The 72,089-nt window shown below is 27.7% G+C and overlaps 1 protein-coding gene and 1 non-coding gene across 2 annotated transcripts; both read left to right on the top strand.

The window, feature by feature from the left end:
- Positions 1 to 16,128: 16,128 nt before the first annotated feature.
- LOC101235340 (uncharacterized) lies at positions 16,129 to 23,160 on the top strand. The gene is made up of 3 exons (XR_010640431.1): positions 16,129 to 16,397; positions 17,082 to 17,307; positions 22,941 to 23,160. It is a non-coding gene; the product is annotated as an uncharacterized LOC101235340 (transcript).
- A 12,075-nt stretch (positions 23,161 to 35,235) lies between these two features.
- LOC136083716 (uncharacterized) lies at positions 35,236 to 64,860 on the top strand. Its single transcript, XM_065803348.1, has 4 exons — positions 35,236 to 35,369; positions 43,715 to 43,938; positions 44,096 to 44,375; positions 64,237 to 64,860. Exons 2-4 carry the CDS (start codon positions 43,728 to 43,730, stop codon positions 64,436 to 64,438), a joined length of 693 nt encoding a protein of 230 aa, XP_065659420.1. The 5' UTR covers positions 35,236 to 35,369; positions 43,715 to 43,727; the 3' UTR covers positions 64,439 to 64,860.
- The last annotated feature ends 7,229 nt before the right edge of the window (positions 64,861 to 72,089 follow it).

Here is a 72,089-nt window from a genome sequence, read left to right as displayed (position 1 = left end):
ATAATCTTTGTCAGTCAGAACCATAGATGAAATATAATTATTTTAAAAAAAAATCCAAGTACAGAAACGTATTTTTTGTTTGAAAGTATATTTGTCGCGGCAAAATTGCTTGAATATTTTATTATAAAATTTTATGTGTTAACTTAACATTAAACAAATCTGCAAAATTTTAGAGCTGCTAATGAGTTGACGGTTGGAGAATATTTTATATTTAATTCAATATAAGTTACTATCATTAGTGTCAGGGAAAAATTAACCAAATGTCAACATCCCTTAATTCTGTCATATCTAAGCAGTTTAACTAAACAGTACAATATAAGTAAATACCAAATTTTTTATTCGATTCAAGCAAACTATACAAAATTTATTTGAACGAAGCAGAATATAATAAACTAGGAAAAACACAAAATTTTAGTTTCACTGAAATACTTATTTATAATTTACATTAGTTGAACCATTGCAAAATTTGATCATGGCGTGCACCTGTTTGAACTTCATCTTTAGTGTCGTCTCTAATTTGAAAGGACAAGGTATTGAAGGTATTACTGAAAGATTTTTTCCCTCATCTCCCACTTTAATGCACGTGTTGTGAATCATACGAGCACATACAATTAGTTTTGCCGCATTTTACACTTTACGAAATCGAATTGGAATTTGTAGAGAGTAAAACCTGTGTTTCAAAATTCCAAAACATCGCTCGATCATATTTCTAGTTTTATGATGTGCATAATTAAACCGACGCTTGGAAGCTGTTTGGTTGTCACTGTAAGGTGTAATGAGCCAATTATTACAGGGATAGCCTTGGTCACCTAAGGTAACTGCTCCTGGAAAAATTCACGTAACACCTAAAATGTTTGAAAAAACAATCTAAATTTTTCAGACTAGCTAGTTATTATTGTACTAAATATTCTAAAGGTGAATAGGCAGTGCAGATTATAAAATATATTTGTAGAGTATACATTTGTTTCTTAAGTTGAAACATCTTTTAAAACAAAGTATTTTTTGATATTTTGACAGACCAGATTTAGAATAGAAAGTCTTAATATGTCTTAATATTTAGTTTTTTATTTAGATGTTTATTTTTTTTAAATAATGTTATTTAGATAATTGATTAATTAGCTCAAATTCATTTATTACAAATTCAGTAAAATTAAAACCTACCCTAGAATCATGCCAACGCCCAGGGCCTTTAGTGTAAATGTAATAAATAAACAAATCGGGGCCACAAACGCAAAGAACATTCAAGGAATGGAACTGGTGGTGATTAAAGAATACATCTTCATATTTTGATGGAGGGATGATTGGTATGTGACTACCATCAATGCAACTACGCACACTTGGAATCTGTGCCACAGTGTAGAACTTACTGGGTAGGCTGGTAACAGGATCAGGTCAATGAACAACTTCTTCTTGTCGACAAAACAAACTGTCCAAGACTGCATGAACTGCTCAATGGCCAGTATCTTTTCCAACACCATGGCAATCTTGCTCAACATGATAGAATGATGCAGTTCCTGAAATTTAGGAAGTCAATTTTTAAACTATTTTAAATACTATTGGGAAAAGAGCACATTTGAATTATGCAAATGAGGAATACTTACACAAAACACAAAAACTCACCAGTGTAAAACACTAGTTTTACAGAAACTAAAAACAAAAATTAAAATTGTTGAAATGTTTGCAGCCTTTTCAGAAATAATAAATTAAATTTATATAAACACCTTGAAACTTACTTATTCAGTACAAAAATGTAAACTGGTAAAGTCAAGTTATCATTAAAAAACAATAAAATATACCTAGAAAATGTAGAAATATTTTAATTTGATCTCGTGGGGATAACTTTTTGTTTCTTTGAGTTGGATGATGCAGGTCATCTTTGAGCATTTCTTCAAGGCTATCCAAAACTGAAACAGGGACTCGGTACTGCTCACAAAAGACAGATTCAGAGATATTCTCTTAATACTTGCGTTCTTGAAACTATTTTATGTTTTAATATATATATATATATATATATATATATATATATATATATATATATATATATATATATATATATATATATATATATATATATATATGAATTATTTTAGTATATTCTACAAAAAGAGTGCTCAATGATTTTAAAAAACAGAGCAATAATAAATTAGTAAAAACACTTATCTAATTTTTAGTTGTCTTCTACACGCTGTTTCGCCATCAGTAGGGCTGAAAGCCTGATGAGCCTACTGATGGCGAAAGAGTCTGAAGCCTTCCTGATGAGTCTACTGATGGCAAAACAACGTGTAGAAGACAACTAAAAATTAGATAGGTGTTTTTACTAATTTATATATATATATATATATATATATATATATATATATATATATATATATATATATAATATATATATATATATATATATATATATATATATATATATATACATATATATTATATCATTGCATTTTTACTAAAGAATTAAACTTTGTAATTAACAATTTGAAATCTAAGAACATACTGTTATAAAAATACTGTTAGTTTTTACCTGTCGAGGTGGTTTGTCAGTAAATCTTTTTTGAAAATCTAAGAGATCTTCAAGATCTGACTCTGACTTAGAATTGTTTATTTTACAGGGCTAATAAAAAAAGTATTAGTGTGTTTCAACAACAAAAATTTGTTTTATAGTGTCATTTTTGATTGTAATTACTGACTATTTTTGATTGTAATTACTAGATTAAATTTACTTTTAAATTTAAAAAAAAGCCATCTTGAGTGTAATTATAGCTTTACATCCTTGTGGTAAAAATTCTTGGCAACTTTGAATAATTTTGTGAAAGAAATTCTTGGCAAATTTGAATACAATTCTGAAAAATCAAACGCAAAATTTAATAACCTTACATAATACAAAAAAATTAATTTTTGTATTATAATTTGTATTACTTTGAAGTGCACTCTGAAGTTACTCTAACAAGAAAACAAATAATCACAAAATGTGTTATTGTTTGTCTAAGCATCTTTCTTAAGTATTTCTATTGACAAACACTAGAGAAACAAAGGAAAAAAATTCTGCATATTAAAGAATCTCTAAGATGTTTCCAATTTTAAAAAAATGCGTATATGTATTCTTAGCAACTCTCTAGTTGATAAAGAATCCAATCCCTCAAATGTGCCTCAAGCACAACCAATTGAAAATTTTTGGGGACATTTGGCACAGAAGGTTTACGAGGGAGATTGGCAAGCTTCAACAGAGCAAGTTTTGATTGATCGCATTAAACTAAAACTACAAGAAATTTATTTAAACTTTTTACAGTCGCATATGAAAGGCGTCAGAGCAAAATTGAGATCAATTGCAGATGGTGGTGATTTTCATATAAAAAATAAAATATTTTTATTAAAAGATAAATGCTTTATTTAAAAAAAATATAATAGTAGTTTGTTTTTTTATTTATAAATAAGTTATTGACGTTTTTATTTTGTCCGATAACTTCCGCATCACCCGTTATCAAAAATGTAAAGCAAAACGGGTAAAAAATGCTGAGCGCATCATTTTCTGATTTATCTCTGGCCCAAACCATAACCCTGTCTCAAATCATGTACTTTTAATCGCGCCAATCCCTATTTGTCAGTCGATGTATGTGCATTTAGTTGTGCCAATTCCTATTTGTCAGTCGATGTATGTACATTCAATTGCGCCAATCCCTATTTGTCAGTCGATTTATGTACATTTAAAAAGCAAATTCTTAAATTAATTTTGAAAAAATTAATTAAAACTAGCAAATCAAAAAAAAATTCTTTTTTCAAATCCATGCTTTATGCAAACAGAATTCTATTGGGCCTAGAAATTCTTTTTTGTTATCTTTTGTAGAAGGAAAAATTACTGTTACGTTTTTAAATTTTTTTTTTATTAATTTAGTGTTTTTATGGGGAAATACAAATTAAATTTTTGTTAACTTAATTAACTTTTTTGGTCAAATTTTTCCATTTCCTTGTATTGTCATCGAAAATGATTAACTGTGCAAAATTTGAGCAAAATTGGTTGAGAAAAAAGCTTTCAAAAATTGGTTTCAAATTTTGTGGCACACAAACATATATATATAGAAAGTAACCTTATATAAAGCATGGAAAAATATATAACATATTAATAAAAAGATTTTATTTAAATATAATTAAATTTTGACGACAATAAAAACCGGGTTGCGTAATTAAAAAAAGATTTTCTAAACGATTGATTTCAAAATGTAAACTTTGAAGTAAAACGTTTTAAAAAAATAGCGAATATTAGCGTTTTTTAGTGTAACTTTTTAAACTTCAACAGCAAATTAGAGCACTTTTTGTTGATTTTTAGACCTATGATTTTATACGATTCTTAATCAGCATAAAACTCTCTATCATAATCAGCATAAACTGCAGCATAAACTGCAGGGCCCCTAATTTTCCGCTTTTAATATTTTTTTAGCCCATCAGAACTTTTCTGACGTAACAGTAGAATTTAAAAATATTTATTTCATTTAAAAAATTTTTAGGTAAAAAAGAACTAAAATGTTTTTAAATATACCTCTATGTTTTACTCAAAATCCTTATGTTGTGTTGCATTTCGGAATGAAAATTATGAACATATGATTTACAACAGTCCGAAAAAACATTCAAGTTATTTTACCAAGAGCTTTTGGCCAAATGTTTACTTAAAAAAGTATAACAGTTATGACTTATAAAGGTCGTCATTTAGCTGAATCAGAAATTCAGAACTTCATAGATGAGCTAGAAAACAGTAAAATGAAGATTATGAAGATGATTTGTTAATTTACACTGATGGTATATATATTTAATTTATTTTTCTTACCTTAGGATATTTAAAGTATGAATTTTTATGATATTTTAAGTTTAAGATTTAAATTTTTCTTTAACCCCTTTCTATAAATAATTTTGATATATATATATATATATATATATATATATATATATATATATATATATATATATATATATATATATATATATATATATATATATGTATATATATATATATATATATATATATATATATATATATATATAGGGGAGAGTGGGGTAATGGCGAACGCGGGGTAACTCCGAACATGGTCAAAACAGCATTGTAAAAAAATAAATTCGACAATTTTTTTTTACCTGCTGAGAAGGGATCCTATGCTCAGTTCCAGACGTGCAGTAGTGTAATGAAGCTGCGGATGTTGTTCACTATAATTTGATTTTAAATTTTTCTGATAATTTTATGCAACTTTTTTCTTGAGTAACACTCTGTTGTAGCTTCTATGGAAATAAAGTCACTCCTTTTTTTTGTTTTTGTTGCATAATATAGTTTTTAGACTTAGTTATTACAATTAGCTTTTTATTCGCTATTACACAACAGTGCTTGTGATTGCCCCCCAATGTGTTCGGAATTACCCCACGTAGGCAGGGTAATTCCGAACACCAATGGTTTTATTTCTGGCATAAATTTTTATTTTATAATAAGATTTTTAAAAATTCCTTTTGAGGGTTTGTGACTGAGTAGTTAAACTAATTGATAAGCAATAAATATGATCAATTTTGTATAACTGGTGTCTTTAATTCGCATTCCCGCTTAGGTGTTCGCCAATACCCCACTCTCCCCTATATAATTTATTTTTTTGTATCACATACAAATTGCACCTAACACTACAGCTTTTGAAAAAAGTTATCAAAATTAATGAAGTCAAATATTCTTGCACAACTTTCTCATAAAATAAATACTACTATAAAGTATTTCATTGTCTTTTTTACTTTCATAAATATTTATTTATATATACAAAAGTTTGAAAAGAGAATCTGATGTTACATATTTTTTCCCATGCATTAAAAATTAGCAAAAGATATTATCCCATCAATAATTTTCAATTGTTTAAAGACTTTTATAAAAGATGTTAAAAAAAAACTTTAAATCTGAGCTATATACTACACTGAGCTATATAGCTACTGATTTTTTACACTAATTAAAATACTATATATAATTTTGGATTTTTTTTGTAGATGACGACTTCAAAGACGAGTTTTTGCACTTTACAAATTTTGTACCCAACATCAACAACCCTAATGAAATGCTGCAATTAATAAAGGACAGCGGCATTTCGCACACATTTCCAAACGTGGAAACTGCTCTCAGGATTTTTTTATCCATTTCCGTGTCAAATTGTTCTGGCAAAATATCATTTTCAACTCTAAAAAGGATTAAGAACAGGTTACGATCTTTAATGTCTAGTGAAAGACTATCTGGATTAGCATTAATGTCTATCGAAAGCGAAGTGACAAAAAGTCTAGATTTTGAAAAGATTTTGAATAAATTTATGTATAAAAAATGTAAGTTTCAACTGTCTAAATTCTAAATCCCTCAGGGTTCAATAAATAAGGGCACATTTATTCGTTCACACAATTTTTCGACACGGGGGCCCCCAAATTTTGTTGTGCCTTTAGTCCGTGTTGTTCTAGATCGGGCCCTGCTCGGGCAATGTAAAATTGCAGTTTACACATTTGTAAAATTGTACACAAAAAATCGCCGTAAACTTTTTATAGGACCGTGTAGTTTTACTGTCTACAATGTAGCAACTTTGTAAAAATTTACATTGTAAATTCGCTTTATAGGATAGGGCTTTATAGGATAAGTATAGAAACTTAAAACTATCTTTCAAAGTTTTTTGATCAAATTCTATTTGTAGATCATTTTTTGAAATAAACAAAATAATTTAAATGAATCTACTTATACTTTAATTAACTCAAATTATAAAACCGTTTAAAACCGTGCTGCACAAATATAACCTCGTTATCTAAAACGCATCAAAAGCCAACAAAAAATAGAAGTAAATTCCGTTTTCAAATTAAATTTATTACATTTTAAAATTATTAAATACATTCTAACGAATTCCAAGAGGAAATACAAATTCTGATGAAGAAGGTCATTGCGTTCATCAAACAGGGCAATTTATTGCAAACTGAGACGCTCACCACGTTTGATCAATAACTTTGTAAATGATTCAACAAATTTACGAACCATCGAAGTGGTAGAAAACTTATACTTATAACTCGCCAGCAGCGACGAATTGTGCATACCGCTAGTAACCGTACAATCTCCTTGAGACAATTAGGCGCTGATTTAGAATTGAAATGCTCAAGATGGACTGTGAAACGTGCAATTAACAAGTCAGGCGTTCTTAGATATGCAAAAAATGCACATCTCCAGCACTAGCTGAAGCGCACAAACGCATTCGTCTTCAATGGGCCAAGGACCACATGACTTGGGAAAAAGATTGGCAAAAGATTGAGAAGTCCGATAAAAAAATTTAATTGTGAATGACTACTGCCATGACATTAGAAAAGAGAAAATGTTTTTAAAAAGAAGGGCTATGGAAGATGGAGGAGTAATGATTTAGGGTGCGTTCGTTTATTTTGGAAAAACTTCTATTGGCTATATTACTACTAAATTAAATGCTAAAGGATATAGAAGTTTGTTGAATGGTCATTTGCATGATAATTCGCAAAAATTTTATAACATTAATTTTATTTTCCATCAAGATAATGCTCCAATTCAAAGAGCAAAGTCAAATATCTCAAGGTTTACTAGCAAGAAAATTCAATTATTAAATGACCAGCGCTCACATATCATTTAAATCACATTGAAAACGTATGGGGCATTGTAGCAAGACGTGTACAATATTCGAATGTCGATGAATAGAAAAAGGCAATCGCACGTGTTTGGAAGAACATATCTCTTGCAGATCTTAGAAAACATTTAAAAAGTATGCCAAATCGAATATTTGAAGTTATTCAGAATGGCGGCAATAAAACAAAGTATTAATAATAAATTCAAATTGCAATTCGAAACATTATGGAATTTTGTAGAGTAAAATTAAAATAATGTTATAATTTCGCTCCAGCATTTTTCTAAAATTTTCAAATCAATTAACAGGATGAAACCAGACTCTATTGCAAATGAAATATTAATCAAGAAAGATTTTAAGCACTTGAGTAATTTAAAAATATTTATATAATTATTTGTGAGATCTTAAATTTTTGGTGAGGTAATAATTAGAATATTCTAAAACAAAAAAAGGCAACGTAAGGATAAATGTTTTAAGTTCAAAACCACTTAATGCAGTTTATTGAGTTAGTTAAAAACTTTTGATATTAAAGGCACATGTCAGACTTTTAAAATATTTTAATATTATTGCATACATCTTCAGATAATTTACACCAGTATTTAAATTTCCTTTGAAATTATATTCAATAAATAAAAAAAATCTAACATTTAAACTATTTGTTAAATTTTAATGGCAGAGTAATACCATTTTGGATTTTTTTAGGACAACAGTCTCAGTTTGCTACCATATTATGCTTAAGAAAGCACTTTTGCAACTTCTCTACTAAATGAAGAGTGCGCGTGTAAAACTTTAAAATTAAAATCGTACAAACGTTCTGGTAACTTTAAAACAGCGCTAGTAAACTCAACCTAATGGATTGCAATTTTAATGAGAAAATTACATTATTTAAACAAAATACAGAGCATTTCTTGATTCTTAAGAAAGCATTCCTTTGAAGAAATTATTGTTAACGGAACATGTCCTACTTAACAACAGGCCGGAAAGACGCATAAAATAACAAAAAAAAAAAACTTAACTGACGGTAGATATTATGTAAATAAATTAAGAACTTTAAAATTAGCTTAATTAAGTTCTATATTGCTTTGAGACCAACCCAAAATAGTTGTTGGTTAAAAATAACTTTTAAGAAAGTAATTAACTAGTAGCTACTAGTTAGTTACTTTCAAGGGCCTTACTAGTAAGGCCCTTGAGATGTTTACATTACAAAATAAAATAAGATATTGAGAGATATATACAAAACAAAAATAACCAAATAAATTGTTTTCAAAACTTGACTAGTGATTATGTAGTACTATATAAAGTCTTAACTGCTAGAGAGTACTGGTAACTAATGTTTTAAAGTTTTTGATATCTGCTGATTGCATATCTAATAAACACGCTTAATTTTTTACATTTACAAACTGTAGCTGATATCTTTTCTTTGTTTTTGTTTGTAGAAGATGTTGAAATATGTATGAGAAAGGTATGGTAAAAAGGTTGCAGTTTTCTTGGCGCTGTTTATTCTGCAAGCGCTCTAACCACTGCGCCACGGCGACACTTAAAGGTTGTGATGACACCATCACAACCTGATGGTGTCGACATCCATCATGCTTGTGTTAATTTATTTTTTGCGTTTGGCCTAACCAAAAAATTTCGAGTTTTGATTTTTTGAAATTTTGTATTAATAACTCTGCTATTTCTTCACACAAAAATTGTTCAACTTTTATTCAAGATCAAAAGATTGTATTTTGTATCCCCAAAAATTTATCTAAAGAACTATTTTTTTTTTAAAAATTTGAAATCCGTGTCGTCGGCCCTGTTTGTGAAAGTCTATAGGGGTGATACCAAAAAAGTTTACTATACTGGGTGACACCAACCCTAGAAACACCAATGTGTCAGTTACTAAAAATTTTCTGAAAAAGTACAAAAAATTGTTTGTATTTTTGTGAAAATGTGATTGGTAGTAACCCAATCATTGGAATAAATTATTTAAACATCTACATTAAGGTGGAGTGAATTTTAGTTTTTTTTACAATTTTTTTAGCCTGGGTGTGCAAAAGTTGTCTATTCATTTCAGAAATACTCTGGCAAAATATCAATGCTCTAAGAAATTATCTTGAGGTTCCTCAAGACCTCTAAAATTTTAATGGGTCCCTAATATTATGTAAAAAAAAGTTTTTCAAAAGTATGTAATGCTGGGTCTCAAAAGAAGCAAAATTTTATAAAAATTTCAAAAATAACAATTATTTTTAAAAAAATTTGTTATTTTTAGTTTATTGCAGAAAAAATGACCTTTTAAACTAAAAATTAAAAAAGTTCATTTTTTTTAATTATAATTTCAAAAAAATCTTAAATAATAATTTTTTTATAACATAATTTTTTTTTTTTGAAATTTTTATAAAATTTTGCTTCTTTTGAGACCCAACATGACATACTTTTGAAAAAAAATTTTTTACATAATATTAGGGACCCATTAAAATTTTAAAGGTCTTGAGGAACCTCAAGATAATTTCCTAGAGCATTGATATTTTTCCAGAGTATTTCTGAAATGAATAGACAACTTTTGCACACCCAGGCTAAACTAATTGTAAAAAAAACTAAAATTCACTCCACCCTAATTTACATACGGGTTTTTAGAAAGCAATTTATTCTAAAAATTAAAACTTTTAGATACTGTGCATTTTTTGGCGACATGTAAAAATCGTTGTTTTGTTGTTTGATTCAGGTTGACCTACACATATTTGCACAAGTTAGAATCACTTCAAAACCATTATAACTACAAAAATATATACAGAGTTTAATTATATATCTGAAGAAAAAAATGAAGAAGGTAATTTTTTTGCAATAACATTCTCAGACCAATACTTTTAAAACTAAGAACCAAAATTGTCAATTGTCAAAAAGTCACCGTTATTACCAAATTTATGAGTTGCCAATCATTTGAGAGAAAACAAAAATAATTTCTAAAATAGGTTAAACTTTACTAGTTAAAAAAATTAAAAAATATACTTGTAAATAAAATAAAAAAATTAATTTACAGCAACTAAATAAATTAAAAAATATTTTAGTCTTGAATAAAATTGCACATTTTTCAAATATTATGATCATATATACTTTGAACACCCCTCAATTTAATGGAGTTACAAGTTCATACATAATTTGACGCGACATCTTAAAACATGAAGAAGATTTTTAAACATCGGTTATTAAATATCAAATGGAGGATCTATAAATGATCAGTGTTAGCATGTTATTTTTATTTCTTAGCAATTATATTAGTAGAATGAATTCTTGGTGTGCCTGTTTTTTAAACTGCCTATTTTTAACTGGTTTGTTTTCTTTGAAAATCATACTTTTTTTAATAATGTCACTCTTATCTAGTTTATACTTTTTTTTTTTTTTTTTACATTTGTTGGTCGTATTGCAATTATATATTGCCAAAAATAAAAATAATAAACTTTCACAAATTTTTGATAAACGATATAACAAATATAAAAAATCTGAAAGAAGATCTAAGGATCTTGTCTTCAGAACCTTAAATAAGTTCAAACAAGCATTTAAAAAAGGTAACAACAACGATATTAAACTTCTAAAATTTCCAAAGTATATATTATATAATTAAAAGAGAGATCAAGCAGATCTACTCACTAATATTTTTTATATAAAAGCATACGTACCAAAGTATAATAAAATATTAAGTAAAAAGTATAAAAATAAACAAAATAAGTAAGAACAAACTTTTTATAAATGTAAATAAAAGGCAAAGTTATTAATTCAAATTTTTAATAAAAAAAATCAGATGTTATCTTATGAAAAAATAAGGGTTTTTAATTTTCTTTTAAAGTCGAAAAGTGATGGGTAGTTCAAAATCAAAATTCGGCAAAACAATTTTATTCCAAAGGTGTGGTGATAGGCAATACAAAATTGATTAAAGTTCGTTTGACAAAAAGGTTTTAAAAAAATTTAAAAAATCGGTATTTCTCAAATTGGTTTTGTTGATAGGTATCGGAGTAAAAATATTTTTAAAGACAGATAAGGACAAGTCATTTTTCCACATGTATACAAAGCATAAAACATTATATAAATTTAGCTCGTATATATTCAAAATTCTAATTTCAATGAAATAATGTTTTGCGTGAGAAAAGTGACTTGCAAAGCAGGTTAGACGGATTGCATGTTTCTGATGGCGATAAAGACGATGTAACTTTTTTCTGTACTACCCCAGACAATATTAGCATATTTTAGATAACTGTGTATAAGTGAATAATAAAGTATGATCATAAAATTTTCTTGTTTAGGTAGATTTGTGCTTTATATAAAACTTCTATGCTTTATGAAATTTAGTGCTTATGTAGTCGATATGATGATTCCAAGTGATGTTTCCATCTTTAAACAAAAAACTGTAAGTTATCTGTGCGTTATTTTGATAACCTTTTCCATCAAAATATAAAACGCATATAAGTAAAATTCAAGATACTAAATATGAGTTATAAAAAATGTAATCAAATAAATTTTTTTGATTATAATTCTTCCTCCATGTTAGCCGTATCTTGATCAACTTTTCTTAAAAAAAAGGGCGTATTATTAAAGCGAGACAATTTAGGACTTCTGGGAGCACCTACACAATTAGTTATTTAGGTGTTCCCAGAAGTCCTTACGGTCTTATCATAGAGCACCGCGGGAGAGCATTTGACAAGAAATTCACGTCTCCTTCTGTACCAATGTCGCTTGTTGAGTTAGAGTTGGCGTCAAACCTCGGACCTCTGAATTCTGAGTCAGAACTCTAACCACTGCGCCACGGCTACTCTGTTCTTTAGAACATGTGTTCTTTAGAACATGTGTTCTTTAGAACATGTGTTCTTTAGAACATGTGTTCTTTAGAACATGTGTTCTTTAGAACATGTGTTCTTTAGAACATGTGTTCTTTAGAACATGTGTTCTTTAGAACATGTGTTCTTTAGAACATGTGTTCTTTAGAACATGTGTTCTTTAGAACATGTGTTCTTTAGAACATGTGTTCTTTAGAACATGTGTTCTTTAGAACATGTGTTCTTTAGAACATGTGTTCTTTAGAACATGTGTTCTTTAGAACATGTGTGTTTTAGAACATGTGTTCTTTAGAACATGTGTTCTTTAGAACATGTGTTCTTTAGAACATGTGTTCTTTAGAACATGTGTTCTTTAGAACATGTGTTCTTTAGAACATGTGTTCTTTAGAACATGTGTTCTTTAGAATATGTGTTCTTTAGAACAAGTATTGCGGTTCTTATAAATTTAAATTAAATCAAATCAAATGAATTCTCTGATATAGAAAAAACATTGAAAACATGTATTATTTGTAGATAACTAGTTTTGGCTGTTTTTTGTTCTTTAGGCGCAGTTTTCAGTTTTTTAACTAATTAAAGAATTATTTAAAAAAAACCATATCACGTTCATAACGAATTGCAACAAGAATCATTTTACATTCATAACTTATTCTCAAATGACAAAAATTATAAGAGAAGCAGAAACTTTTAGATTGTATTTAAAAAGCTTTATAAAAATGCAGATGCTTTATTTGTTACAAAATTGTTTAATACTTATGCAATTTAAAACTGCACTGAGGCATATTCGTTTAGACGCATCAATTTTTTTCTCTTTGTCTTAATTTTTTCTATGAATTGTCAACTGATATGCATGCAAGTTATTATCAAAATAATTGTTGTGTTGTGGGCTAATAAAAATCACAAAGAAATTTTTTCTATGTGTCTTTATTAACATTAGAGTATGTTTGATATACAAAAGTACATTTTTTAATTGGAATATATCTATAGACGCAGTCATATTTTTGACAATAAAAGATGGAAACTAGTAATGCGTATGTCCTCCATTACACTGGATCACCTCAAAAATTCTGCCTTTCATTGACTCCACAGTCGTTGAAGTGTAGTTTGATCCAACTCGGACCATGCTTCAAGGATTTTACACTTTAACTCAGTAACAGTTTTAAATTGGTGTCCGGCTGCTTTAGCATCATAAACTTTTCTTGATAGCATTCCCCACACGTTCTTGATTGGATTTAAGTCCGGGCTACAAGCTGGCCATTCGAGAACCAGGATGATGTGGTCTTTACACCATTTCATAGAATGCCTAGGTGTGTGAATTGCAGCATTATCTTGCTGAAACATGGCATTATCGTCCATGTTTTCATACATATAAGTTATGAGAACATCATCCAACATTTTTGTATACTTTATCGAGTTCATTTTAGGTAAACCACAACACAGAGTCAATTTTCCTGAATAAGAAAATCCACCCCAAACCATTAAACTTCCTCCTCCATAATTTCGTTTTATTTGTGGGTCATTTATTCCTCTTAGATCATGCTAATAACAACTGTAAGAATCCGGACCATCTAAATTGAACTTTTTTTCATCTGAAAATATTACGTTTTGCCACTCATGAGTCCAATGCATATGGTTTTTAGCAAACTGTAATCTAGCAATTTTATGGTGTTTTTTAACATTGGTTTTTGGTGTGGTTTCTTCCACTTTACGTTTGGTGTTGTACATAGAATATGTGCAACATGTTTATTGGTGACAGGCAATAATAATTTATCCTTTATTTGTGTTGCATTCAATTTATTTTTGGTTGCTTCGAAGCGAATTCAATTAATTTGCCGATTTGTTTATACTTTGTTGCCGTTTGTTGCTTTTTTTACACCGTAATTGTCACCTTTTGCAATGTAGTTTCGTACGACATGGTCAGATCTTCCAATTTTTCTTGCTATTTCACGTATAGAAAGTGCTGGTAAGATTTCTGAGCCACGATATAAATTAATTTGTATTTTTTCAGCATCTGTCAAATTCTTTCCTTTAGGCATTTCGTAAAATGCAATAAAAACGATACTGGCAGAGCAAAAGATCAAATTACACTAAAATTTATCAATTTATTTGTGTAAAAGTGATTAAAAATCAATAACTACCGTTATTAACCTGATTGCGTCTATAGATATATTCCAATTAAAAAATGTGCTTTTGTATATCAAACATACTCTCATGTTAATAAAGACACATAGAAAAAATTTTTTTGTGGTTTATATTAGCCCACAACACAACAATTATTTTGATAGTATCTTGCATGCATATCAGTTGACAATTCATAGAAAAAAATTGAGATAAAGAGAAAAAAATTGATGCGTCTAAACGAATATGCCTTAGTGTATATCAACGCGCTCATAAGTGTTCTTGAACTTTTTGTGATACAAAATAAAACAATAGAGATATTTCTTCATAATAAAATGAATAAAAATAGGCGTTTTCGGTGGAATTTTAAAATCTCTTTTTGTGAACATTTTTAATGCTTTATATAATCAGTTATAATAATGTATATGATCAGAACAGATTTAGTTGAATATACGTCGTAAACTAATTACTTGTAGTGGCGTTTGTACTAGAAAAGCTCGTAAAGTCATTTTAGGTTTAGTATCCAAAGACTTTATAGCAAATCCAAAATTTTATTTTCTCTGTTTGTGTGTTAATATTAAAATCGTGCAATGTATTGAATACAATATGCTATATGTTAGATAAATGAGGGGGTTAAAGAAATCAAAAAACACCCACGGGCATAAGGAAGTCTCTGTGTTCATCAAATATACATAAAAGTATGTTTTATATTTAAAAAAATTAAGGTGATCCAATTTTTACTTAAGATACTAATCATACGATATTTAATTAGATATATTAACTTTCAAAAAAACAACAACATCAATATCATATTGTTGCTAGTCGCTTTATTATATAAAAACCCTTAAAAATAAAAGCAATATAGTATAAACGTTTTTTACTGTAATTGTTCTAATGATCAAAAAGAAATTTTTTTGTCGAGAAAATTTTCACGTTTTAACTTTTGTAAAAACTTTTTACTTATGTGTAAAATACAATTTATTACAAAGATTATATATACTATATATTTTCTATAATATTGTATTTGTTACGTTATAAATGAATCTATATATATATATATATATATATATATATATATATATATATATATATATATATATATATATATATATATATATATATATATATATATATATATATATATATATATATATATATATATATATATATATATATATATATATATATATATATATATATATATATATATATATATAATATTTATATATATATATATATATATAATATTTATATATATATATATATATATATATATAAATATATATATATATATATATATATATATATATATTTATATATATATATATATATATATATGTATATATATATGTATATATATATATATATATATATGTATATATATATATTATATATATATATATATATATATATATAAATATATATATATAAATATATATATATATATATATATATATATATATATATATATATATATATATATATATATATATATATATATATATATAAATGTACATATATATATATATATATATATATATATATATATTTATATATATATATATATATAGAAACACATGCAATACAAATAAATTGCTTTAACTAAATAAATTTTTAAAATAGAAAAAAAAAATGGAAAAAATGGAAAAAATATTCAAACAAGCCGTGGTCCTTCACTTAATATCTTTAGTTGTTTTATCTCCCTTGTGTCTAGACTTGTTATCAAACCCACAATTTGTTGAGAAAACTTACCCGGAGAACATCTGCAGCCGTAAAAATAGTTTGGAAGATTTTGCATCTGCCCTTATTCTAAAAACTCGTCTAGAAAAAAATCCATTAGTTTGTTTAGGTATTTATTTTATTTTGAAATAAATCTATTTAAACAAAGTGTAAAGACAAGTGTATGTAGCTTGTATAAAATAGTTTTGTGCATCAAAAAGTTTTTAAGTCTGAAAACAAGAGTGACAAAAACTCGGTATGTAGACAGTAAGAAAAATAATTGTTTGTGATCTATTAACAGGCAGTTTGTTGTTTCAAGAATTAATGCCCAACAAGTTTAAAATATTTATGTAAAAACTTGATTTCTTACAAAAACAAACCAATTTTGAAAAAAAAACCCTGATAATTTAGGCAATATTTCAGATAACTTTTCTTTTTTTTTTATATTTCTTTAGTTTTGTTTGACTGGGTTTTAACGGTAAACTTTTTGGTATTATTAATTTTTTATTTATCTACTAATATAACTTTTATACCAAACGATATATTATTTTATAAAGAGGGCTCCTTTAAAATATTGAGGTGACGTGTTGTGATGACGTTTTCTCTTTGAAATATATTATTTACCTAAAATATTCTTTATATATTTAAATAAAATATTGTGAAAAGAAAGAAGTTAATTTGATTTTATGTTAAACAGAGAAAAAAAATAAAAATTATAATAATAAAATTTTTTTTTCAAATTTATTTTGGGAGTTAAAATTTTAAGAGTTTTAAATTGCTAAAAGAAGTTCAAATATTTCCTTTGTTATATTAGCAACAAAACTCGTTTCACCATCGTTGACGCTTACTCTGCCAAAATTATCGAGAAAAAAAAGAGCGGTGAAATCGTGGAAAACCCCGCGAAATCTTCCTGATGGATCACAAATTACATACTGCTCTGATTTAACAAAATGCTGTAAACCAAAAAAATCTTTGAATGGAGCTGGTACTCACTACAGTCTATGCAGAGAATGCATTCATCTAGTCACGCTTCCAGCAAGGTATTCATTTAATAGTAGTCAATATTTGTTTATTATAAATATTTAAATAATATTTATTTCTTAAGGAGAACATGTAGGGAATGTATACACATTAGCTGACATAAATACGGAGAACATAGGAGGAGTGCAAATTCATCACCGCAGTGTTTGAATAAGGGAAGACAATCATTATAGAAAGATTAGCCCTAACTCCTTCTATGATGTATGTACACTCCCCTCCTTTTAACTCTTAACTGACTTAGTAATTAAGTACTTTTATGGTATGTTTAACTAGTCACGTGCAAAATATAAATGTGTATTAAACAATAAATAAACTTATAATTGCAAAAAGCAGTTAAAACAAAAGCCCATGATCTAAAAAATATAAACCATAAAAATAAATTGTAATGTAATAATAATCTTGTATATATATTGGTATTTGAAAAAATAATAATTAAGTAAATTGGTTAACAGCTATTAAAATTATTATGGACTAATTATGTTATATTACTATAAATTGATTTGTGTCATACAAAAAACGAAAAAACAATAAAATTTAGAGAAAAAGGTTCTTATTATTTAAAAATATTACAACGGATATAAAAAAAACTTTCCGCAGGTAAGAAACAACATAATGCATGTCCAATGCATATTTTATTTCTTCAGGTTTACTATGAAGAAATATCTTTCTATTGTAAAATCAGTATATCAGTATATCAGTAAACTAAATCACCATATGTAAAATATAATATAAAGTTTATAATAAATAAAAATATCGGCATTCATAAAAAGTTTTGTTATTTCAAATTTGGCTAACATAAGTGTATAAATAAATTACTTTTTTAATAAGGAATTTGTAAAATAGTTTTGTGCAAATGTTAAACTGTGCTAATTATTATAGTTCCCCAGTCAGTCATATTGAGCTAATTGGTCACGATTCCCGAATTAACGAAATATGACTTTAAGCTTAGATTCAAGTGTTTAATGTTTTCTTTTTAAATTTTTTTCTTTTTTTAACAAAGAACTTTGGTATATGTTTAAAAGGCAAATTTAAATGGCAGTAGTCATTCAAGAGGCAAATTTAAACGACTACCGTCTTTGAATTTAAACTACGAAGTCTTTAAATATGTCATTTAAAGACTTGATCGTTTAAATGGCAAATTTAAACGAATAAGTTATTTAAACTCTATTTAAAGTTATTTAATAAGTTATTCAAACTGTTTGAACGCTAATTAAAACTTAGAGAAAAGGATGACAAAAATGTTTAGTAAAGATTTGGGAGCATGTTATTTTTATATTTAATCAATTAATAAAAAATATCTTACACAGGTTTAATCTTTCCAAATTTTAAACGCACTTATCTTTTATTACACAGGCTCCAAACAAAATTATACGTATATAATACGTATTTATTCTTATTTTGTAATTTCGTATTGCTTACAGTACTTGTGGTCGCTGGTAAGGTGTATCAAATACGTATCTTTAGAATGTATTAATACATACTTTTTGCTGATTTTTTTTTGTATATACATATCTTCGTTAACAATATTATTCGTAAGTATTTTTTTGTATTATTTGCGGTACTTTTGAATTTGCAACTAAGAAAACTGTCCTTCAACAAACTCCTCTATATATTTAGTATGTTCTTTGAGTCCAACCTTTTCTGCAAGTAACGCTTTTGAACAGGAACAACAATTAGAAAAAAATCAATTTTCCAATAATGCGTCTTTTAAAAAAAAAAAAATTCTGCATTTAAACTAAGAAAGTATTAAATGCATTTAACCATTAAAAAAATAAAACAAACACATAAACTTGTCTCTAATGGAAATATATCTAAACCAAACTTTTAATGGCAAAATATCTTTAAAACATCTTTATTTGAATGCAAATACTTTGCTTAATTTTGAATACACGTTCAAACACTATGATCGCATACAAATACATTTTTGTGGTAAAATTAAGGGACATACTCGTCCCTTAATTTTGTATATATATATATATATATATATATATATATATATATATATATATATATATATATATATATATATATATATATATATATATACATATATATATATATATATATATATATATATATATATATATATATATATATATATATATTTATATATATACATATACTCTATGAGCTCTGTAGCCCTAACAGTACATTTTTTTAAAAATATTAAAGTGTAGTCTTAAAGAGTATGGATTAGGTTATCTTATAAAATTTGCATTCATTTACCAAAAAAAAATTCTTGGGGCCTTTCCGGACCCTCAAAAATAAAAAAAAATTTGCGCCAACTTACCCCACCACGGGGTAAGTTGGCGCAAACTATAAAAATGATTATTAATGCACTATTAAGTGCAAAATAATAGAAATTTTTTTTAAATTAATTTTTGAAACAATTTTATCCCAAAATTTAATATTACTTTTAACTGGTACCAAATATTAGTCCGCATAAAAGCCAAACAGTAGCCCACCTTTTATCTGTGGAAAAAAATACTAAAAAATTTTTTTTTTAATTTTTTTGTAAGAATAAATATTTTCAATATTGTTAAAGATTAAAAAAAAAAAAATAATAATTTTATAAAAATAAATATTTTTTTCCATAGTAAATGCTATGAGCCAACTTACCCCGTGAAAAATTTGTCAACTTACCCCGAAAGCTTTTTTTTAATAAACAGTCTATAGATCCTGAAAAACGGCAGCTTTGAAAAAAATAGTCTGACTGTATAAAGTAAACCAATTATGACTGGAACTTTTACAATTTTTTTTTCATACGACTAAATATTTTCTTTGTAAAGTAAAAAGGAAGCGTTGTTCTAAAAGTTACGTTTTTGTCCAAAAAACGCATTAGTCTCAATATCTCCCATGCGCATGCGCGAATCCTGACAATACTACAGTGAATGATGAAATGGTCAATAAGGAAGTTTTTGAGTAATTTTTGTCACTTTCTGATGAAAGGCTCTAAAGATAAACGCAGTTCGTCAACTTACCCCTGCGGCCAACTAGCCCCGGTCTCCCCTATCATATACAGGGACAGATTTTACAAAAAAACGAACACTTATGGAGACATTAGCATTATCGGGGACCTTTTAGTGTACCCGTTAATTTTTTGTCCCCGTACGCATTGATTTTTTGTAAAAAGAATGTCCCCGTAAGCAACTTTTATAGAGAACGAAAAGTACATACATCAATTATCAAATAGCCTAACTCGCGGAGTTCTGCAACATTAACTAAGGGTTTGGTTTGGGTCAGCATCAAGGTCAGGGTTAGATTAGGGTTAAGGCAAGGTTTAAATATAGTTATTTTACTGTTATTAATCGTTTTTGTAAATGGATGAAAATAAAAATGAAATATAATATATAATAAATAAATAAAAATAACAAAAATAAATATAAAAAACATATTTTTATGATAAAAAAATAACTTTAAATATATATAAATAAAAATAAAAAAATGATAAAAATAAAAAAATAATTATATTTATGATAAAAATTGTATAGAAAAAGGAAAAAGAACAACAAAACGGGAACAAAAATAACAAGTCCTCGTAAGCGCCGACTAGGAGTATATATATATATATATATATATATATATATATATATACATATATATATATATATATATATATATATGTATATATATATATATATATATATATATATATATATATATATATATATATATATATATATATATATACATTTAAAAAATAATAACTAAGATAAAAATATTTTTTTCAAGCAGCATCTGCAGGTTTCCTATTTTTATTTTTTATTCTTTTTTATTTTTTTTTACATTTATATTTTTATCATTATTTCTCTGTCTCTCTCTCTCTGTCTCTCTCTCTCTCTCTCTCTCTCTCTCTCTCTCTCTCTCTCCTCTCTCTCTCTATATATATATATATATATATATATATATATATATATATATATATATATATATATATATATATATATATATATATATATATATATATATATATATATATATTTATATATTAAAAAATAATAATAATGATAAAAATATAAATATAAAAAAAAAGAAAAAAGAATAAAACAATAAAATTAGGAAACCTACAGATGTTGCTGGAAAAAACTCGTACATAATAGAAAATTTAGTCACCACCTGGCTCTCACGGTTTATTAACTTGGTTTGCAATTTCTTCTCTACTCAACAATCGGGCCACAAAACACATTCAGAATGTTTAAATCGTTTATTAGACATTGTTGCCACTTCATTATTACTATTAAAAACAGCTACTGCAAATGATATCTGTAATAAATTAAAATTTCAAATGATAGATAAATTTTCAAAAAAACATTTGCTTTAAATAAAAGTAGTAAATATAAGATAAATATAAGAGTTACATCATAAAGTTTATTTAACAATTACTTATAAACAATAAAATTTTGAATATGTTAATACAACTAGATGCTGAGAAACAGCATTCAAAGATAGTTTAAATTCTGTTTGAAGACTCTATTTAGTCTGTTATACAAACAACTCCGTTGTTTCAATAAGTCCCTTTTTAAGGGACAATTTATATCGTATTTAACTATATTGCAATAGTTAAATACGATATAAATTGTACATAATAAGGGGATTTTCCAATTTTAACATAACGTCTATATCATAAGCGTTATTCTTATAAAAAAGAACATGTATAAACGAATTTAACATGATAAATATCTTTTTATTTTATTGCCCACCATTTTATTACCACGTATAAACGAATTTAACATGATAAATATCTTTTTATTTTTATTTTATTGCCCATCTGATCTTATTACCCTAATCTTATTACCCTGCTTTACTGTATATATTATATATCACATATATTATAACTTGCATATTATATAAAATACTTTTATCGTTACTATGATGAAAATTACAGTTAAAATTCTTCGTAAATTTAGTTGAGTTTTTAATAACTTCCAATGACATGGTTTGTATTTTATTATTGCCTCCAAAAAGGTATTAAATACTCTTTATGGCCTACTTTTTATTATGCATTATAATACCCTGATATTGCTTACAAAAAGTTGTTAAATCTTACTGATATAGTATTTTTCAAGTATATAGTATATATAACAATATAGTACTTATAAGTCTTGAATCTTTTTTCTTATTATATAAGAAAAGACCATCAAAGCGCTTGGCTACCGTTTTTAAATGCAAATAAATTTTGTATAAATATTTGAAAATACGGTTCAACCTATGCATATTGTTTGTAAGTTTAAATACGTATTAAAACTTATATTTATGGGTTAAGAGATCTATATTATTTAATACTTCCTCTATATGTATATTTACGTATCTTACTTTGTATTTTGCTTAACTACGCATTTATTACGTGTAATTTTGTTTTTTGTTCTTTAATAATGCAATACTCTGCATGTATGGTTTTCCATGCTTTATAAATTAAATAATTTTGTTTTGTGTGTTCTAGCCAATAAAATATTAGCATATGAAAGATGAATTTAGGTTTGAAAAGATTTTTTTGTGAGCTATAATCAAGAAATGAGGGCGATTTATATAAAATGCTATTGTTTTGGATTCGCAATGTAAAATATATTCTAAATTTTTAATAAAAAATTTTTATTCTAAATTACAATCGAGTGTTAAGTTATAATTTTTTTAGTTATTCTCCGCGGCAGCACTTCCACGTTACCTGTCAAGATGAAGACTATACCGAAACATGCTTTACAGGTGAAGGAGGGTGCGCAACAAATTTGGTACCAAGAACAATCAACTTTAATTCAAAGGAGGTAACTATAATCCTTGGACATTCTTGCTCATGTGAAATTCTTCAAAGCTCTATTTTCTCTGATTACATTTAAAAGCGTTCATCAACCGAAAAACAACCAAGGAAGAAATCATTTATGTGTTTAAACATTGATAATTATATTGTATGTATTGTGATTGTTTTTAAGAACGAAAAAGGAGAATTGATTTAATTTAAACAACTTAGTTGTACTGAGTTGTTTAAATTAAATAATACTTGTTGTTATTATGGAGATTATATATATATATTTTTTTTCTTATTTTGGTAAAACTTTATTTTCATTTTTTTTAAGTCTTTAGAAAAATTTAAAAAAATATCTTGCTGGGTTTAGAATTTTTTTTTACGACAAAAAGATTAAAAGACCAGTTTGTTTGTTTTTTCTCGAGAAAAAGACCAGCCGTGGTGTTGTGTGTATAGTTCTCGCATCAGAATTGGAGGTCTGTAGTCCGTGGTGTAAAAAATACTTGCTAAAATGTTATCTAGAATATTAAAAACAACTTTCAGTATAAAGACAAAAAATTATTTCTTAAAAGTAGTTATCGACCGAATCTGAAATTTCAGCCGAAATCGAAAGTACCGAAATTTCGGTTCAGTGAAGCCGTAGCGAAAACCGAAATTTCGGCCGAAGTTTAGAAAAGAATGTTAAAAATCCCTGAACCTTTTATGATCAAAATAAACTATTTTACATGAGCAAAAAAAAACTATTGCTTTTATGAGCAAAAAAACTATTTTACATATATCTAAGCAATCACCATGTAACATAATTGATAAAAACTATAATATGTCAAGACATTTCAACAACTAAAGTTAATAATTGAAATATTTTCTCGGCAGAATAAAATTTCTCCATGTTTTCTGGCAAAAGTCTGTTTCTTTCATTTGAAAGAATGTCTCCAGCAGTTGAAAACAACCTTTCAACTTCGGTAGATGTTGGAGAAGGTGTAAGGAATCTCTTTGCTACTTTTGCCAAACCAAACTTTGCTTTTAATGTTGTTTTCTCTTCATATTCTTTCCAAAAATTTAAACAGCATGAAGATGTTGGGCTTTTTAAGTACTCATTTAAAACTTCCTTTGCCAATTTGGAAGTTGGATTTTTGAAACTTGTACTTTGTGACTGTGCAATGATATTTTGCATCATTGAAGAAAACCCAGTGTTCTTAATAGACGTAGTTTTCATTACAGAAATAGTTTCATTTTGACTCTGTCTGAAATTGGAACTGTCTGATTCCAAAAAACTTGTTTTTTAGCAGCTTAAAAGGCTTCTTGGGATCTAAAGAAGTGGTGCTTGAATCTGGGATCAAGAAGTGTTGCTATTGCAAAATGATCAATCGTTTCTAAGTCAAAAAAACGTACCTCCATTGCTTTCTTTAAACCATTTTTCATGCCCATTACTTCTTCGTCATCAGAGGGAACTTCAAATGACTTCAGAATAGTTGTCATAATTGGAATTCACGCACTGATGCAAGCATCTTTTCCAGAGAGCAATTTGGTGGCTTCTTCTAAAATTGCTAAGATGTTTACCAGCTTTTCACACAGGTTCCAATCCTGTACAGTGAACTCAATGCCGCTGGAAGTACGGATTAGCAGTGTGGTAGTAATTACAGATTTCAAGTACAGAATTCTTTCAAGCCTGTTTTAAGTTAAATTCCAGCGTGTTGGGACATCATTTTTGAGCCCGAGCGTGTCAAAATTGTTCATTTGAACCTCTTGTTGTTTGTAAAGCTCAGCAAAGAAGGAGTTTTAAAAAGAAGCATAAGTGCAAAGTTTTCAACATTTTTTTATCACACTTGCAGCACTCTGGAGTGAAAAAAGTTCTTTTTTAATCACAAGTTGAAGTGAATGATTAAGGGTGGGATGCAAGAAACGAACTTGAGTCAAGTTCGACTTGAACTTTACTTTGTAACCAATAGCGGCTGAGTATTTTTTTAGGGGAAAACCCATACTCTGCCGCTATTGGTTACAATGTAAAGTTCAAGTCGAACTTGACTCAAGTTTGCTTCTTGCATTCCACCCTTAGACACCCAGCAGACTTGTAAACACAATGTGGATCTTTGAAAGGTGCTTTTATATTTGCAGCATTGTCTCTTAAGCAGACTGTGATCTTGTCCTTCAGCTCCAACTCTTTCACAACATTCTCAAGTCTTTGAAAAATGTTTGAAGCAGTATGTTTTTCATCAAATTTGGAATATGACAGGCAGAATTTGATCCGCTCCCATTTTTCTGAAATGAAGTTTGCCACCATGCCTAAGTACTCATGATAAAAGGATGACCAAGCATCCAGAGAGATGGAAACATTTTCAGCATTTTTTTCGTTAAGCATAACTTTCGTTGCAAGCTTAATCTTTTCATAGGCTGGATTGAGCATGCTACGTTAGTATTTCTCACTTCCAATTTCAAAAAGTGGTGTAAAAACTGCATGATGGAGTAAAAACTCCGGATTATTTACAATTGATCAAGGCTGTAAGTCAAGGATAATCATTTCGAATATAGATCTATAAAACTTCAGACCTTCTTTGGAGTTTGAATCAATTTTTGAGATAACATCAACCCAGTCAGGCATTGTAAATTGCAACATTCCAGTCCATTTGATTCCACAAATAGCTTTTCTTTCGATTATTTTCCATTTTAAAATTTAGCACTGAGAAACTTTTGATGAAATTATTGGTTTTGGTTGCTTCACTTAAATAATAATTCATTTAAAGAATGATTTGAGAATAGTAACTTATTATATTTCTACAATTGTCATAATTAAAAAATAATTTACTAACAAACGATTACAATTAGGAAATTGTCGTGATCCCACTCTAAATTAAAAAAAAGTTATCAAAAAAAGTTATTATTTTGAAAATGACGTTTCAAAGGGTTACTTTGGAAACGTTTTGTCTAAACGTAGTAACAACCTATATTAAATTGAATCAACACACAGATCTCCTGGTTTTTTACCATTGTCTTTGTTGCTTTTTATTCTAAAAGTTTATAATCGTTCAAGTTTTTGCATTATTTGCCATTTTTTGATCCACTGTGAAAAACAAACTGAGAATTAAAGGTAAATATTGTTCATTTGCATAACGAATATAGTTAACTAAATATTTTGATTTTGTTAACCAGCAAAATGGGGGTATAAATATACAATTGATAATCAATCATGAAGAAAATAATTTTTGATTGAAGCTAAAGTTGTTTTGTAAAAGATGCTTCACATGTCATTTTTTTGGATATAAAAAACCTGCTGCTAAAGAGCGAATTATATATCTCACAGTAATATAACTTATAAAGCTTAACTTGAATTTGATTTATTAGAAAACAAAGCGTATGGATCATTGGTCTATGTACCTCATCTTACCATTTTTTAATTACATCTTGAGATTATACTCTCACATTGATAACATAATATCAAATTGATATTTGCAGAAAAAAAAAAAAAAAAAAGGAAAATTTTTATTAGAAAATGCTGCTATGAAAGTTATTTTAAAATGGCTTGTAGTTGAAGGTTCTTTAAATTTCTTTGCAGGATGGTAAGTTGTCAAGTACAGCCTGCCAATACCTAAAAAATAAAAATAACAAATTACTACTGTCCTATCATACTATCATATATGTTCCATTTTCATTTGATTTGTAAATTCAATTTCATAAATCTACACACACTGTAATTTGCATAGTTTGTTGAACAGCCTAGCTTTAGATATGTTGTGGATTAAATAGCTAATTTTAAGCTTAATTTAATTTTAAACCAATAGAATAACTTGATCTTAAATCAACAAAAATCTAATTAATCCACAGCAATAATAATTAATATTTAATCCACAACAAAATATCTAATTTTGTTGTGGATTAAATAGCTAACCTTAAACTTAACTTAATCTTATAGAATGATTTACACTTAAACCTATGTATAAACTTAGTTCAAACCAATAGAACTACTATAAGCATCGACACCATAAAATATTCAAAATAAATAAAAAGCATATCATTAAGAAAGGTGACATCTTATTGATATTTTTATAACAGGTCATACTTATCAAAACTAATAGAAATAAATTCATTTTGTATTTTGAATATCTTTTTTATGACGGCAATATGAAAATATCATGAAATGATATAAATAAAATCCAAGTCTAAAAAAATATATGAACTATTATGAATAAAATATTTTCTGAATTCGAGATATAATGCCAAATGATTTTCAGAATCATCGTCATGAGCAAAAAATTTGCTGCTTAGCACAAACTTTTTAATAAAAAGCCATACGACTGAGCAGTTTTGCAAGCCACAACGCTTGCAGTACCAGTTTTGCAAGTCATTACATCTGTGATAACTATTTTGAAATTCACAATACTTGCTTGGATCATGGCTTTACTTAGATAACCTTAACCAAGCATCATGGTTTTAATAATCTGATACCTTGTATCAGGTTATTAGACCCCGCAACTCAATCTTTAGAGTCTAAAGCCACACAGGAATACAATCCCGTAAACTACAACTTAAATCAACATAATTTTCACAAGGCCCACCCATACAAACAATCATCACAATATAATTATAAGAATACAAGCCCTTAAAACTCAACTAAAATTTACATAAGTTACACGAGAATCACTCATATAGATGATCACCCCTATATAATTTCATGAAGGGTGCACTAAACTTCACACCCCGTAACCCAACTTTTTGGAATACCAATTGCGAGTAAAATGAATTCTTCCACTAAAGCAATATGAATTATAAAATATAAACGGGGTGTAAAACTAATATGTATACTAAAAAGGTATTAATTATAAACTATGGGTAAAACGAATATTTCCACTAAAACGGTGTTTATTATAAAATATAAACTGGGGATAAGACCAAACAACCTATAATAACAGCAGAAAATATGTAATAGCATTGAACGATAAAGGCGTAAAGAATAAAAGGCGACAAAGTAATAAAAAACAGAATAAGCAAGACAAAGAAAAATAAAATACGGGAAAAAGAAGTAAAATAGAACCTAAATGAACAGATGAGTCGAGACAAATAAATAGGAAAGATTACGAGCAAAAAGAACACAATAACATCAAAACTAAATTAGACGGAAAGTCAAAGTGTTTACGAATATACAGATTCATAAAAATAAAGACATTAAATGACATAAAACATTAACATTTAGAACACTACAAACACAAAGCATAATAATTTACACAAACTTGCAGAACGCTGAAATAAGACTTACTTAAATCTAACTTAAACAATATTCACTTAATTCTAAGTTAATCACAAAAAAATGCTCCCCTTTTAAACACCACCTCTCAATACTGGACACCTGCCCAAATATTATAGTTTATTTAGCACTCCCTTGCACTTATATAGTACATTTCTTCCTTCTCTTAAGACTATTACGGCCTGATGGTTTTATATAAGTAGTGGAATTTTAATAGCTTCTACTGCGAAACAATAGCAGACAGGGTGTTATAACACTAAGTAAAAATTGAAAGTGTGCTTTTCTAACCGCTTTGCTAAAAACAAGTAGAGAGTAGCAGTTGTTCCACAAAAATTTGCTTCAATGGCCGAAACAGAAATAATTTCATATATATGTGCTTTTATATTTGTGTTAAATACTGAGGATTCATTTAAATTAGTCTGAGTACTCAGACTAATTTATAAAAAAGACATAAAAGTATAAAATTACAAATGAATAAACATTTCAATTCGTGTTATTGGTGAATTACATTTTAATTTTTTAAGTCATGGTATGAGAAATGATGTAACTCTGGTACTGATTTTGATACTCGTTTTTGAACATTTTCTAAAACATTTATGTATTATCTTTTTCATGATGAGGACTCCATACCGGTACTGCGAATTCTAAATGCAAACAAATATAACTGCAATACAGCAACTTTACTGTTTCAATATCTTTATACTTAAATGACTTGGATATAAGACCAAATTTGTAGTTTGCAATAGATGATGCAATTTTGCATCTTCCAGTTTATTGCCCATTCTTTAAATGAATCAATGTCATTTTACAAAACTGTTGGATCAGTTTCATTGTTAGTTTTAGCTATTACTTTTCTATCATCTTTATATGACATTATTTGATTTACAAGTTGACAGATCCTTGTGGCATATCCTTGTCCATGATGATACTCCTTCTCCTCAAACAACCGTTTGCTTTCAATCAGTTAAAAATAACTTTATCCTTCAATAACATAAATGTAATACTTTAATAACATAGATGTAAACCATATGTCTCAGGATTTGAAAAATTATTAAACTAATTATATTCAATTAATGTATCAGTTGGTTCCATACTATACACTCTAAGGTTCCATATTATACACTCTTGCGTTTTTAAACAACGGCATTATGTCAGCTGCCTTCGAATTAGGTTCTTTACCTTTATGTATTGATTTTTAAATAACAAAACTATTAAGAAAAATTACCTGTAATTGAATTGTAATATGATCTGTGAAACTTATTTTCAATTAATCTATTAACTTTTTTAATAATATTTATAATTGTATCATTAGTAAGTACTAAGCACTAGCGTTACCGCAATGCGATTATGAGGTAAATTTCGATCAATGATATTATATATACTAGATGTCTAACTTCAATTCGAAAATTGTAAAAAAATAATTTTTGTTAATTTATGTTATCTAAATTCATTTCTGATTAGAAAGGGATTAAGGTTTTGAATGGAAAAGTGAAACATCAGTCGCTTTTGAAGCATTTTTGTAAATTATAATACTTTTTAATAAACCTAGGCTCATAAAAAAACTTTTCTAATTATTAAAACGTGTTTTTGAATTATCTTTCATTTATTAGAAACTTTGATGCTGTCAACTAACATTTTTTTAACTTATATACCACACATCGACTTCACCTTTTGCCCGCTTTTCAAATGGCGGACTATATTTATAAACAAAAAAAAGCGGCTTCATTTTTCGTCCGATAAAATCCCACAAATTAGACATCTAAAGTGGAGAAAATAGAATTGAAAATAGAAATTGGCCTCTCCATGTACTGATCCAATATTTTGTAAATCTGTAAGCAAGTTTGTGCGGTGCATCTTTTGCATCCACACGCATATAACTATTGTTACAAACAACAACTTTTTAGATTAAAATATAGCATAATTAAATTGCGGTACATTTGATAAAACCATAAAACGTATAATACTTAATATTTGCGGTAACAAATAGAATTAGCCTCATCAATCATTATTTTCAGTTTACTTGTATATTTTGATCTGGTGATACGCATTTGTGACTTGGTTTTTTATTATTATTTATAAGTTAAACAAAGACTTTGAAATCAGTGTCATAAAGTTTTTAACATTTGGTTTTTTGATACCATAATTTGACGAGTGAATGGGACGTGGTAAGAGTTTAACAAATGAAGAATTAGCAGTAATCAAAGCATACAAAGATACAAGCTTATCTAACCAGGAAATTGCAAAGAAAATTAAAAGATCTCCGAAAGTGGTTAATAATTGCTTCAAGATTGGCGTTAATTATGGAGCTTATAAAGAAAGTGGTAGCAAACGTAAAATTGATAATCGTACTAAACGAGTTATGGTACGTCTGCTTAGCACAAATTTGAGATGCATTCATGTGCTGCTGCTCAGCACATGACTGCATCTCAAGTTTGTCTTGATTTACAATTACCTGCATCTGCTCAACGCGTGAGACAAATCTTACATAAATATCCAAAAACAGTTTTGAAAAAGCGTAAACCAAAACCAAAACTTACTGCTCGTCATAAATAAGTTAGATTACAATTTGCAAAAGAACACATGTCTCCGCAGGAAGAATGGCATCAAGTTCTCTTCAGTGGTGAAAAAAAGTTCAATCTAGATAGTCCTGATGTCTATCAATATTACTGACACGATCTTTGAAAAGAGAATGAAACTCGGATGAGTCATAACTTTGTTCGTGGAATTATTATAATTTTGGGGGCTTTTTCCTTTTCTGGAAAACTTCCACTGGCATGAATTTCAACAAAAATGAATTCACAGGACTACATTGACTTATTAGAAATAAGTTTGCTTGAACATAGTGAGGAATTGATGGGTAAAAATTTCACTTTTTAACAAGATAATGATGCTATCCATAACTCAATTAAAAATCTATGGGGAATACTTTCTAGAAAGATTTATGAAAATGGTAAGCAATTTGAATCCACCTTGGAGCTGAAAACTCGTATCAGAGAAGCTAGGAATGAAATATATACAGAAACTATCCAAAATCTTGTGACTAGTATGTCAAGTTGCATATTTGAAGTCATTAAAAATTGAGGAAGCAATAATAAATATTAAATGAGCGTAAAAACAAAACAATCTCTGTATTTTCTTGTATATAACGTAAATGAGGCTAATTCTATTTTCTCCACAAATTGAATACTTTTAATTTTTTTTCCATTTGTAATTATTTAAACCTACCAATTTATATACATTTTTTAGTTGAAGTAGAAGATAATAATAAATAAAGTAGATTTAATTATTGTTTCACTGACATTTTTGTTAAACTAGAACGAAAAATAAAGGCGAGGCTAATTCTATTTTCTCCACTGTAGTTTATATCATTGAAATCAATGATATATCATTGATTTCAATTGCGGTTTTTAAATAAAGATTCACGCACGATTTGTCGCGATTGCTCATTGTTAGGTAATTATTACTAATATTTGCAATTTATCTATAGTTGACATTTTTCTATAGTTGAATTCCAAATTGATGATCCCAAATGCGAAAAAGACTCTAGACCGTATTTCATAATTTTTATATTGCTATATGCAAATTTATCCGATCTTAGAAAAATGTTGCAAAAACAAAAAATTTCTTCCATCGATTTAGGGGCAAGCCCCAATTTAACTTTGTAGATTTCCGTTACCAATACATGTAAATTCTTGTGGTGTATAGTTTTCTAACCATTTTTTATAAGTAGTTCTTCAAAAGGAGATTGATAATCTTAATATGCAATTCAAAGGGCTCTTTCGTGTATTTTGTTAATACGATTGTTAAGTTTTCTGCTATGAAACAACCAAACTAATGGGCAATAAAAAAATATGAGATGTAATAAAGCGTTAAGCATAAGCTTTCTTTAATTGAAAGACATAAAAGAAGCGAGTCTGGAGAATGCTTTCTACAGTATTCAATGGTTGAAAAACTAATGTGCAAGTTATGGTTATTAACAATTAAAATAGGATCAGCAACGGTTGGTTTTGTGTGATATACAATGCGTTTTAGATATATTCTACAAAAATTTCTTGCGTCATCCAACCAGATTTATGGGGCAAATCCAACAGAATCATGAGGAGAATTGTCAAAAAAATTGAGCCGTTTTTTTTTTGTGGAAATATATAAGCTGGGGGGTATAAGAATTCCAACAGCATTTATGCAGCAGACTATGGTTATCGTTTTTCCTCTTTCAGTAGACACAGCCTTGCCCATCGTAACCAGTCAAGACCAGCAATTTTTAACTTCCATTAATTTAATGGTTATTGTTTTTCCTCTTTAAGTAGACACAACCTTGCCCACTCATTTAATGCCTTTGATAGAAAATACTTTTGGTATTTTAAATGATACAGTTGGTGCCTCACTTTCGTCAGCATTAAAAATTCTTGAAGGTAATAATTTGTGCGTTTTCAAGAGGTCTCCAAGTAAATCAAAAAAATTGCAACATGTGGGGAGTTAAAATCTTGAATTCTACCTAAAGATGTCATTTCAGGAGTTCGCATTGATATTTTGTTGAGGCGTTTCAAAAATCCACTTCACCAGTCAAGGCCAGCAATTTTTCATTCCCGGTTAAAGTTATGTTGAACATTATTAAATTCTGCAAATTCAAATGCAAACTTTCTGAACTGCACTGATGTCATTCCAAAAAATCTTTTGCTCAGCTCAATTAAATAACCTGCAATTTATTTTTCCATGTCCACTGAGAATACTGGACAATACCTTCCATTGCTGATTGGAAACTGATCAGAAGACTTTTTAAGGTAACGTCTCAGTGTTGCTTCTAGAACTCCAAAATTTAAATCAGCTTAGTTTTTGCTGCAAGCATCGGAATTGTATGCTTCAACAGCTAGAGACATATTTTGCATTATCCAGTTTCCATTAGCACCTCTATTTGTAGTTCGGATATAGTTGCAAACCATTTTAATAACTACAAATAATATAACAGAATATATTGACGTAATCAATATACACAAACAACATGAAAATATAACATATTAAAAAATATAATACTTTCAAGCAAAAAATTATATATGTATATATATATATATATATATATATATATATATATATATATATATATATATATATATATATATATATATATATATATATATGTATATATATATAACACATTAAGTATAAAGTAAAGTTATTAACCCAAAATAACTATTGCAAACTACAAATAACGTAATCTATATGTTTATTTTGCAAAAAGATATTTGCAAAAATAAAAATATTTGCAACCTATTTGAACTTAATTTACTTTTAAATAACTTGATTAACTTTGATTACGATATTATTTTATAATAATATCGTGAAGTTATTTTATAATAATTTTACCTATTATTTTAAGTTAGAATTAACATTTTATTCAACAAAATTTAAATTAACGAAACAATATTCATATAGTTAATAGTAAAACATGTGTTGTGATGTCCAAGGCAAGATGATTTGTCAGTCATCTTGCCCGGTCATCTTGCCCAAGACTAATACAACCTTTAAAATGAATCAGAACTATACATAATCAAATTATCATAGCCTAATACTTTTTATATGGCTTTCAGATTAATCAAACTAAATGAAAATTTCTCGCTTACCTTTAGCTGGTGTTATAGCGATGAAAGAAATCAAATCAAACGAGGATAAAAAATTTTTCTCAACTTTGGAAAAACCTTTTCTATATTTAACTTGAGTCAAAAGTTTTGTATAAAAGATAACGGTAGGTTGTCATCTTGCCCCATTCGTAATCTTACCTGATGTTCCCCTAAATTAAAAACCTTTTTTTAACTTCTGCTGTAATTAAAAATTTCTTTCATACCTTTTGGTCAAAACAAAGTAAACAAAGCAGAAAAATGTTTTTTATATTTTCAATAAGTCATGCAAACGTTGTTTACCGTAATTAATGTTTTTTTAACATTGACCTAGAAATTAGGGCCCCATGGTCTGAATACTTGTAAGAAGGGTAGCAAAGGGGGCATTATTAGCGTTTAAAAAAACTCTGCCATTATAAAAGCAACTAAAATTTATCTGTAATTCAAAATGTTTTCAAAAATTAGATTAATTGTACAATATATCGTGGTTTCAAAAATGCAAACAGTTTCTTGTGAACATTTTTTTTAGTAAGTAAATTATTTCCGGGCGTGTTTGATAAGCAATATTAAACGTTAAACAGTAATATAGCTTGTCAAACCTGTCAAACAAATTAAATATAACCGGAATAAAACACGTAAAGCTGTTTTATATTCCATCTTTATTTGATTTCTTTTCAGCCGTTCAATTAAATTTATCGCGTATCATCTGTTTAGTTACTCCTAAAGATTAGTTTTATTTATAAATTTATATCACTATAAATTTTTTTGTAATTTATTCAAACTTGCAAATATTATTATTATTTTTTCATATAGGAACTTTATTCAGTTCTCTCCGTTATCGTAGATACAATCATGCTTATCGGAGAGATGTGAATACAAGCTCAAGTTATTATTTCATAATCTATATATATCATCATCAAAAATAGAAAATTTATAAATAGTTTCAAACATAAATTATATAATAAAAAGTGTGAGGCTTAATCAAAACTTTACCATAATATATCAATGTGTAAAATATATGGTTGTAACCCTCCAATTTAACTGTTAGCTATTTTGTCAACTATCAAAATTGACAAATATTATTATAATCTCAATAGCACCCTATGTATCTTGAAAATAAAAAACATATTTTAAAGGGCTTTTTGTTTTAAATATTTATAAACGCTTTATTTAAAAAATAGTTACTTTCAACGAACAACATTTTTATATAAATAAATGATAATTTTCGACAAATTGTATTACGTAACATTTTAATGCATGCCATACTTTGATGCTTTGACTTTTGAACAAATCCATTATATCAATATTGAAATCCATACCATTCTTTTATTTAAAGTAAATTAATAAATCTATCAAATTAAATTGCTATTGTTAAAGATCAATAAAATAAATATCAACTTTATCATTATATATATATATTTTTATTATTAAATGTCACAAGAAAACTGGTAAAAAGTTAGAATACCCATATTCCAAGTAAGGATACTTTTTTTTGCATTGAGTTTTTATTATTACATCATGTTTAATAAATTATGGTTTGATTTTTTTTTAAAGTTAAAATTATTTAATAAAAACATTTATTAATCTTGTTTTTTCTTTTTTTTACAAATGGAATGAAAGCCTTATCCAGGGTAAAGAATAAATAATTCCAAACCGTCATAGTCGTTGTCTTTTTTTTTAAATTAGCACTGAATAATTGTTCACTTACTGCTAATTTAATTACTGCTAATTAAATTAGCAGTAATTTAATTTTTTGTTAAGTATTAAAGCCTCAATTTAACTTCGAGTTTTTTTTTGTTGTGTTAGCTCGTAAATCTTGGAACTTAAGGATACTATTTGTACGTTTGCAACTTTTTTGATTCGAATGTATTCAAATCAGTCAGACACCTAATAATGTTTTAACTGATAATAGAATTCGTTACCGGAAAGCATCGAGTGATCTCTTTACAGTAAGTTTCATCTTCTTCTAAAATGCACAATTTTTTTTCGTCACTAGTTTAAGCAGGTTTTTAGTTTGTCCGATTGTATTCATTTCTCCATTAAGTAAACGTTTTGGTACTTTTTTTCTTTTGAAAAGTTATCAGAGCTTTCTTCTTTTTGCCATTAAACTTTGATTTTCCACCACTTTCCTGTTTTCCGTTTATCGTTTTGTTCTACTTTTAACGTTTTATGGCAACAGTCGATTTTCGAACTTTTTATGCTTATAAAATTATTAAATGTGAACGCGATAGAATTTTGTATTAAAATTTTAGAATGCCTTTACGATTTTCAGACTTTTTACTCACCATTATAAAAACTAATCTAATGTAAAAAAAACAACACTCATTCACAAAAAACTATTTATTTATGCCTTCTTTTGAAAAAAAAATGAAATTGAATGAGTGGCTTTAAAGAAAATTCGATTTAAAATTGTTTAAATATCACCGATCACAGTGAATTAATACAAATTTAAATACAAAAAATCGATTCTGCTACGATTTGTACAGCCAAATTTGCAGATAGTATTTGTATTTAGTATTTTGTTTTTTAGCAAAAATTTTTAAGCGTAATTTTATTAAAAGTTTGATTATTTTTTTACATATGAACTATTATATATAGTTATAAAAAACAATAGTTTAATGTACTTTTTTTTTTTTTTCCTACATAAATTTTTTTAACAGAAACACTTACTAAAGTAAGCAATAGCTTACTTTTGTAAGTATTTCTTTTAAAAAATTTATGTAATTTGTTGATATTAAGAAAGTTTTGAACGGTTGTTTAAAAATATTTCAGCAACATTAGTGGAAAACATTTTTTTTTAAGTAAAAGATTAAATCATTTGATATTACGTTTACAATACTTTTGAGATGGCTGATGTTTAATGTGATATTTAAGGAAGTTATTTTTGCATCCGTTGATTATTAGTGTATGCTTAATGAAAACAGCGAATATATATATATATATATATATATATATATATATATATATATATATATATATATATATATATATATATATATATATATATATATATATATATAACGTTACCTACTACCTCCTACGTTACCTACTTACCTCCATCCAACGTAATACTAAAATTGTCAATTATCTTAATGTAACATTAAACCTGATTAACAGTTCTTATCAACCATATTGTAAACCAAATAACCAATTTACGTATGTTCATTCTAATTCAAACCATCCTCCAAATATGATAAAAGAAATCCTTCGCACTATTGAGTTAAGATTATCAACTATGGGAGTAAATGAAACAATGTTTAATAATTCCATTCTTCCATATGAAGAGGCTTTACGTAACTTATGATACAATTCAAAATTCACCTACCAACCGCAAATATAAAAAAATTAAGAAAAACATCGCAAACGTAAAATTATATGGTACATTCCTCGTTTAGAAAAAATTTTGAAATTAAAATTGAAAATCGCTTCTTAGCTTTTGTTTCATCTACACTTTCCAGTAGGATACAGGCTTCATAAAATTTTTAACCGAAACTATATTAAAGTTAGCTATAGTTGCATGCATAATGTCAAGTCTTTAATAAATGCACATAACAACAAGATTTTTCAACGCGATGAAAATATAACATCAAAAAAATGCAACTGCAAAGACAAAAAAAAATTGTTCTTTAAATACCTATTGCCTTTCTAACAAATAAGGTTTATTTTGGTATAAGTGAAATTGCATTTAAATTACGATATGCCAACCATCTTAAATCTTTCTATGCACTATAAATCTTTCTAAAAAAATTTCTATGCACCCATATATAAAAATGACAATTCATTGAATTCAAATGAACTTTCCAAAGGAATATGGAAACTAAAGTCGAATAATATAAAATCTGTGATTACATGGAAGATAATGGTACGGTATAAGCCCTACAATCAAGCATCAAAAGTTAGTAAGCTTTGTCTCCGCAAGAAATTTCATATATTATCATACAGAGGAGAAAACTTACTTAATAAAAGATATGAAATAATATCAAAGTGCTGGCATTCAGAGAAACTCTTACTTTCCTTATTCGACACCAAAGACTAAAATCTTTGATATCTTTTTGTTTTGTATTGTTTTTGTAACGTCAGAACTCGTTCCACCGTAATTTTAATTTGTAACTTTTTTAAACGGTTTTTACGTGACAAATTATATACAATGGCTAACGATTGCCGATAGGCATAAAACACAAGTCAACAAAATGAAAAATAAGTCAGAAATCCTAAAATTCTAAAAAAAACAAAAATCCTAATTTTTTTTATTCATTTTTTATAATTTAATATATATATATATATATATATATATATATATATATATATATATATATATATATATATATATATATATATATATATATATATATATATATATATATATATATATATATATATATATATATATATATATATATATATATATATATATATATATATATATATATATATATATATAAAGTAACGGTCAAAGTTATAGCACAACCTCGTAAAATATGATTATCATGTAAAATTTTGTACGTATTAACCATATTGTTGAGAGGCGCTGTATTTTTGAAATGCGATTATATTAGTTGAAATGTGCACATAAAAATAAAAATTTTGTTCATTCTGAAATGAAAAAAATTTATATAATTTGAAGAAATTATCAATTTTACAAACATACAAAAAGTATAAGTCGAATTTATAGCACACTTACATTTGTACGTAATTTCGATAGTGTGTATGATTGAATGCATTGATATTGTGTTGTGTGACACATTGATGTTGTGTAATGTGACACATTGTGTTGTGTGACACATTGTTGTGCGTTTGTGTGATATTTGTATGGTATTATCCACAAGCGTCATTTAGCGTTAATTATTTAAAATAGCAAATCTCATTATTTTTAAATGTTTTTTCAATGATTTTAAAATTAAAACAAACTGCAAATGCAAATGCAATGGGTTGCAAAACAGTGAGCTCTGAGCAACGACAGCTTGTAAAAAACTTACTTTAAAAGCAAATTAATATTGCATATATTACTAGACGTGCTAAAACTTCCAGAAAGTTTGTCTATGATATTGCTTATAAAATTAAATTAGATTTACCATTGGATAAAATTAAATTGGATTTACCAACACAAAATAGATCAGTTTAAGGATGTCGTAGATGCACTAATTCTACAGAAGACCGCTATACAGTGACACTTGCTAAAGGAAGTTGTACTGATTCGAGTAGAAAAATTGCTATGGAGTTGGCTATGGAGTTGAATGCTGCAATAGAAAAAACCATTACTGCAAGAACAGTTTATTGTCATTTGCTAGAAAAAGGGTTGAAAAGTTATACGCAGAAACGACGTTGTTATCAAAATAAGGCTCTGAAAAGAAGAAACTCACTCGGTGTAAAAACTGTTAATTGGACTCGAAATCAATGGCATCATGTGGTATTTATAGACGAATCACATTTTGAAGTCATAAATAGAAAGTATCGTAAGTTTGCAAGTTGTTTTCCAAACGAAAAAGATTTATCATTTAGTTTTACAACAAGATCGCCAGGTGGTGTTGAACTATTTCTGTATGGGGATGTTTTTCTGCAAATGGAATAGGTTTATTGAAGTTTTACGAATGTCGTTTGAATGCATCTCATTATTTAGAAGTTATTGCTGAATTACCTGACTATATGGACACTCTTTTTGATTCTGAACCTGAAGATTATTATTTTATGCAGTGTGCCGTATCACAAAGCAAAAAAACTCTTGAATGGTTTGCAACAAAGAATATTTAGCTCCGAGAATGACTACCCACTTCACCAGATGCAAACCCGATCGAAAATCTTTGGTCGATTATTGACAAAAAAAACTCGAAAATTACAACATAAGCAACACAAATGACTTAAAGGATGCAATTCAAAGCATTTAGGATAAGACTTTAACTTATCTTTGCATTAAATCGGTAAATTCTGTTCCAGATTTTATTTCTCGAATTTTTCGAGCTAAAGGATCCAACATTTCTTCAAATTAAATCAAATTCTAATGTTTTTTTTTTAATCTAAAATAACTACTATGTGCTATAATTTTGACATGCTTATTTTTCTTTAATATTCTTAAGTGAACTTTAAAACAAGTTAACTTTAAATGTATTTTCAATTTCCATTTTACGTTTGTGCTATAATTTGGACCAGTACTTGTATATATGTATATATATATATATATATATACATATATATATATACATATATATATATACATATATATATATATACATATATATATATACATATATATATACATATATATATATATATATACATATATATATATATATACATATATATACATATATATATATATATATACATATATATATATATATATATATATATATATATATATATATATATATATATATATATATATATATATATATATATATATATATATATATATATATAGATAGATAGATAGATAGATAGATAGATAGATAGATAGATAGATAGAGAGAGAGAGAGAGAGAGAGAGAGAGAGTAGGGTTTCCGAAAAACCGCATTTATAAAAAACCGCGGTTTCGGTTTCAATTTTAAAAAAAAGCCGCGGTTAACCGTGGTTTTCGGTTTTTCTTGTTAAATAATAAAACTTATGTAAGTTTATCTTGCATTGTTTATTTGAAAAGTTATTTAAACAAAGTTTTCTTACATTATGTTTATATTTCGAAATAAAACTTATAACGATTTAATTTTATTGCAAAAAAATTTTAAGAAAACTAAAAATTTTAATGATTCATCAGATAATCGTGATCTGATTTTTGTGCAGAAACTAGTGCAGTTCGAAAAAGTGCGTTCGACATCTGTTGATATGGGTTTTATAGAGAGAACTGCACTGTAAATTTTTTCAAGATTTTCTGTTCTTTTGCATGTATTTTGGTACTACAAAAGCTTGTTTAAGTCATTTGAATTGATCAGTAGATTTGGGCAAGTGTGTAATGCTATCTTTATAGAGAAGTGCGTTTAATTCATACTTAAAAAAAACAGGTGAACTTTCTGATGTTGTACATGATGCTTCAGCAAGTTGAATCAGTTCCTCATCATTAAAGGTAAATCCAAAAAGGCTGAACGCAAGTTTTCCAGCAAAGTTTAAAGTATTTTTTAATAGAACAACTGAAGGATCTTTTAGGCACCTTAACAAATGCATAACATTTCCGTTAATTGTTTCATCACGCGCTTTTTTTAATTTGAAAGCAATAAAGATGCAACTTCTGTATTCATAACAAATAGTTTTGCAAGCATGAATTCATGAACAGTACCTGCTGTCGATAACGTTGCATCTTCTCTACTAAAGAAATCCGTTGATAGTTTTGCTGGCTCTAAAGCGACATGTAATGAAGCTAATGACTCAAGATCTCGCTTGTTGCATCAAGAAAAAATAACATTCGCTTTCATGCAGGTTGACACCAATATACCGCCTGAGCCTCAGACGGTATTCATCATGCGTTAAGCTTAATTTAAGTACCATTTGAATTTATTCGATAACTTCTTGTTTCATCACTTCCTTTATATTACAAAAATCTTGATGGGTTAAATTAATCACATTTGTTTGACTTTTTGGAAGAGGATTTCCTCTTTGTTGAATCGATGAGCAAATAAATTTGCTGTTAGTAATTGTATTAATCGAAATACCATCTGTAGCTAGGTAGCTACAACTTCTTTAAGGCTCTTTTTTAGTATATAACTGTCTATGGTTTCAATTTTTTTTTTTGTCTGGTATTTGAGCTGCTCTTTGATTCTCCAGTCGAAAGACTATTAATAGTAACTCCATTACGCATAATATGATTCCGCAAAGTAGTTGTGGATCTACTATCGTATATATTTTATTATATACCACTACGTAATATTTCGTTGAACCAAAATGTACACAAAAAATATCCGTTTGTTTTATTAAGGAATAAAAATCTTTAATAAAAAGAACAGGCCATCCTATTTGAGTATTTGAATACTTTTTATTCGAATGTATTTGCGTGTTTTATTCGATATTCGAACATTTTTATTGGAATACTTGAATTATTTTGAAAATGAAAAGACACGTTAAGCTTACCAGAAAAATACATTCTAAATAATAAAATTGCATTTACAAAAAACCGTGTATAATAAACTTTCAAAAGACATTATACAAAAAAACCCGCCAAAACCGTTTTCGAAAGCCGACGATTTTCATTTATATCGGTTTTGACAAAAAAACCACGGTTTTCGGTTATGGGTTAAAACCAATTGGAAACCTAGATAGATAGATAGGTAGATAGATAGATAGATAGATAGATAGATATAGATATTTATACATATATAGGGCTGCTAGTTTGAACATGTTCAAGTTCGAACGTTCGAACTTTACATAAAAATGTCAACGTTTAAGTTCGAACTTTTTTCTCCTAATAGTTCGAACTTTTAAATTTTAAAAAATGATATGTCTTTTCATTAAATTTTGTAAAACAAGCTGAAATATAAGTAAAAATTATAAACTTGAATATTTTTGCTTTTTTTTGTTTTGTGTTTGTCTGGAAACTCTAAAAGTATAATTAAAATTACATCCCCTGTAACGCCATCGCATTTAAGGTAGGATCGGTTTTTTCCTATTAAAATGTAGTTAAACAGTGGCTGGCACTTTTTCACAATTTGACCACTGTTTATTTACGTTTGAAATTAAAATTATAAAGAGTTTTAAGTTCAAACAAATATGGCTTGCAGCGTTAGCACATCTTGAAGATCTGAAGTTTAGGAGTATTTTCATTTTTTTCAAAAAGCTGCAACGAGCAAAATGTGCCTCAACACGCTTTATTACAAGACACTTAAGAATACAGAATACAGGTTACAACACAAAATAGAGGTTTTCAAATTTAATAACATCAATAAAATTAAGTTAAAAAAATAATAATTTCGTACATAAAAATGATATATTTGTTAAATGTTGTTTTAAGTCAAGGTAATTAGTTTGAGAGCAAAATAAAAAGAAACAATATAGATAATTTTGCAAACTAATCTTATTCTAAAATTATTCCAGCTTAGAGAGATAGACTCGATATTAATAAAAAGCCAAAAATAACGATAACGATATTAGAAATTATAACAAAGAATTGACTCTAGCTAAAGAACTAAAAATGTTTTATTAAAATATATGATTTTCAAATGGCATGATCTCGTGAAAGGGCTCTCTAGCCTTGGAATGTTTTCGCATAGAAAAAGAAACTGGTTGCAGGATGATACCTTAAATTTACTTTTTGTAAACAAATAAAAAGTCTTTATAAATAAATCAACAGTTTTGCGTTTTACTTGTAACCTTTTGTTTTCAATTTTAAATAAATAAAAACTATTTAAAAAAGTTCGAACAAGTTCGAGTTCGAACTTTTTAAAAAAAGTTCAAATTGGCAACCCTAAACATATATTTACATACATACATACATACATACATACAAACATACATACATACATACATACATACATACATACATACATACATACATACATACATACATACATACATACATACATACATACATACATACATAAATACATACATACATAAATACATACATACATACATACATACATACATACATACATACATACATACATACATACATACATACATACATACATACATACATACATACATACATACATACATACATACATACATACATACATACATACATACATACATACATACATACATACATACATACATACATACATACATACATACATACATACATACATACATACATACATACATACATACATACATACATACATACATACATACATACATACAATACATAAAAAATGTGTCGTTTAATCAATATTTATCTTAGGCAGCAAAGAAAAATGATGAAAAGAATATTCAAGATATTGTCAATATTTCTATTATGTTCTTCAGTTGTACTACCTCTTTTGTGTCCGAACGCATTCTTAGACCCATCATTTGTAGAAAAAGTTTACCCAGATAATACTTGCACCCGTAAAAATACCGTAGAAGATTTTGCATCTGCTCTTTCTCTAAAAACTCAACTAGAAAAGAATCCGTTGGTTTGTTCAGGTGACTAGATTTAATTTAATATAAATAACTTCATTTGTCATTATCTGTTTAATGTTACTCGATGTTAAAACATATAACGTTAACCTTAGAAGTTATAATGCTATACCGTTACCTTTTAATATTTTCAAAAAGTATATTAGTTTTATTTACATGTTAGCAACGTCACATATTGTTTTTTCTGATCCTTTGGACGTAGAATTACCTACACTGTCGCCCACAAAGTTGTCGACACAGTTGCCTAACAAATTGCCAACACTTTCTCGAAAGAAAAGAGAAGTTAAATCTTGGAAAAATCCGCAAAATCTTCCAGCAGGATCTCAAATCGCGTATTGTTCTAACTTTCAGAAATGCTGCAATCCAAAAAAATCTTTAAACGATGCTGGTACTCATTATAATTTATGCAGAGAATGCGTTCATTTGGTTATACTTCCAGCAAGGTACTTTAAGCTTACTTTGATTTGTTTACTCAAAAAATTATTTTACAATTTACAACTTTATAATGTTGAATGATTATATAGTTTTAATAGTCAAAATATTTTTATATTTGAATATTATTGATTTGTTTATATATTTATTATGGGAACAAGCATAAAACAGGTTTTATATTGTTTAAATATTCCAAAAAATCTATTTTACAAAAAATGTTTTGTACATATATCTATGTAATGAAATTTGATTAGAAGAAATGCTTACAAAAACAAATTAAAAACGTTTGGCTGACTGTGATTTTGTAATGGAACTTTATAGTTTTATCTAGTGTTGTTATTAAATTCGACTAAATCGACTAAAATTCGACTAGTTGAAAAACGAAATAAGTCGACTTTGAAAAATCGAAGAATCGATTTAATCGACTATGGACTACTTACTAATCGACTAAAATTCGAGTTAGTCAAATAAAAATCTTAAAATTTTTATATCTTTTTATTCGACTTAAGATTTCCATCTTTAATTTTTGTTTGTTCATTTAATAACTATAGTATGTACTATTTGTGGAAAGTCGGGTAGCCTCGGACGGCGGGTAACTCCTGACACTTGATGTACAGCTTAAACTAAAGAAGCTATGTTATTTTAAATACTATAAAAATATTATTTGAGTGAAAATATGGCAAAATATGCAAAATATGTATCACAATGTGCTGAAGCGATTAGCTGGGAGTGCAAGATATTTTTTCCCACCATCAGAAGGGCAATGTGTCATATTTGATCCACATTAATACATCTAATTTTATGTAAACTAATAACTTTTTATTGATTAAAAATACATTTTTGTTTACTGTATTTATAAAAAAAATCGTTAAATATTTTGATTTACTGGTTTTAAAAGGTGGTTCCAGACAACTTTATCTATTTACACATTAAAAATGGGCAACTTTTTTAAATAAATATTCATAAATTTAAATAATACACAAACCCATAATAGTAATTTATGTAATTCCAATAAAAACCCTAAGATTTGAAAAAAGTTTTTGTAAAGCGTTTATTTTTATTAGTAAAAAGCTAATGCTTATATATCTAAATGATAACATTTTTAGTCCCATTCCTTATACCGTAAAATCGCCTAAGCTCGGTCACTAAAGCTTTGAACATTTATTTATCACGCATAAATAAATAATTTTCAATTATTTTTCCTGAAACATACAAAAAATTACATTGATAATTGATATTGTAAAAATAAGAAAATGAAAAATAAAAACTAGTACTTAATATTTAGTTTAAAATGAAAACATCTACTTTGACCGAACTTTCAATACCATCTCATAAGTTCGGCCGCTATATAAATACTAATAACATCACAAACTCAACGTCACAAATAATGAAAATTAATTTTTAAATGTTGTTTTATTGTAAAATTATGATATAAATTCAGGTAATACCAGTAACTAAGGAGGGCGTCGCCCCGGGCTCACAAAAAAAAATCTTTTGGGCCGCCAAAGAAAACAAAAAGGAGTACATTAAAAAAAAGCCATTTTAAATATATCTATTTTTACTTTTTATTGTAGTTAGTTATTCTTACTTTTTATTTTAAGCAACTATTTTATTACTTTGGTTATTATTATACTTGCTACGCCACTGGTTAATAAAATTGAAAATATATTTTACAATTAATTTGAAAAGGTTTTTTCAATTAACAAAAAAAACACTAAATTGCGTCAAATGAGCTTTGTATGTTTATTAACAATTCTTGCACGTATCGTTGACCATAGTAGAACAGCAAGATCAACACAACCAATCGTCATAGGGTTCGCAACGCATCCATAATTGCCTTTGAGCTGTAATTTAATCTCGAAAAAAAAGTCACAAGCTTGATATTTTTTAGAACTCAAAGAACCGTCTGTTAATTTTGAAATTATGGACAAATTTTTTATTCAAGTAAAATACCATGGTGTGTATCAATTTAAAAAATGTTAAAAACTTACTGGTAAATTTACCGGTAAATTTTACATTCGCAACACATCGAAATTTCACAATTTTACTGCTAATTATCTCCTTCGTTGTTTATCCGTTAATGACTGAAGTTAGAGTTTTACAAAATTTCACTAATTTTTATAAAAATAGTAGTTAATTTTCGAAAATTAATTTTTTTTTGTAAATATAATTAATTTGGGGATTCTAAATAATACTAAGATTAAATATAATCATTTATTTTAATAATTTGCTTATTTTAGATTTTAATAGTATGCATTTTTTCAAATTGTTGTTTTGCTAAAGAATTATTTCAGCGGGTTGCATATATTATTATTTGTTTTTTTGTTGCATGCATTTGTTGCATGCATTATTATTTTTTTCATAGGTTCATATTTACGAACTAATTACAAATATTATTTGAGGAAAAAAAAATTGTAAAATCTGAGTTTTGCATACTTTTTTTATATTTTTTCTAAAATGACCGAAGTTACATGGTGACCGAACTTAAGGTATTTTACGGTATATCAAAGACAATTTTAAAAGACGATTTTTTTTAAATGTATTGAGAACATTCCAATGCTAATTATTTATATAATATACTTGTGTCACACGGGTAAAAAAGAGGTAAAACCATGGTTAAACTATGAGTCCATGGTTAAACTACGAGTCCAGTTTTGAATCATGCTTTTTTTGTAACACTTTTTTTTTTATGCTTTGTATATTATTAAGGTACACAATTTTTTATTTATTTTCAATTCAATAAATAAATGTTTATACTTTTAATAAAGTCTTTTGACACTTTTTTTTTGTTAGTACATGTGTACAATTTATTTTTTCATTAAGTGTCCGGGGCCACCCAATTTTCCCCTATAACTATTATCTAGTTTACTCTCTTAAAGTTTTACCTAATTCATAGCATGTTAACATTATTTATATCTAAATAAACTTTTGATAATGTATTTCTTTTTTTTTTTTTTTCTTTCTTTTGTTTACTAGATGCTTGTGATTTTCATAAATACTTTCATAAAGCCCCGCTCCAAGCTGGCTCGGAGCCCAAGGGCAAAATTAATTTGTGAAAGAATCTAATGTCATTAATCTACACAATTACATCGTAAATATGATTGTAATGACTTTCTTGATATAGTAAGTATTTAAGAGCCATTGTCTGAGAAATCTAGGCAAAATCTGGAAGTGATGTCTTCAAATTGTCCTTATTTTCAGATATTTTGTTAAAGACAATCAAAGTAGGCCACTGGTAAATTTTTTTCGGAAATTCCTATTTGTTTCGGAGATATTGGGTCCCAAAAACTAGCCCATTTTGATAAAATTTTGTGCTTGGAGTGCAATTGCTACTTTGAGGAGCAGTTTTAGCAACATGAAACATTTCTTTTTAATTTTTTTGCTAATCTGGGTATATTTCTACAGTCAAAGTAAAAATTCAACATGGTTACATTTTTGGTTGTCTAGAAATCATGGTCCGAAACCACAAAATTTGAAAGTTCACCCTAACTTTGAACTCTTATATCTCTTAAGGCTAATACTTGCACGTAGTTTTCTTAGGTGTTTTTGAAAGACACTAAGACATACATTGATTTTATGCAACAAAAATTATGTGAAAACAAGGACCTGGGAAGAAGTAACCTGCCAAAAATCACTTCTTGCGTTTAACGCGCTTTGATAGATTACCCATAACAACCGTGGCCTTAGGTCTGCCATGAACAGTTAAGTTATTTAGTTTCCTTAAACATGCATCTTCCAATATCTGAAAAAAAATCCATGAGTTTGGGAGATAAAAAGCCTACAGAAGTCCTAGAAGTAGTTTTATTTCGCCATTTTTTTTACTGAAAAATACCCTAGCAACGGTATAGATATGCTTAGTAACGGCTACTTTACAGCCTTAATAATTAGTACTGTAGTTAAAAATTTTAAAATAATACTTTTTTAAACGAAACTGTACAAGAGTACTTGATAAAAACGAGTTTTTTAACTTTATCAATGAAAGCACCATTAAACTTCAAGATCAACGTTTTCTCCATTTAAAATTGATGGGAAGTACAGTTTTCTAAGAATTACAATAAAAATATAAGAAGTTTATTAATGGCCAATCTGAATTTCTACGTTGTCAATATTGTCTTTTGAGAGTGAATAATCTCCTCTTTGATCAGTTGGTGTTGGTGCATCAATCTTACAAAAAACATCAAGAGACGAATATTGGAGAATATTTTCCTTGTTCGGCCACTTAAAGCAGTTCTCTCCGGGTGCAGCATAATATTCTATACAAGAAACATAAATATCATGATAATTGACCTAATAGTTGAGGTGAAGATAAAGTAACGTCTAATCATAGCTGCTTCCTGAATATTCTTTGAAGTTAGTTAATATGGTTAACAAACCAATAATATTGTAATATCTCAATACACAAAAATACAATATTATAGTGTTATAACTTCTTAAATTTTGAATTATTGCAGGAAACCATTGCATAAAGTATGGAACAACAATCCAATCACCGATTTGAAAATCAGCTGCTAACTCTTTTGCAATCAACTGAATATTGTTCCTTAAATAATCTTCGTTTTCTGGTGCATCTTTCAAATTAACAGTTTCATCAGTTACATCATCAGTTAAGTTAAACTCTTCAAAAAAAGTGGTTACCAACCTTCCTGTTTTTTTTGTTTACTCCATCTAAAAAAGTACACTTGAAGGATAAAGGAAATATTTGTCCCAAGTAAAGATAAAGTCACACTTTTTATCATACATACATAGGGTATTTGTAAATATACAAGTTAATTTACTTGCCTACAGAATAATGATCGAATTCGTTGAGTTGTCACATATTCACTTGGCTTTAACAGTGTCCTCAGCTGCTGCTGCTGAACTTGCTCTGGATTAATTTTCTTCCCACGCTCTTCTCCAGCCATAAACATATGCATTAGCAATGTTTTTTGTTTTGAAGAATATCTAAATACTTTTCTTTTTGGTAATGCCCATGTCCTTGTTTTCACATAATTTTTGTTGCATAAAATCAATGTATGTCTTAGTGTCTTTCAAAAACACCTAAGAAAACTACGTGCAAGTATTAGCCTTAAGAGATATAAGAGTTCAAAGTTAGGGTGAACTTTCAAATTTTGTGGTTTCGGACCATGATTTCTAGACAACCAAAAATGTAACCATGTTGAATTTTTACTTTGACTGTAGAAATATACCCAGATTAGCAAAAAAATTAAAAAGAAATGTTTCATGTTGCTAAAACTGCTCCTCAAAGTAGCAATTGCACTCCAAGCACAAAATTTTATCAAAATGGGCTAGTTTTTGGGACCCAATATCTCCGAAACAAATAGGAATTTCCGAAAAAAAATTTACCAGTGGCCTACTTTCATTTTCTTTAACAAATATCTGGACAATTTGAAGACATCACTTCCAGAATTTGCTTATTTTGCCTAGATTTCTCAGACAATGGCTATTAAGGCGGTCCCTAAATTATTGGGTTGTGAGAATAGATTGTCCCGTTGTCGAAGCGATCCTTCTCTCCCTTATTATTTAAATGTTATGATACTAGAAAAAAAATTTCAATTACTTTATTATTTTTATCACAATTTATTTTAAAAAATAATCAATTATTTGCATACTTCGACTAAATCGACTTTTAGTCAACTTAGTCGATTTCAAAAATGTTCAAGTCGATTTTATTCAACTTTAGAAAATATATTAATCGATTTAGTCGACAGTCAAATTATTTAATTGCCGTAACAACACAAGTTTTATCTTTTAAGGGCTTTTTGCTATAGTTAATTTTTCATTAAAAACTTTCATTAAAAACTTATTCTAATATCAAATTTTTTATTAAATCAATAATATTATCTAAAATAATAATACTACAATGTTACAAATTTTTACTAAATATTGACCGCTGTATATTTTTTGTTTATTAATTAATTTTCTTTACTAGTTCTAAAAATGTAAAAAAAGAAAACATTCTTAAGGAAAAGTATCATTAAAAGTTTTAGATGTTAGCGCCAACTGGCAACTATATCTACTTGTCATTGAAAGTTTTAAATGTATAACGTTTTTAGCGATACTCGAAAACTGGGCGCCGATAGATCGTCACAAATCTCATGGCAGGTTGTTAGCGTGTTTTTCTCGAAGCTTAGGCATGTATAAGGAAAGAAAAATAGTGGCTTGAAAGACAATGATAATATGTGTAATGTAGACGGAAAAATATGTCATTGACAGGTACTTTATATACAAGGTTTCCGCGTCCTAAAATCTATTGGAAAACGTATAAAAAGCTTTCTACATGCCTTTTATCAAAAATCCATTTAATGTTTTTGCTTAAGAAGTTATTTATTTTAAAAACATCTTAAGCTACTTTAAATACATATCTAATACATATTACAAACTTTTTTGTCCCGACTGGGTAAGTTCTGTTCTTCTCCTAAATGTTCTCCATATATGCTTTGCTATGTATATGGATATTATACTAGCAAAATGCTAAAAGATCATTAAAGGTATAGTACATAGCGTACGCAAAATATTTTGGAGCACCCATAGATGATCATTTAACAAACTTATATAGTTTTTTTTACTGAGGGAGCTAACTAAAACTAAACGAACAACAAGAGAAAAAACTGTTCGATTTAAATAAAGTAGTTTAAAAAATCACTTTATTTAATTTTTTAATTTATAATCATCTGAAAATAAAAAGTGTCTATGAACTCGAAAATTGATCTTTTGTGAACGTTTTTTGATATCAGAGGTTACTAGCTTTTTAAGTATATTTAGGGAAGGTTTTTTAGGCTTTTTAAGAAAAGTAATAAATTTATATTATTATATTATATATATTATATTATTATATAATAAATAATATTGAATAAAATTATCAGAAAAACTTTTTTAAACTATTCTATTCCATAAAAAGTAACCGCGAAAATCAAAGCTAACAAACTGCTTCCGATTTGAGAGATTAGATTGAAACCAATTTAAAGCAACTCCTTGGATTCCGTAATGTTCAAGGTTAGAAACTAAAATGGTATGATTAACGGTATCGAAAGCTTTTTGTAAGCCTATAGCCACCAACGAAATGACCTTCGTTGGACAATCTTTCGCTTGATATGATTTTCTTTTACTGGTATTGTGGTTTATCCTCCTCCGGCTAATTGCCATATAGAGGCCACATTACAAAGACCCGCAAAGACTGGTTCAGCTCCAAAAGGAGCGTCATAACCCCCTCTACGGATCGAGAGTAAAGGGAGTTTCGGAAGAACAAAGATATATTAGAGTGAAAGGCAGAAGTAGTCGAGTTAGAAAGATAGCATAGAGAAGGCGGGCAGGATTGCACACAATGTTAGAAGGTGCAATACGTACTGTTAGTTAGGTCACCTAACTAATGTACGCCGACAAAAACTTGATTGGAGTTCACTTGATAAGAACGCTTCTAAAATTAGATAACTATCATATATAAACATGTGATACATCAATACTATCGTATTTTGGGTCAAAAAATTTAAATTTGTTATTGAAAATAATTTTTACACGTACCTATGACGCGTACAACGCGTGCTCACGCGTGTAAGTGTCATTTACGCGCGCAAAATATGATTTAAATTAAAATAATCGGATTCTTTGATCCAAATACCATATAAAAGAATACCACATACTTTTTAATGTAAATTTTTCTTATGCCTAAGGGTCGTACTACACACGCGTATACGTGTTAGAGTCTTTTAAGAACACAAAGACTGGCTTAATTTAAAAAAATTAAATTCTTTAAACCAAAACACTTGCTAATTAAAAAGAAAAATTGGATTCAAAAAATATTTCATTTCATAATAATATTAAACTATATTAAATACAAAATGAATAAAGAAAACAAAAAAAGAAAAGCTAATATTAATAAAAAAGCTTTTTTTTATTATTACAGCATTAACAAAGATAAAACTTCAGGGGCAAGTGTTTTTTCATTTTCAACCTTGTATTTTTTGAAACAAATGTTTGATATTAAAGGATCACTTCTAATCAACAAGTATTGATACTGGTTCACAACACTTTTTCTAGATATCTTGGCTGAATGGTTTAATCTAGCTTTGCGAATTTCCTAATTTAGAGCCTCTTGTGACTCTTCAGAGTAGTAACCAATTGGCAGTTCTAATGTCTCAGATATCTGCACACCATGTTCCAAGAGTTTATGAGCAGTTGGGGGGAATCACATACCAGCAGTAGTTTTTGAGTATAAGAGCTGTAGTTTCATAGAAATACTGGCCAAAACTTTTAGAGTTCAACTCATAACAGGAGCATACTGATATTAGGATTGTCCTCAATCTAATAATTACATCTACTGCCAATCCCGTTATGTCAGCGAAAGTTTGTTGCCAAAGCCCTGTTTAGGCATATCAACTATAAGACTTAGCTCCTCTCTAAACCTCAGTTGATTGTTCTTTTTTCTTCTTTTTACTAATGCTTTTTCAGCAGGGGGTTTGGCAAATTTTTTTTTAATGTCTAACTTATATCCTAAATGTAAAATATATTCAAAGGATCTGAGCCAGCAATGCAGAGTAGAAAGGCCAAAAGATAAAGCTTTTTTATTGATTGGTTTAGACCTGATCAATGCTGGGTTATTAAGTTCACTGGCTTAGCTCCGCTAATATTATATAATTGGGAGGACAGAGTGTTAGTGAGTGCATTAACCACTTTACCATCAAACATGGTTAAATCTAGTTTGAACTTAAATGTGATAGTCGCATCAGGTTTGCCTTCCTTTTCTTCTAACTTTACTATAAACTTGACTAGTCCATTCATTTCTGCTTTTAAAAGTACATACTCATTTCTTATCGATTCTTCCGTTTCTTTTTGATATTGGAGATGTAGGGGTTTACAGTAATGTGTACTAGAGGGCTTCTTATTTAACCATACATTTTTGCTCATGATGGTCATTTTAAGTGGAACAATAGCTGTCTGGAAAAGACTTTGCTTGTTAACTTGGGCCTCACTAATATTTGTATCAATATATTTTTGTTTATAGACACTTTGACCGGAGGTTGGACCATCAAAACCATCTTTAAAGTGAAGTGAACCTTAAACCTCCCCCCAATTTTAGAAAACATTCTCATAGAGTCTTGCAATTCTGTAAAAGTTAATATCCTTGTCAGAGTATGAATAAGCATAACCTGTAGAGGACTTGAAGCAGATGTTTCTGTCATCCTCAGGATAATATTTGTGTCTCTCATTCTTAATTTTATGAAATAAATGATAAAAACCTCCATTATGTATTATCGATGAATTTCTAATAACTTGATATTGTTCATCAGAAAGGTCACACTGAATTTTTAAGCTCAAGGCATCTTCGGTTTTCATTTTTATCTGAAAATTTATCTCTGTGATTTTAACTTTTTCAGAGTTTGTAGCACTTTTCATAAGAACAACGAAGTTTTTTTTGTTAGGATCTCTAGTGGGTTTTTATATTGAAGCTAATGCTAATGCTTCAACAGGGTGTTCAATATGGCAACCTTAAATAAGATAATATTTAATATTTAAGCTTGTAAAAAATTTTTTAAACTGGGTTGAATTTAATTGATTAATTATTACCTTAGATCTTCTGCTACTATCACTTAAATCTTCCCAGTTCTTCCACTGTTAACCTGGACCTGCTGCAAAGTTTTTTTTGTCATCTTTTTTCAACCAAGTTCGCTTGAGCTTTAAAAGTCTAGGGAAGGTTTTTTAATGTTTCCGCAACTTTGATCAGAATTTACATTAAAATATTATTAGAGTTTTCTTTAGATTTATTATTTCAGGTTTGTCAATACTTTCAAAGTATAGACCCTCCAGTCTAAAAAATCACGTAGAAGAGCTTTGAGTAAATTATCATGATTAATTCCTAACTCTTGAACTATAGGAACTAAATGTATTCTTTTTATGTTGAATGTAAGCAATGTAAGCAGTACTATTAGCAAAACTATTGTTAGTTATTTTGTACGCAAGTTTTAATGTTAAAACATGCACTATGCCATCAAATGTTGCATATTTTGATTTTTAAGGTTTGATAATTAGCACCATCTGCTTGAGCATGAGTTTTTTTTAATAATTTACTAATAGAAACTAAATGTATTATTTGTGTGATGAATATAAGCTATGAACTATGGTTCGCTACTTTAGACGCAAGTTTTAATTAAAAACGAAAAAAAAAATTAAAAAAAAAAACGAAGTATTTAAAAGGTCTTATTTTATTTGGGACAAATGATTTTTATTTTTGCTGCTTTCATATATACCTATTAATGGGAAAATATTAAAACTACCATGAAATCTAGTGGAATCTTTGAATCTTTTAGATTTTAAACTAAACTCATAATTAAACTCAGTAATGAAAATCTAAAATTAAAATTTGTTGTCAAAAATGTTGTTAATAGTTACCAAACGTCTTAAATATATGACTTTCAATTAAATTTTGAACTATTTCTAACCATATCAATCTTAAAAGAGTGACACTAAAGCGAAACTTTTTTGAAAGAGTTTTCCAATAAATAAAAGGGCGTATAAATTGGTGAAATCTTAAAAAATTATTCGAAAAAAAATTAATCATTGTCTTTTAGTGGTATTCTTCTTTGGAATTCTTTTGAAAAAATTCTTTTAATTTTGCCTTGGAATTCCAGCATGAGCGTCCTTCTGGGGTAAATTTTCTTGTCGTGGAACGACCTCATTCTATTGCAATATATTATATATAATAGTTCGTTAGTTAATGGTTTTCCAATATAAAATTTATTTACAAAAATTGATGAAAAGAAAAGACGTGATTTGAAAGTGTTTTTAAGAGGTATTAGGTATGGGTATATTTTGTGAATGAGGGCTAAAGTGTATTTTATTATAGGTTGAACTTTTTCACATGTAAATATGTGTTGTATGTTTTCTGATTTCTTTATACATTCTTGGCAGATATCGTCTTCTTTACAGCCTATTTTTTTTAAAAGTGTATTGGTGGGTAGTGCAAAATGTACTAGCTTATACTTTATTTCATCGGCTTTGTTGTTGCTTTCGTTTTTGTGTATGGATATAAACAAATGAGCCCGTTCTTTTGTTGAGGTATTATTCATACTGTTGAAAATATGCTTCTATCTTTAAAATTTATCGGTTGTAATTTTATTTTTGTTATTTAGGGAAGTGTTGTAAATTGCTTTAGGAGTTAAGTCGTAGTCGTAGTCGACGGTTATTTTTGGTGCTTTTGCACAACGACCTTTTTATTGTAGTCGAAGCTTTGCCGTTTTTTATGGATTTTGACTTATTTTTGTTTTTAAAAGTGATCGCTATTTAATAACAAATCTTTTCATTTTAAAAGTTGTCTAATTTTGCTTGTTGGTTTGTTATTCCTTTTTTTTAATAATAGACTTTTTTCCATTTTATACATCTTTTAATTTTTAAAATTGGCCAAAATTGCTTGTGGGATTGTATTTTTTTTAAATCTTTTGAAAATACTTTTTTTTTTTTTTTTTTTTTAAATTTTGTTTAATAATAACATATCGTAACTCTTTGTAAAGACTAAAAAGTAGAAAATAGAATATAACAAAAACATTCGCTCAATAATATAATCTTTTTTGTAGTAAAAAGTAGAAAATAAACTTTTTAATTTAAATTTAATAGTTCAGTAAACTAAAGATTGAGAGGTCTGCACAAGGTATATATAGAAACATACCTGAGAATCTTTAGTTTACTGAATTATCAAAAAAGATTATATTTTTGAGCAAATGTTATTGCTATATTTTTTTTATTCTTTTCCCTCACTTGATAAAAATTTTCCTCAACTTACTTTGATCTTCTTGGTCAACAAAAACTAACAATTTTCAGAGAGATTAGCTACTAAATTGGTTGCGGGTTTATTTGTAAAAAAATCACAAATTTTAAACAAAATCTTTGTATTGAAAACAGTAATATTAAATAGGCTCATTTTAAATAGGCTTGCGGGTTTGTAATTTTTTATATAATTTTACGTTGTTGAGAAAAATATTTTTTATACTTTTAAATTAGTTAATATTGCTTGTGGGTTTGTATCTTTTTTAAATCTTTTTTTTTTTTATTAAGATACAAAAAAAACTTACAACATAATAATTATGTTGTAAGTTTTTTTTTCAATAATAACAAATAATACAAATAATAGCAAATAACAATAAGTTTTTTTTTTAAATAATATTAAAATTATTTGATGCTGATCGCCTGATCCTCCAAAATGATTTAAACATTGTCACAGAATGGTCAAAGGAATGACTAATGGAGTTAAATGTTCCAAAATGTAAAGTTATGCACCTTGGTTATGAAAATAATAATCATGAATATGTAATGAATGATGGAAATATATCACTTACTCTTGAGTCAACGGATATTGAGAGAGACCTGGGTATCTTTATATCTAATGATCTAAAATGGAATCAACACATACAAGTTGCAACACATAAAGCGAATATGATACTTGGCCTATTAAAAAAAACATTTAGATCAAGAGATACGAAGCTTTGAAGTAAATTATACACTACGTATGTTAGGCCGCACCTGGAATTCGCTATTCCGGTATGGTGTCCTTACTTAAAAGGTGACATCAAAGAAATCAAAAAAGTTCAGCACCAAGCAACGTACCTCATGATTTAATAAGATTACCTTACGCTGAAAGGTGTCGGTGGCTCAATTTTATTACTTTGGAAACTCGCAGGAGACGTGGCAACTTAATCCAACAGTTTAAGCTAGAAAACGGTTTTGAAAGTATCAGTTGGCATAATCCACCAATTCGCAGATCATCTTCCAACGTCCTAATGCGTGAATTCACATATAATAATGCTCGTCACTATATATTTACAAATCGTATTGTCAATGATTGAAATAACTTGCCGTCAGCGTGCAAAAAGGTTGCGTCAGTTAATGCATTTAAGAATAGAATTGACAAGTATTTTTTTTCTCCAGCTGCAAACAGTACATCTTTTACTCAAGATGAGTTGCACGTTTATTAATTAATTCGTGCTTTAGCAGCAACAAACATTGACTTTTTAGATACTACTCGTCATAGATGTAAACGTTAATTAAATGAAAGCAACCTTTTTTCCCTTTTTCCCAATTTTGATATCAACTTACTTGCTATGAAATAACAATTGCTTTTTTTTACTTAAAGTTTATATTTCACTAACCATAAATTTTTGTATAATTTGTTAGTTTTGTTTGTTTGTTTTTTAATTATTTGTCATTTTATCTACGATAACTTATTTAAATATATTACTGTTACTATTACTATTTTATCTAATATTAGTTTAAAGATATACTACATGTGTGGGAGGACGAGTTTAAAGATATACTACATGTGTGGGAGGACGAGTTTAAAGATATACTACATGTGTGGGAGGACGAGGGTCGTAATGCAAATGAAATATTTGTACTATATGTTATTTTTATATAAAATATTTTTATCCTTTTAAAAACAAAAATTCCGCTCCTTTAATCAGGAAATACTCCGTTTATTTAATAAGGATAAAAAGCTCGATTTAACTACAAATGTCTTGACAAACGCATTGCTAAATACCGTGACTAAAAAGTAGAAATTAAAATATAGCAAAAACATTTACGAAAAAATATAATCTTTTTTGTACTAAAAAGTAAGAAATAAAATTTTTAATTTAAATTTAATAGTTCAGTAAACTAAAGATTGACAGGTCTGCACAAGGTATATATAGAAACATACCTGTGAATCTTTAGTTTACTGAACTATTAAATTTAAATTAAAAAGTTTATTTTCTACTTTTTAGTACAAAAAAGATTATATTTTTTAGCAATTATTTTTGCTATATTTTATTTCGGTTATACTTATTAAAGCGTAGCATGTAGAGAGTTTTGATCGAAATCCAAACTGAAATTTATTTAAACAGTTAAAGGAGCTTAAAAATGATTGTATTTTAGAATATATTAGTTTTTTAAGGAGCTTGCTAGAATTGAAATTGATCTATTGTTAGTACATGAGAGTTTTGAGCCATTTTTATATACTGGAAAGACACAAGATAATTTCAAATTATCAGGAAAAATTCCATTTAAGAAGGAGATATTAAATTGCTTAGAAAGCTTAGAAAGTTTTGAATTCTTCGCAGATTAGAGCTGGTTCAGTTAAGTATGTTTCGATAAATTGTAATTGCAACTTGGCGGTACATTATTGACATTTTTAACATTTATTAGACTTTTTATGCTTTACCAGGTTTCACGAAGATTTTTTACATTTTATGAAAATAATTTTTTGAAATGTATATTTTTACTCAGTTTTATTAGATTAATTATGGTATATTTATAGCGTTTAAAGATATTTGTTGGATCTTTTATTCTTATAAAGATAGCGTTCAAATTATATTTGTTGGATCTTTTATTCTTAATATTTTTCCTTGAATAAGATTACGAATTTGAATTGATTTCATTGTTCCATTACTAATTCATGGCTTGATTTGACGCTTGTAGCTCTTAATACTAATTTTTTAGCGGAATAAATGGGCGAATATTATAAGAAGTAAGTAAGTTTAAAAACTCAAAAGTTGCAAAGTCAGAGTTTAAGTGTATTAGATCCATGTCAATCGCCAAGTAAAAAATCAGATTTATTTTCAGTAGATAATTTTTGGAGAAGGACAGACATTTTATTATTAAAATCTTTTACATTCATGCTAGAGTTTCTGTATATGTATCCAACACTAACATTGATTTTTGGGGAAAAATTATTTCAACTAAAGTATATTCTAAATAGTTTGGTATGTATAATATGATCAAATAATATCTTCTTTTATAAATCAGTTTTTTTGATAAATATAACAAGGTTCCAGCACAAGAAGATTTGGTTAGTGTGTGCTCAAAATTATAATTTTGAATAATAATTGGATGTGTGGAAGGAGACTTAAATAAATATAAAGCTGATGATTGCCGCCAGGCATGAAACTCTGAGTACCAACAAAAGTAAAATTTTTTTATTTATATATATATATATATATATATATATATATATATATATATATATATATATATATATATATATATATATATATATATATATATATATATATATATATATATATATATATGTAAACAGCATTAAAATGTATTCTACAATATAGAGTGCTCAATGTTCTTAAAAGAACAGAGCAATTTTAAATTAACTTTCACAGAGCTGTAGGAATGGATGGGTATGCGAGAAGTGCAGTCGCACAGGGTGGAAATTTTTGCATAATTTGGAAACTAAATTTATATCTATACATATATAATATATATTATATGTATAGTATACATTAGTTTTAACTTTGATGTATGATAAAATTATTAATATGTAGGGGAAAGGGGGCTAAATACTACCCCTAAGGAGAAAAATTATAAAAAATAAAACTTAATGTAGGAAAACCTTTATTTTTAGATAGAAACAAGCATTGTTGAAACTAAAACAAACAATCATGATTTCAAGATGTAAATATTAAAATAAAGAGCACACTAATAAAAACTAAAAATAAACAAGGTGGTACTAATTACCCACAAGAAGGTTCAAATAGTACCACTAGTGAGGCTAATAAGTACCAAAGGGTATGAAGAAAAAAAAAGTTCAGCACTAATAATAAGTAATAAATAAAACAATAACTGGTTCATTCTACACTTGTAAAATATGTTTATTGACATAATTCACATATATAACTATCATGTGACCCATTTTGAGACTCAGATGATGAGCATGCAACATGTACCCATGCTCCACAAATTAAACACTGGATCATATCCTCCTCAATGTCCTCATCACAAATGAAGCAGTACCAACGCTGCCCTTTGTTATCTTTAGAGGTTGGGGTAATTATTACCACAGGTACAATTTGCCCCACCATCACAGGTACGATTTACCCGACTAAGACTAAACATAGTTTTCTACTTCAGTGTTTTAATGGGCAAAGTGAATCGGAAAAAAACGTATTTATTAATAAAGAAGAATGGATGGGCTAACACCATAAAAAAATATAAATAAGTTACGTATATCCACGCCTGCAAGGTACGACTAGTAGGACAGTGTAATTATTACATCAAATAGTGTAAAAAAAGGGAAACAGACGTACCTTCTTTCTTTAACGTTCGATTCCGCCATTTTTTGGTCATTATACATATTTCATCTGCTGGCTTGATTTTATCGTGTTTTTGCCAATTTCAACGAATCAGAAAAAAAAACAATGACACTGGTACGAATTGCACAGCGGTACTATTTACCCCCCTTTCCCCTAATCACTAATTGCAAATCATTATCTTATTTCATTACTTATATATAAATTTTTATTGTATACATATAATTTTTGCTTCGGCGTCGCAATGAACATTTTCAGCATCTGCATCAAAATAGAAATGGGGGAGGTGATTTTAAAAACAGATTGCAGAAAGTAAATACAAAGTATGAATAAATAAATGTATGAACGAATCTATGTGACATCGCATCAATTAACTTTCAATTTTATCGTTTATCCAGAATTTATTGCATTGCATCCAGCTAAATAATTTTAGCATTTTTGTTATGTTAATGTTAGTTAATTAGATTCAGATATTTTTCAGGGCCAACGACACGGGTTTCGAAGTAAGATGGGGGGGGGGGGGAAGGGGCACAATTGTCAATTTTTAAAAAAAGTCTTCTATACGTAGAATTTTCTTATCAAAAAAGGTCCTTTAGAAAAAAAGTGCACGTGCCCCTCTAACCCTCTCCCCCTACTTCCCCCATGACGTCGGCCCATTTTTTTTATTTATATATTTTAGTAAACTTCCCTTTAAGTATGTGTTTAGAAAAGGTTGGGTATTTTTTTATTATACTTTATGAAAATAATATAATAATATTAAGTATATATCGAAAAAACATCAAATTGTTATATAAAATGTAATTAACTTTAAACAACATTTTTATTTTTATTTTTTATTTTTTTATCTTTATTTATCTTTAATGGATAATCTAAAAAGTGCCAATCCACTTTATCTTTAACAGCTTATTTATAAATATTCTTTAAAAGCTGCTTACCCAAACATGGAAATCTGTCTGAGGATATTTTTGACACTACCAGTGACAGTTGCATCTTGTAAAAGAAGTTCTTGTAAGTTGAAGATAATAAAAAACTACTTAAGGTCTTCAATGGGTCAAGACAGATTATCAAATTTTTCACCTCAATTGAATCAACACTGAAAAACTCAGCTAATTATAATGATGCTAGAAATCCATCACTGAAGGCCAGAAGAGTAAACCAAAAATGACATTTAAAAAACTTTGAAGCATTGTTATCATTGAAGTATAATAAAAATGAAAATTAGTTTGACCTTTTTTTTTTTGGAAGGGGCGCTACCAGTCTCGCACCAGGCGTCGTTTTGGCTTGCTTCGGCACTGAATTTTCATTCAAAACATACATAACTGACCTTACTCTTAAATTAAGCCATTCCAACGGCATGTTAGCTAAAGTTTGACATTATGTTAACTTTGAAACGTTACTCTATATATCACTCAATTTACGGTTCGCATTTACGATATGCTTGTCAAGTTTTTTTTTTGTTTTGTTTATTTATTTCGCCGTTTAATAACTTTTACAATTTAAAAGTGTATAAATAAAAACACTGGCGGGGCAAGTAGAAGACATTATTTTGTCTTATCACCGAGCCCCAAACGATACGTATTTACATTAACCGTACTTATACTTTACAAACTATTTATTGAAAATTATAAATGTAAAAATAAATAACAATTAGTTTAAGAAATACTTCAAGAACAATATTCATGTTAAGAGTAATAATCAAGATAAAAAGAAAAATTTTTTTTTTGAAAAATATGAAAATAAAACATATAACAATTTGTAATAATTAATACTTAAATAAAGAACGAAAAATTAAAAGTAAAAGAGTACTTAATTTAAAAAAACCGTAATATTTATGTATATTTTAAAGTTTGTGGACAATCTAAAATCGTCTGTCTTTCTAAAATCATTTCATTTAAAAATAGAGCAATACAAATAATTAATTTCTGCCTGAAATTTTCCATGCGACATCTTGCATCTTACATCCAAAATTCTTCGTTTCTATGACTTAATTCAGTTCTTAAATTGTTCATTAGTCTGTGATCAAGAACATGGTCTCCTTCCTACGTATTTCATAACTAATTTAATATTAGGATAACGTGTGGGCATAGTCTAAGATACGTCACTTACAATAACTTAACTATTCAATTAAAAGACAACTAAACATAGAATTAATTCCATTACATACCAGTGTATCCTTTCTTGGAACACCCTAAAATCAAATTTCATCCTTAGGTCCAAGAATCTTTTCTTAAGGTCAGTTCATCATTTCTACCTAAAGAGTTACGCTTAACTTTATTTTTTACCTCTAAAACTTTTTTGTGTATATGTACATCTTATAATTTTTTATTTGTGCATGTATATATGTGAACACAGTGGCGGCGTTAGGGTAGGGCCTGGTTGGGCGATGGCCCAGGGCGCCGAATATAAAGGGGCGAAACTAATTGGTTATTTTACCCTTAGCCTTTTTTTTGAATGGGGTTAAATTGAGCTAGGGGCGCCGTAGAAATCTCACCCAGGGCGCTGGTAGTGCTAAAACCGGCACTGTGTGAACACATTATATTAAATACTTTACCTATATCTTACCTCTTTTAAAAGCCTGTTTTATGAGTGTTGCTATATGAAATATTTTGAAATTATACTTTATTATGTGGTTAATTTATTTCTAATGTTATTTTTTTGGTCTTTTTTTTCTCTTATTTAGATCATTGCGTTTTATTAGTGAATCACTATTTGCAATGACCTGTGTTTTTTTTTTTTTTTTGTAACGTTCTTATTGACACAATAAATAATTTTGATAGAATAAATTTTAAGGAATAAATATATTGATCTATGAATATAATAATATCATTATTATTAAATTTATTATTTATTGTATACTATACTAATATATATATTAGGGTTATGACTTTTTTTCAACCCCATGCTCCTGTACTGCTTGATGAACTTTTACCTAAAATCACAAAATGAACTATTATTTGCATACTTTTTGAAAAAAAGTTCACCCCGCCATGGAAAAATCAATTTTGACATAAGTACTACTATATGTAACCCAGTGGGTACAAAACGTATTTTAAACGAATGAATATGTATTAATGCGTTTTAATATAAGTTTTAGACGTTATAAATACGTCTAGGGCCCACTAGGAATACATAGTAGTACTTATGTCAAAATACATAGTAGTACTTATGTCAATATATATATATATATATATATATATATATATATATATATATATATATATGTAAACTATGTTAGTGTATTTTACAAATAGAGTGCTCAATGTTCTTAAAGAACAGAGCAATAATTAATTAGTAAAAAACACTTATCTAACTTTTATCTTCGACTTGAAGTTTCACCATTGCTGGATCATCAGGAAGAGTTACTAAATCTCAAAAAATTCAATTTATAGAAAAAAATATTTTACAAGAAGTTATAAATTATTATAAAAAATTTTAAATTACTTTATTTTTTTGTTAACGGGAAGTTACAGAAAGTAATTATGAAATAATTTTCTTTGGAATGGGGATAGTTTTATTTGGTCATTTGTTTTTATAATTTTTTAAGAGGTATTTATTTTCGTGCCTACATTTAGAAATTAATTCAGATTTTTTATTTAATAAATAATATTTTATTTAATAAATATTTTATTTAATAATTTTATTTAATAAATAATTAATCAAGAAAATTTATTAAATAAAAAATCAAGAAAATTTATTAAATAAAAAATCTGAATTAATTTCTAAATGTAGGCACGAAAATAAATACCTCTTAAAAAATTATTAAAAAAAATGACCAAATTAAACTATCCCCATTCCATGTTTTATTATTTAGTTACTCCCCAAGACAGCACTATCACGTCACTTGCCAAGATGTTGACTATTACGAAGCATGTTTCACAGGCGAAGGAGGATGCGCTACTAATATGGTATCAAGAACAGTAATGTTCAATTCAACTAGAGAGGTAATTATATCTCTCGGACATTCTTGTTCGTGTGAAATTCTCAGAAATTCAGTTTTCTCTGATTTTATTTAAAAAAAAAATATTGAAAACATTTAATAGAAGCAATAAGAAGTCTAACATAATTCATGAAGTATTAATATAAGAATATATATAAGAATTCATGAACAGCAGAAGCTATTTAAATTTGATCCACTGAAGCGTTTTATTAACTATGATGTAATTTGATATTTGTCCGTTCGTATGCATACAGACAATTTTAAGAGTTGTGGTTTAGTCTTTTTTTATTTTGATCTTACAAATGAGCTGGTTTTTATAAAAACTATATTGATTTTATAACTATCTGTTATATAAGACATTTTATAACTTTTTGTTATATAACATTGTTATCTCTGTTATATAAGACAAACTTCGTGATTTGAAATCCTTATAATCTATTTTATCTTTTATATAAAAAAGTATAGATGTAATAAATGTGTAAAAGCATAAAAAACAAATCTTGTATTTCCTTTTTATAAATTTCCTCATTTTTTTTTTTTTTTTTAGTTTAAAAAATATAAAACGTACTAACTTTTTCAAATGTTTAACTGTTTGTCAAATGAGTAAACTTTAAAAAAAACTACAATTTTTGGAGCCTGGAAACAAAGGATATACATATTTGGTGTCTTACCCAAAATGTTTAAAGACAATAAGTATCTTGAATAAAGTTGTTCCTTAATTTTACATGACCAAATACATATTATTGTTATTTGTAGTGAAAAATTTTTAAGGATGTAATTCCTTATAATTAATTTAAAAATTCTATTTGCATGGGAGATTTTTATTGACATGACCTTTTATATGATTTACTTTAATGAGGATATGAGTGGAGTTGGAGCTCCATCATGATGCAAGATCTTTTAATTTTGCCTAAAAATCCTCTAAAGAAATACTTTTTCCGTGATAAAAAATAATTTTTTTTTTCGTTTTTGCTTGACTTTATTCTCGACATCAACATGACGCAATCGCTTAAGTACATTAACTACTGCTAGACTTATATTGTTTTTAACAGTTTCAACATTGCTATCAGCATCTGGCAAACGATTGAGGACGATACTAAAAGCTAATGGGTAAACATCCAATATATTTTAAAAACTAGCAAACAAATTGCAGCATACCTCTTGATCTGATGAATGTATATAAATGGGCACAAGATGTATGTTAAACGTCAAAAATATATATTAATGCGTTTTAATACATGTTTTCGACGATTTAAACAAGTCTTTTGCCCAATGGGCATATAAGTGTACAAAGTTTTCAACAAAGAAAGTTATTCTTTGTAGTTGTCTGTACTTATTTGAACACGAGGTATTCCATTAGGGTATATCATACGTTTAAAATATTTTAAAAAAGTAGGTATTTCTAAGGAACATTCAAATAAAACTTTTTTTTTGGGGTGAAATTTAATTAGAAAACTGCAATATTTAAGTAAATAATGTGAAAATTAAAACATTGGATAAAATTTTAAAAAAAGTTAAAAGATAAATAATAAATTTTATTACACATGATTGTTAAAACATTTTACCAGAAAAATTTTTTTTTTATTATTTATGCGTTACTAACAATTAAAAAAAAATACTTTTTACAGTACTAAAAACCAAGCAAATTTAATAAAAATTAAAGTTTTGAATGAGAATTGTCAATTGGCACCCACACAATTATTTTACGTCATACATGACATCTTTAGCCATTTGCAACTGCAACCGTAAGTATGTTCATGCTTTTGTCAAATAAGGATGTTTTGCAAAAAATCGTGCCAATTAAATTCTGAAAACAAAAGTACCAAAAAAATTTGCTGGTGCGTGTTAGCTCATTTGCCCTCATGCGTGAGGGTAACGAGCTGACAAAAAGTGTTACTATCTTATACTTAATATAAAATCATCAACAAATTTAAATGTTATTTATATTCCTTTGCTGTGCAAAAGTTATGATTATGTAAACTTAAACTCTTTCTAAAATAAGAGGGTTGAAAATTTTTCATGATCATAACTTTTGAACACTAAAAGAGTGTTATATGAAAGTTAAAACCTGTAAATGGCTTGCTTGAAATGCAAACTTATAAAAAGCCAAAGAATTGCCTGACCAGTTGTGAGCCACCCGCTAAAGAAAAGATTGCCACAATTACCTGAGGTTTTTAACCAAATTTTTTTTAAAAGATGCAATATCTGCTTCTTTTCTCTTCCTTTTTTTCCCAGTATTAACCTGTCTTTCTTTTACTATCTTGTTTTTGATATATTTAGTAGCCTGACTTTTTACCAATTTTATATCTTTGAGATCTCAGCCATAACAAATCAAGTTGTGGCATCTTAATATCTATAGAAAAAATGCATAAAATGTGAACTCCTGCAGAATAATTTTTAACCTAGAGAATTTTATCTGTATAAGGTAAAACCTACGGTTGCATATAACACATAAGGTTGCACCTACATTTTGTTATATCCAACAAATAGCCCAGCTTACCTTCCCACAGTTTGACAGTTTTTTGTTTTTTTTTCTTCTTCAATTAGAAATGTCTTTGTACTTTTAAAATTTTAGCCGACAGGGTCTTTTGAGATATGACTATAGGGGTCTTGAATAATTTAAATACTTGTAAATAAATGTAAAAATATATTAATGTCTATAGATTAATACAAGTTTAACGATGTAATACAATTTTTATAAATAGCATTTTTCAAAAAGTAACTTTGTAAAAAGCTTAAATTATCCAATGTCTTGTCTCCTAACCGAGATCTAATTTTAGTACAAATTAGTTCTCAGCTCCTGACATTACAGTCAGGATTAATATTTGTTGGACGAATGGTCATTAAATAGTCAAAAGCTATTTGAATATATTTCCTACAAATATTTTCTTGTTGAAAGTACTCTAATTCATTCTTTATAACTTCTTTCAGATGTTTATTGTTACTTTCTTCTAAGGTAGTTATACCTTGGTTCTTGATCTATTCAAATCTAAATTTGATTTAGCATTTAGTTGTTTTGGATGCCAGATTCTGTCAGAAGTGTGTCGGACTGCTATCGCCAAATCCCACATTAGTGTACAAGATGCTTTCTACAATGTCAATAATACACTGTAAAAAATGTCATGCCAAATTGTCTAATAAAACTCCCATGTCACGAAGCCCGATTTTTCACGCGACATAAAGAATTAAATTTTATCACGCGACATAAAGAATTAAAGTTGTCACGCGACTTTCAGATATTGCGTTTGGCGTGACATTTAAAATTATAGTTGTAACGCGACTTTCTAAAATTAAGTATGGCGTGACATTTAACTTTTTATTTGTCACGGGACATCTAAAACACTATCGTGTCGCGTGTCACCAAGCCCTATTTTTCACGTCACATTTAGATAAATTAAACATGGCGTGAAAAATCGGTCTTGGTGACATGCGACATGATAGTGATTTAGATGTCCTGTTACAAAAAAAATTATAATTCACGCCATAATTAAACATAATAAATAAGAAGAACTAAGAAACGATAAAAATTATATTTTATTTGTTTTAAGAAAAGTCATCAAATATGTTTGACAAATATATTTGCTTATATATAAGCAAATAAATTTTTCATGTTTCAGAAGTCAATATAAAATGTCAGTATAACACGACAACACAAGATTTTGCATTTTTTGAGCCTAAATTTATTTGTGCAATCAAATAGTAGTTGCAAGACATATGCTGCAGTAACCCTAAAATTCCTCCAAACAACCTTGAGTACGATAGGTCCATTATATAATATTGCAGAAGTTGCAGGACGTGTAAAGAATCATTATGGCGTTTTCTGATTGCAATAATATTTCCTTTGTCGATAAGTCTTACTTTTTCGCCTAAGATGAGTTGAGGCCCAATAGAAAAAATAATATCTTCAGCCTAAATACTTTGTTAAAAAGAAAATCATTTTCTCAATCTTTTTATCTATCTTAACTTGTATTAAAAAAATTATAATTAAAAAAAAATTAAACAACTTTTCGTTAAACTTACACCAGCAATAACAACTGGGCACAGCATCCCTCTTCTAGTAGTGTTGTTGTGAAATTTAATTAGGACAGATGCAATAGGCATGCCAGGATACAATTACTTAACGACTTGCATGGGCTTATCTAATGCTGTTTCTTTTGTTATAATGTTCATTCTTTCAAACTCGCCCAGTGTATGTATTGTTTTCTTACGATATCGTATAGAAAACAATACATAGTGTATGTATTGTTTTCTTACGATATCGAGATAGAATAGGTGATATTTGTGTTCAAATATGGCAGAGAACAGCGCATATTCCTCACAAAACAACGGATGTGTTCAATATCTGGAACTCTTTGTACCAAAGCACACTAACAAAAAATTGCAATAACTCTTATAACTAAATTATTACTGTAATTATTAAAAATATAAAAATGCATTTTTATTATTATAAAAAATATTGATGAAAAATGATATTTAGTTTAAAAAGTTTATGAGTAATACTTGTATATCATCATCTAATGAGGCTTCATTCTAGCAATGTTAAGGATTCTGTTTGCATTCTTAGACTCTCTATATTTTTTTCTGAATAACTAGTTACTTATTTTTTCGATGGATTGCACCAATTATTTAAATGGTTTGGTGCCTTGCCGCAAGCATACCTTAAAAGATATTGGTAGTGAATTGGCACATCATTTTTTTATTTCATCAAACCTTTTATTTTTCGCTCACCTCGCTTACGAATAATATTCGAAACACGTTTTACAACACTACCCTGAAAAACAAAATGTAAAACTAAAAATATATCTTGTATAACACATGAATGTGAAATGAATAAAGAATTTTACTTCAAGATTTTTTAAATCTAGATCAACATCTTGACCCAGATCAAGATGTTGGATTTAAGTTTACCCTTTTTAGGATAATGACAGTAACTTATGTTCTGCTTCACTAAACATTTTAAAGAATTTATAGTGAGCCATTGGTTTTATTGATCTATTTTTGTGTGAGACATTTTAAAATAAAACATTAAATAATAATTCAAACTTACTGCACCCTTTTCTCCAAAAGTACGGTTTGGATAAGACTGTTTCAAAAGGACAGTAACATGGCGATAAAACTTCCTTCTAATTCGTGAATCGGCATATCATCTCCAAAGGTTCCCTCAGGGAGACACCTTTGGAGATGATATGCCGATTCACTACCAATATCTTTTAAGGTATGTTTGCGGCAAGGTACCAAACCATTTAAATAATTGGTGCAATCCATTAAAAAATAGGTAACAAATTTTTCAGAAAAAATAATATATGTATGCATTATATATTCTATTGATTTAGATGAAACTTTAACAATAAATAAAAAAATTAACTGGGCTACAGGTTATTCTTCAAAAAATAATATACAAAATATATTCTTCTACAAAATGAGAAAAACAACTTGGAAAGTTCCAAATACTTTAAAACTTTCACATAGTTATTAAGTTATTGTTATACTTTTTATCATTTTAAAAAGTATAAAGAAATTAAGATTAAACTGATAAAATCAACTTTCAACCTATCTTTCTTAAAACACATATATCTCCCCCTCTAGAAATAATGATTCTGTACCTATTCCTATTCTTATACCTCAAATAATTATTTTTATATGAAATAATTATTGTAGCTAAGAAAGTAGGAGACAATGTTTTGGTCTAGGCACAACTAATTTAATAAGTAAATCTAAATTAAATTTTGTCAATGGCCACGGTATTCGGAGAGTTTCTAAAGTAATTGATTGGGACATATTACTACTTCTGACATGAAAAGCAAGCTTATGAGGTATATAGCTCTTAATTTTCATGATACATACTTTTACATACATACTTGCCATTAGGTTGAAGATCGGTAATCTTATACAGCTGATGAGAATCATTAATTGTTGAAATAAAATCACCAATTTGGTAGACAAGTGATCCAATCACAATTCTTTTTTTAAATTGATGTTTTTTTTGCCATAAAAGGATAAACCATAAGTTGGCCATTATCATCAAGGAAGTTTGAAATCATATTCTAAACCGACGCATTTGTCCAACAAAATGCAGTAAAAAGTGATGCTTTGGTATCAGATTATTTGGCCACAACAAAGCAAAAGATTTGTTGTGTCTTTCAATAAGAGATATTAAATCCAAAACAGTTCTGTGTAGTTATTGGTGACAATTTAGGTTGAAGAATTTCCAAAAGATCAAGAAAATTAATGTAATGAAGATCATGGCAATCACTGTATTGTCCAATAAAAAGTGGAATAATACATGTTTGTGACCCTGAAATATCAAATGTATTTGGGAAAATATTAGGCTTGTCTCTGGCTTCAGAGTATGAATAAGGAAACTGAACAATAAAACTATTAAGAGCAGCTAGTGATTAAATGTTTTTTTACAGCAACATGTAATCGCAGCAGAAGACATAGTTCATGGGACACTAGTCATTCCAGCAAAATATGCATGGGATGTGGTGTATTTTCAATAATATTTAAAGTGGTAATTGATAAAAGTCCACTCTCATAATTTATACCATTAAACCTTGACCAATAAGGTTTTGTTTTTTACTTTTCACACTTTTGAGATCTGTAATATGTTGATGGTGGTTTGCATGAGTACGTAAACGACACATATCTTCACTATAAATTATTAACATTTTTTTATTTGTGGTGAGACAAGAATGACAACATCTAAATACATTTGGTGCAAAGCTGGTTTTAAATTCACAAATGTGATTTGAAGCTAATGTATCTCCAAAATATATAACAAATTTTAAAAATAGTTTTACACAACCAATCGTTGAATTAAAAGTAACACCATTATTCAAGAAATTACAGAAAGTAATAAAATCTTCTAAGTACTGAAAATAAGCCCCTTTTTTATTAAACTTAAATAATTTTTACAGGCACAACAGCAAGTGGAAAAACTGATATTAACATTGAGCGTATATATGATGACAACGAATGAAATTGAACATAGAAAATGGTCAGCTTGTGAAGTTTTCGGTGTTTACCAATAGGGTTAGCTAGTTCTATGTCATCACAATATAAGCTAAGAGAAAATTCAAATGGCTTGTGGGTGGAGAAATCTGTTCAATAATTTGTTTCAGCATCTTCCCTAAATAAAAGCTGTACAAACTCATCAATCTGCAACAACAAATTATAATGTCAAATAGTGAAAAATAGTAACCTTTTCCACCAGCAAACACAACTTCATTTATTTTTAAAATGTCAAACAAATCATTTAACAATTCTTCTCTTTGATACTTGTCCCTATAATATCCACTCTGGCAAAAAACTTGTCAAAAATATGAAAATGTCCTTCTTTTAATAAACTTCAGAATATCAAGTAACATTTAGTATATGCTGATTATGCAGTATTTAGTATTATTATCATATTATTATCATACTATTATCATAGTGTTATTATCATATTGATTATACAATATTTAGTATTTGCTGAAATACTAAATATTGCATTAACAGTGGTTAAAGGCACTCTCAACTGACCGCATAGTTTAATTGCTAATGTTGTTTGCGAGTCTATTTCTAGTATATTTAAACTGCTATTTCATTTTTTTTGAAAATGTGCCTTGATACTAATCTTGATGATTTAAATGAGGCATTATAAATTTTACAAACAATTTTAAATATCGAACCCTATACCTAATATCGAACCCTATACCTAAATGTCTGTCCATTATATACAGACATAA

The sequence above is a fragment of the Hydra vulgaris genome, chromosome 08, assembly GCF_038396675.1.
Source record: "Hydra vulgaris chromosome 08, alternate assembly HydraT2T_AEP".
Taxonomy (NCBI): Eukaryota; Metazoa; Cnidaria; class Hydrozoa; order Anthoathecata; family Hydridae; genus Hydra; species Hydra vulgaris.
This window is presented reverse-complemented; position numbering and strand designations above follow the sequence as displayed.

Bases quoted from the DNA above. Each gene is read 5' to 3' on its own strand.
- LOC136083716 (XM_065803348.1), top strand. From the start codon at position 43,728: ATGATGAAAAGAATATTCAAGATATTGTCAATATTTCTATTATGTTCT. The intron at 43,939-44,095 runs GTGACTAGATTT...TTTACATGTTAG, and splicing joins GAATCCGTTGGTTTGTTCAG to CAACGTCACATATTGTTTTT. The intron at 44,376-64,236 runs GTACTTTAAGCT...TTTATTATTTAG, and splicing joins TTGGTTATACTTCCAGCAAG to TTACTCCCCAAGACAGCACT.